At 40.3% G+C, this 72,089-nt stretch overlaps 2 protein-coding genes across 2 annotated transcripts; both read right to left on the reverse strand.

Moving 5' to 3' along the window:
• Positions 1–17,273: 17,273 nt before the first annotated feature.
• On the reverse strand, positions 17,274–53,481 carry TMEM50B (transmembrane protein 50B). The gene is made up of 7 exons (XM_059921468.1): positions 53,327–53,481; positions 32,816–32,955; positions 31,297–31,409; positions 29,375–29,442; positions 25,224–25,316; positions 22,253–22,310; positions 17,274–18,725 (listed from the first exon to the last, which is right to left on the reverse strand). Exons 2-7 carry the CDS (start codon positions 32,912–32,914, stop codon positions 18,680–18,682), a joined length of 477 nt encoding a protein of 158 aa, XP_059777451.1. The 5' UTR covers positions 32,915–32,955; positions 53,327–53,481; the 3' UTR covers positions 17,274–18,679.
• A 14,043-nt stretch (positions 53,482–67,524) lies between these two features.
• Positions 67,525–71,930, reverse strand: DNAJC28 (DnaJ heat shock protein family (Hsp40) member C28). The gene is made up of 2 exons (XM_059922281.1): positions 71,646–71,930; positions 67,525–70,379 (listed from the first exon to the last, which is right to left on the reverse strand). The coding sequence occupies exon 2, from the start codon at positions 70,346–70,348 to the stop codon at positions 69,188–69,190; it is 1,161 nt and encodes a 386-aa protein (XP_059778264.1). The 5' UTR covers positions 70,349–70,379; positions 71,646–71,930; the 3' UTR covers positions 67,525–69,187.
• Positions 71,931–72,089: the final 159 nt, after the last annotated feature.

A 72,089-nucleotide genomic window follows, 5' to 3' on the forward strand; every position in this document is an offset into this window, starting at 1 on the left:
CCTTGCCAATGGGCAAGTAAAGGGCCTGGCATAAAATTCAGTTAATCAATTAAACCGATATGCTTCTTGACTAGCTCCTTTCTGAAGTGTTGCTGTGAACCTTAGTATGACTGTGTGTAACTCCAGCTACCCCAAACACTTCTCAAGTGGCCAGCCCCATGCTATAACTAAAAGATGAACACAGCACCAATAGTCAGGGCCATGTGTACGTTTGTATAGGTTGTGCACTGCACAACCCCAGGGGTGCCATTCACATACAGAGAATACAAATGTATTCGGTTCCTTTGAGACTTAGAATTTCCTCATGAAAAACTGTCAAAATTAATGGTAAGGTTTCCATGCTAACTTGCAATATCAGTTTTAAAACTTATTATACACCAAAAATCCACTAGTAGACTTTAGATGGTAACATGAATTTCTTTTTACTCTATGTTTTCCAGCGATTTTCTAGAGAATATTCCTTTTTATAATGAAATAATGGGAATTCCCTGGCAGTCCAGTGGTTAGGACTCTGAGCTTCCCCTGCAGGGGGCACGGGTTCGATTGCTGGTCGGGGAACTAAGATCCCACAAGCCATGCAGCGCGGCCAAAATAAATAAATAAAATAAAATTGGATGAAATAATGTCGCAGATTTTGTATAAAATGAAAGCTCAGTGCTCTGGTCCAAGAGACACTGTGATGCAAGAGACTGAAAACAGGCAGATTTCAGGATGAGGTTATATACTCCCCCTCTCCCCCCACATCTGGGTTTTTCTTCAACCAGACAAGAAGCATTTATATATGTAAAGATTATAATTTGTTACACACAAATTGTATATATCCTCTGTCATATCACAGGGCCACTTTAGTTCAAGTCTACATACTGCTGTTAGTAAAAAGTACAACGAACATGTTCTGTTTGACTTATTAATCAGTCTCTCTCCCCACAGGGTACTTTAATAATTATAAAGGAGAAAAATAGCTACGTTACAGTGAACACCTGGTGGACACCACCTTGAGCGTCAAGGCAGGCAAAGTTAAAATCACCAGTACTGGGACATATGTGTGCTGGCTTTGATGTCCTGAAAACATAACCTCTGTGTTATTCCTGCCCAAACTGTATAACCAGAATCTACTCCTGATGGGACATCAGACAAACCAAAATTGAGGGGCATTCTACACAACAGCTGGTCTGCATTCTTCAAAAATACCTAGTCATGGGCTTCCCTGGTGGCACAGTGGCTAAGAATCCACCTGCCAATGCAGGGGACACAGGTTCGAGCCCTGGTCTGGGAAGATCCCACATGCCGCAGAGCAACTAAGCCCGTGGGCCACAACTACTGAGCCTGTGCTCTAGAGCTCACAAGCCACAACTACTGAGCCCACGTGCCACAACTACTGAAGCCTGCGCGCCTAGAGCCTGTGCTCCGCAACAAGAGAAGCCACAACAACGAGAAGCCCATGCACTGCAACGAAGAGTAGCCCCTGCTCACCGCAACTAGAGAAAGCCCATGCGCAGCAACAAAGACCCAACACAGCCACAAAAATAAATCAATAAAATAAATAAATTTTAAAAAAAAGAGTTGGACTCTCTCATCAAGACTACAGTTGCTGGTGGTGGTGTCATTCCACACATCCACAAATCTCTGGGAAGAAAGGACAACAGAAGACTGTCTAAAGGATGCCTGGATTCCTTATTATCTCAGGACTCCAAATAATCTAACAGCTGTCCAGTGTTGGTGATTCCAGTGGACTGTATCTCTGTGAAAAACACAATTCTGCCTTTTTGTAATTCTGTTTGAGCAAGTTGGAAGTTTAATTCGCTTTCCAACCAACCAAATTTCTGCATTCTAGTCTTAACCATATTTAAGTGTTACTGTGGCTTCAAAGAAGCTATTGATTCTGAAGTAGTGGGTTTTGATTGAGATGACTGTTTTTAAAAAACCGTTTGGATTTTGTGATGTAGAAGTTACAGTAACAAACATTGGGTTTTGTACTGACATTATTTCCACTCCGGTGGATAAGCTCAATAAAGGTCATATCCCCCCCAAAAATAAAATGAAACAAAATAAATTTTTAAAAATTAAAAAATTTAAAAAATATTAAAACCCTATGTAAAATGACTTAAGCTGTGTTAAATCTGCTACAAAAAAAAAAAAGTACTGGCAGGTTCAAAACAAAAACCAACCGACTCCAGATTCTTTTTAAGGTGGCACGCCACCTTGTGACAAAAGGCCAAAAAGCCAACAAATGAGGAAGGAAAAACCACTGCAGGCAAAGCCACCAGGGAAAGAAGGACTCGGCTTTATTGATCACTTACTGTTTCCAGGCACCACGAGGCATTCCCTCATGTTAATTCTCAAACCACACTTACAGAAAGACAAACAGCCTTGGGGTCACATAGCTAATAAATGGCAGTGGCAGAATTAGGGAAAAGCAAATCAACCTAAATTTATAGTCCCCCAAGAATCCCAGCTCCAACACCAGAAATCTCCAGTAACAATGCAACTGGAAATACTCTTCCTCCTCTCTCCATCCTCATCTTTCCTATTCTGCATGTCAGGCTGGCCACTGGCTTTTCCCAAGATCACAACATCCACACCTAAGTTTCCCTCTCCTTTTAATTCCCTGCATTCTATCTATTCTTCTAAAGTCACCAGAGCAGCAGTTTCCCCAAATTTTATTTCTCAACACGTTCCAGGAGATAAATTTCCAGGACTCAAGGATGGAAAACACCACAGAACTGACACTTCCTTCCTAAAAACATACAAGACATAGTGTATAAAAAGCTCTAAGAAAAAAACTTTACAGGAAATAAAAATGTTTTAACCTAGTTCAGCCGAGGGTCTCCCAAGGTTCTCTGACCAGCGCGCACTTTTTCCTAAAGCAACACCAAGGTTCTAGGGCTGCTCGGGAAATGCTGGCTGTGAGAAGAGCAGGACTTCGCCCTCAGGAAGAAAGGGCCTGAGCTGTGATCCCCATCCATGGGCAAGTCACTTCACCTCTCCAGATAAAAGTTCCTACCTCCAATTGTGAGGATGGAATGAGACAATACACAGCACATAGAAAGTTCCCGATACAAGTTAGCAATCAGCATTGAGCAGAAAAATGACATGACGAAATAGGGCCCTCCAGTGGGAAGATTTAGCTGGTGGCAGAGTATTAAATGAGGAAAGAAATGATGGTCCATGATAGGAAGGATGATGAAAAAATGCTATGCTGAAGGAAGATAAGGTCAATCAGAGTTCTTTATAAACTGCGGTCAAACTTCATTATTTGCAAGTTCACTTACTCGATAAAACATTTATTTGTAACTCCCAAGTCAATACTCATGGCATGCCCTGGTCATTTTCGGACATGCTTCGAGTGGTAATTGAGGTCGCCTGACCCACAGATTCCCAGCTGAGGTGGAACGAGATGAAGCTCTGCCTTCTTGTTTCAGCTCTCATGCTGTAATGTGTCCTTTCCACAGGCTATTTTGTGCCACGTTTTTCACATTTTTATGTCTTGTTACTGATTTCACTGTGTAAAATGACCCCCAAGACTGGAATGGGCCTTATGGGAAAAATGCGTGAGTTAGAAGCTTCCTTCGGGCATAAGTTATAGTGCTGCTTTGAGCTCAAGCTTATGAATCAACTATAGTAAACAAGGTTTTTTTGTTTTTTTTTTTTTACTAGTTATCCAATACACAGTTATATTCAAGTGTCTCCAATTGTTCCAATAATATCCTTTGTAGTTTGGGGGGGTTTCTTGTTTTGTTTTTGTTTTTCTTTAATACATCTTTATTGGAGTATAATTGCTTCACAATACCGTGTTTGTTAGTTTCTGCTGCACAACAAAGCGAATCAGCCATATGCATACACATGTCCCCATATCCCCTGCCTCTTGAGCCTCCCTCCCACCCTCACTATCCCACCCCTCTAGGTCATCGCAAAGCACAGAGCAGATCTCCCTGTGCTATGGTGCTGCTTCCCACCAGCCAACTATTTTACATTCGGTAGTGTATATGTCAATGCTACTCTCACTTTACCCCAGCCTCGCCCTCCCACCTCATGTCATCAAGTCCATTCTCTATGTCTACCTCTTTATTCCTGCCCTGCAACTAGGTTCATCAGTACCTTTTTTTTTTTAAGATTCCATATATATGCGTTAGCATACGGTATTTGTTTTTCTCTTTCTGACTTACTTCACTCTGTATGACAGACTCTAGGTCCATCCACCTCACTACAAATAACTCAATTTTGTTGCTTTTTATGGCTGAGTAATATTCCATTGTATAAATGTGCCACATCTTCTTTATCCATTCATCTGTTGATGGACACTTAGGTTGGTTCCATGACCTGGCTATTGTAAATAGTGCTGCAATGAACATTGTGGTGCATGTCTCTTTTTGAATTATGGTTTTCTCCGGGTATATGCCCAGTAGTGGGATTGCTGGGTCATATGGTAGTTCTATTTTTAGTTTTTTAAGGAACTTCCATTCTGTTCTCCACAGTGGCTGTATCAATTTACATTCCCACCAACAGGGCAAGAGGGTTCCCTTTTCACCACGCCCTTTCCAGCATTTATTGTTTCTAGCTTTTTTGATAATGGCCATTCTGATCAGCGTGTGGTGATACCTCATGGTAGTTTTGATTTGCATTTCTCTAATAATTAGTGATGTTGAGCATCTTTTCATATGTCTCTTGGCCACCTGTATGTCTTCCTAGGTGAAATATCTATTTAGGTATTCTGCCCATTTTTTAACTGGATTGTTTGTTTTTTTGATATTGAGCTCCATGATCTGTTTGTATATTTTGGAGATTAATCCTTTGTCTGTTGTTTCATTTGCAAATATTTTCTCCCATTCTGAGAGCTGTCCTTTTGTCTTGTTTATGGTCTCCTTTGTTGTGCAAAAGCTTTTAAGTTTAATTACGTCCCGTTTGTTTATTTTTGGTTTTATTTCTGTTACTCTAGGAGGTGGGTCAAAAAAGATCTTGCTGTGGTTTACGTCAAAGAGTGTTTTTCCTATGTTTTCCTCTAAAAGTTTTATAGTGTCTGGTCTTACATTTAAGTCTAATCCATTTGGAGTTTATTTTTGTGTGTGGTGTTAGGTAGTGTTCTAATTTCATTCTTTTACATGTAGCTGTCCTGTTTTCCCAGCACCACTTATTGAATAGGCTGTCTTTTCTCCATTGTATGTTCTTGCCTCTTTTGTCGTAAATTAGGTGCCCATATGTGCGTGGGTTTATCTCTGGGCATTCTATACTATACCATTGATCTGTATTTCTGTTTTTGTGCCAGTACCATATTGTCTCGATTACTGTAGCTTTGTGGTATTGTTTGAAGTCGGGGAGCCTGATTCCTCCAACTCCATTTTTCTTTCTCAAGATTGCTTTGGCTATTCGGGGTATTTTGTGTTTCCATACTAATTGAAAGATTTTTTGTTCTAATTCTGTGAAGAATGCCATTGGTAGTTTGATAGGGATTACATTGAATCTGTAGATTGCTTTGGGCAGTATAGTCATTTTCACAATATTGATTCTTCCAATCCAAGAACATTGTATATTTCTCCATCTGTTTATGTCATCTTTGATTTCTTTCATCAGTGTTTTATAGTTTTCTGAGTACAAGTCTTTTACCTCCTTAGGCAGGTTTATTCCTAGGTATTTTATTCTTTTTGTTCCAATGGTAAATGGGAGTGTTTCTTTAATTTCTATTTCTGATTTTTCATTGTTGGTGTATAGGAATGCCAGAGATTTCTGTGCATTGATCTTGTATCCTGCAACCTTACCAAATTCATTGATCAGTTCTAGTAGTTTTCTGGTGGCATCTTTAGGATTTTCTATGTATAGTATCACATCATCAGCAAATAATGACAGTTTTACTACTTCTCTTCCAATCTATATTCCTTTTATTTCTGTTTCTTCTCTGATTGCCATGGCTAGGACTTCCAAAACTATGTTGAATACGAGTGGCGAGAGTGGACATCCTTGTCTTGTTCCTGATCTCAGAGGAAATGCTTTCAGTTTTTTGCCATTGAGTATGATGCTTGCTGTGGGTTTGTCATATATGGCCTTTATTATGTTGAGGTAGGTTCCCTCTATGCCCATTTTCTGGAGAGTTTTTATCATAAATGGGTGTTGAGTTTTGTCAAAAGCTTTTTCTGCATCTATTGAGATGATCATATGGTTTTTATTCCTTAATTTGTTACTGTGGTGTATCACATTGATTGATTTGAGTATACTGAAGAATCCTTGCATCCCGGGGATAAATCCCACTAGATCATGGTGTATGATCCTTTTAATGTGCTGTTGGATTCTGTTTGCTAGTTCAGGATTTTGTTCAGGATTTTTGCATCTATGTTCAGCAGTGGTATTGGTCTATAATTTTCTTTTTTTGTTATATCTTTTTCTGGTTTTGGTATCAGGGTGATGGTGGCTTCGTAGAATGAATTTGGGAGTGTTTCTCCCTCTGCAATTTTTTGGAAGAGTTTGAGAAGGATTGGTGTTAGCTCTTCTCTAAATGTTTGATAGAATTCGCCTGTGAAACCATCTGGTCCTGGACTTGTTTGTTGGAAGATTTTTAATTATGGTTTCAATTTCATTACTTGTGATAGGTCTGTTTATATTTTCTAATTCTTCCTGGTTCAGCCTCGGAAAATTTTACCTTTCCAAGAATTTGTCCATTTCTTCGTGGTTGTCCATTTTATTGACATATAGTTGTTTGTAGTAGTCTCTTATAATCTGTTGTATTTCTGCAGTGTCAGTTGTGATTTCTCCTTTTTCATTTCTAATTTTATTGATTTGCATCCTCTCCCTTTTTTTCTTGATGAGTCTGGCTAAGGGTTTATCAATTTTGTTTATCTTCTCAAAGAACCAGCTTTTAGTTTTATTAATCTTTGCTACTGTTTTCTTCATTTCTATTTCATTTATTTCTGCTCTGATCTTTATGATTTCTTTCCTTCTAATGACTTTGGGTTTTCTTTGTTTTTCTTTCTCTAGTTGTTTTAAGTGTAGAGTTAGATTGTTTATTTGAGATTTTTCTTGTTTCTTGAGGTGAGATTGAATTGCTATAAAATTCCCTCTTAGAACTGCTTTTGCTGCCTCCCATAGGTTTTGGGTCATCGTGTTTTCATTGTCATTTGTTTCTATGTATTTTTTAATTTCTTCTTTGATTTCTTCAGTGATCTCTTGGTTATTTAGTAGTGCACTGTTTAGCCTCCATGTATTGTGTTTTTTACAGTTTTTTTCCTGTTATTGATTTCCAATCTCATAGCGTTGTGGTCAGAAAAGATGCTTGATACGATTTCAATTTTCTTAAATTTTCCGAGGCTTGATTTGTGACCCAAGATATGATCTATCCTGGAGAATGTTCCATGTGCACTTGAGAAGAAAGTGTATTCTGCCACTTTTGGGTGGAATGTTCTACAAATATCAATTAGATCTATCTGGTCTATTGTGTCATTTAAAGCTTGTGTTTCCTTATTTATTTTTTGTTTGGATTATCTGTCTATTGGTGTAAGTGGGTGTTAAAGTCCCCTACTATTATTGTGTTACTGTCAATTTCTCCTTTCATGGTTGTTAGCATTTGCCTTATGTATTGAGGTGCTCCTATGTTGGGTGCATAAACATTTACAATTGTTATATCTTCTTCTTGGATTGATCCTTTGATCATTATGTAGTGTCCTTCCTTATCTCTTGTAACAGTCTTTATTTTAAAGTCTATTTTATCTGATACAAGTATTGCTACTCCAGCTTTCTTTTTTTTTTTTTTTTTTTTTTTTTTTTTTTTTTTTTTTACAAACAAAACATTGTAATCAAGTTTCCTGTGATAAAAAATAAAAATTAAGTTAAAAATACCAACAAAAAGTAATGAGACATAAACTTAAAGGGCTTTTTCCTTGCACATTCCATTCTTTTTTTTTTTTCATGTAATGTCTGAAACATTTATATTAACATATTTCCATACATATTTCCATACAAATACAAATATAAGATTTTTAGAAATTTCATGTAATGTCTGAAACATTTATATTAACATATTTCCATACAAATAACCCAATGAAAGTTTAGTATTAGTTGTTTTGTTTGTTTTTTTATACTGCAGGTTCTTATTAGGCATCAGTTTTATACACATCAGTGTATACATGTCAATCCCAATCGCCCAATTCAGCACACCACCATCCCCACCCCACCGCAGTTTTCCCCCCTTGGTGTCCATATGTCCATTGTCTACATCTGTGTCTCAACTTCTGCCCTGCAAACTGGCTCATCTGTACCATTTTTCTAGGTTCCGCATACATGCATTAATATACGATATTTGTTTTTCTCTTTCTGACTTACTTCACTCTGTATGACAGTCTCTAGATCCATCCACGTCTCAACAAATGACTCAATTTCGTTCCTTTTTATGGCTGAGTAATATTCCATTGTATATATGTACCACCTCTTCTTTATCCATTCGTCTGTTGATGGGCATTTAGGTTGCTTCCATGACCTGGCTATTGTAAATAGTGCTGCAATGAACATTCGGGTGCATGTGTCTTTTTGAATTACGGTTTTCTCTGGGTATATGCCCAGTAGTGGGATTGCTGGGTCATATGGTAATTCTATTTTTAGTTTTTTAAGGAACCTCCATATTGTTCTCCATAGTGGCTGTATCAATTTACATTCCCACCAACAGTGCAAGAGGGTTCCCTTTTCACCACACCCTCTCCAGCATTTGTTGTTTGTAGATTTTCTGATGATGCCCATTCTAACAGGAGTGAGGTGATACCTCATTGTAGTTTTGATTTGCATTTCTCTAATAATTAGTGATGTTGAGCATCTTTTCATGTGCTTCGTGGCCATCTGTATGTCTTCTTTGGAGAAATGTCTATTTAGGTCTTCTGCCCATTTTTGGATTGGGGTGTTTGTTTCTTTGATATTGAGCTGAATGAGCTGTTTATATATTTTGGAGATTAATCCTTTGTCCGTTGATTCATTTGCAAATATTTTCTCCCATTCTGAGCGTTGTCTTTTCGTCTTGTTTATGGTTTCCTTTGCTGTGCAAAAGCTTTGAAGTTTCATTAGGTCCCACTTGTTTATTTTTGTTTTTATTTCCATTACTCTAGGAGGTGGATCAAAAAAGATCTTGCTGTGATTTATGTCAAAGAGTGTTCTTCCTATGTTTTCCTCTAAGAGTTTTATAGTGTCCAGTCTTATATTTAGGTCTCTAATCCATTTTGAGTTTATTTTTGTGTATGGTGTTAGGGAGTATTCTAATTTCATTCTTTTACATGTAGCTGTCCAGTTTTCCCAGCACCACTTATTGAAGAGACTGTCTTTTCTCCATTGTATATCTTTGCCTCCTTTGTCATAGATTAGTTGACCATAGGTGCGTGGGTTAATGTCTGGGCTTTCTATCTTGTTCCATTGATCTATGTTTCTGTTTTTGTGCCAGTACCATATTGTCTTGATTACTGTAGCTTTGTAGTATAGTCTGAAGTCAGGGAGTCTGATTCCTCCAGCTCCATTTTTTTGCCTCAAGTCTGCTTTGCCTATTCGGGGTCTTTTGTGTCTCCATACAAATTTTAAGATGATTTGTTCTAGCTCAGTAAAAAATGCCATTGGTAATTTGATAGGGATTGCATTGAATCTGTAGATTGCTTTGGGTAGTATACTCATTTTCACAATGTTGATTCTTCCAATCCAAGAACATGGTATATCTCTCCATCTGTTGGTATCATCTTTAATTTCTTTCATCAGTGTCTTATAGTTTTCTGCATACAGGTCTTTTGTCTCCCTAGGTAGGTTTATTCCTAGGTATTTTATTCTTTTTGTTGCAATGGTAAATGGGAGTGTTTCCATAATTTCTCTTTCAGATTTTTCATCATTAGTGTATAGGAATGCAAGAGATTTCTGTGCATTAATTTTGTATCCTGCAACTTTACCATATTCATTCATTAGCTCTAGCAGTTTTCTGGTGGCAGTTTTAGGATTCTCTATGTATAGTATCATGTCATCCGCAAACAGTGACAGTTTTACTTCTTCTTTTCCAATTTGTATTCCTTTTATTTCTTTTTCTTCTCTGATTGCCGTGGCTAGGACTTCCAAAACTATGTTGAATAATAGTGGTGAGAGTGGACATCCTTGTCTCGTTCCTGATCGTAGAGGAAATGCTTTCAGTTTTTCACCATTGAGAATGATGTTTGCCGTGGGTTTGTCATATATGGCCTTTATTATGTTGAGGTAGGTTCCCTCTATGCCCACTTTCTGGAGAGTTTTTATCAGAAATGGGTGTTGAATTTTGTCAAAAGCTTTTTCTGCATCTATTGAGATGATCATATGGTTTTTATTCTTCAATTTGTTAATATGGTGTATCACATTGATTGATTTGCGTATATTGAAGAATCCTTGCAGCCCTGGGATAAATCCCACTTGATCGTGGTGTATGATCCTTTTAATGTGTTGTTGGATTCTCTTTGCTAGTATTTTGTTGAGGATTTTTGCATCTATATTCATCAGTGATATTGGTCTGTAATTTTCTTTTTTTGTAGTGTCTTTGTCTGGTTTTGGTATCAGGGTGATGGTGGCCTCATAGAATGAGTTTGGGAGTGTTCCTTCCTCTGCAATTTTTTGGAAGAGTTTGAGAAGGATGGGTGTTAGCTCTTCTCTAAATGTTTGATAGAATTCACCTGTGAAGCCGTCTGGTCCTGGACTTTTGTTTGTTGGAAGATTTTTAATCACAGTTTCAATTTCATTACTTGTGATTGGTCTGTTCATATTTTCTATTTCTTCCTGGTTCAGTCTTGGAAGGTTATACCTTTCTAAGAATTTGTCCATTTCTTCCAGGTTGTCCATTTTATTGGCATAAAGTTGCTTGTAGTAGTCTCTTAGGATGCTTTGTATTTCTGCAGTGTCTGTTGTAACTTCTCCTTTTTCATTTCTGATTTTATTGATTTGAGTCCTCTCCCTCTTTTTCTTGATGAGTCTGGCTAATGGCTTATCAATTTTGTTTATCTTCTCAAAGAACCAACTTTTAGTTTTATTGATCTTTGCTATTGTTTTCTTTGTTTCTATTTCATTTATTTCTGCTCTGATCTTTATGATTTCTTTCCTTCTGCTAACTTTGGGTTTTGTTTGTTCTTCTTTCTCTAGTTTCTTTAAGTGTAAGGTTAGATTGTTTACTTGAGCTTTTTCTTGTTTCTTTAGGTAGGCTTGTATAGCTATAAACTTCCCTCTTAGAACTGCTTTTGCTGCATCCCATAGGTTTTGGGTCGTTGTGTTTTCATTGTCATTTGTCTCTAGGTATTTTTTGATTTCCTCTTTGATTTCTTCAGTGATCTCTTGGTTATTTAGTAACGTATTGTTTAGCCTCCATGTGTTTGTTCTTTTTACGTTTTTTTCCCTGTAATTCATTTCTAATCTCATAGCGTTGTGGTCAGAAAAGATGCTTGATATGATTTCAATTTTCTTAAATTTACTGAGGCTTGATTTGTGACCCAAGATGTGATCTATCTTGGAGAATGTTCCGTGCGCACTTGAGAAGAACGTGTAATCTGCTGTTTTTGGATGGAATGTCCGATATATATCAATTAAATCTATCTGGTCTATTGTGTCATTTAAAGCTTCTGTTTCCTTATTTATTTTCATTTTGGATGATCTGTCCATTGGTGTAAGTGAGGTGTTAAAGTCCCCCACTATTATTGTGTTACTGTCAATTTCCTCTTTTATAGCTGTTAGCAGTTGCCTTATGTATTGAGGTGCTCCTATGTTGGGTGCATATATATTTATAATTGTTATATCTTCTTCTTGGATTGATCCCTGGATCATTATGTAGTGTCCTTCCTTGTCTCTTGTAACATTCTTTATTTTAAAGTCTATTTTATCTGATATGAGTATAGCTACTCCAGCTTTCTTTTGATTTCCATTTGCATGGATTATCTTTTTCCATCCCCTCACTTTCAGTCTGTATGTGTCCCTAGGTCTAAAGTGGGTCTCTTGTAGACAGCATATATATGGGTCTTGTTTTTGTATCCATTCAGCCAGTCTATGTCTTTTGGTTGGGGCATTTAATCCATTCACGTTTAAGGTAATAATCGATATGTATGTTCCTATGACCATTTTCTTAATTGTTTTGGGTTTGTTTTTGTAGGTCCTTTTCTTCTCTTGTGTTTCCCACTTAGAGAAGTTCCTTTAGCATTTGTTGTAGAGCTGGTTTGGTGGTGCTGAATTCTCTTAGCTTTTGCTTGTCTGTAAAGCTTTTGATTTCTCCATCAAATCTAAATGAGATCCTTGCCGGGTAGAGTAATCTTGGTTGTAGGTTCTTCCCTTTCATCACTTTAAGTATATCCTGCCACTCCCTTCTGGCTTGCAGAGTTTCTGCTGAGAAATCAGCTGTTAACCTTATGGGAGTTCCCTTGTATGTTATTTGTCGTTTTTCCCTTGCTGCTTTCAATAATTTTTCTTTGTCTTTAATTTTTGCCACTTTGATTACTATGTGTCTCGGCGTGTTTCTCCTTGGGTTTATCCTGTATGGGACTCTCTGCGCTTCCTGGACCTGGGTGGCTATTTCCTTTCCCATGTTAGGGAAGTTTTCGACTATAATCTCTTCAAATATTTTCTCTGGTCCTTTCTCTCTCTCTTCTCCTTCTGGGACCCCTATAATGCGAATGTTGTTGCATTTAATGTTGTCCCAGAGGTCTCTTAGGCTGTCTTCATTTCTTTTCATTCTTTTTTCTTTATTCTGTTCTGCAGCAGTGAATTCCATCATTCTGTCTTCCAGGTCACTTATCCGTTCTTCTGCCTCAGTTATTCTGCTATTGATTCCTTCTAGTGTAGTTTTCATTTCAGTTATTGTATTGGTCATCTCTGTTTGTTTGTTCTTTAATTCTTCTAGGTCTTTGTTAATCATTTCTTGCATCTTCTCAATCTTTGCCTCCATTCTTATTCCGAGATCCTGGATCATCTTCACTATCATTATTCTGAATTCTTTTTCTGGAAGGTTGCCTATCTCCACTTCATTTAGTTGTTTTTCTGGGGTTTTATCTTGTTCCTTCATCTGGGACATAGCCCTCTGCCTTTTCATCTTCTCTATCTTTCTGTAACTGTGGTTTTTGGTCCACAGGCTGCAGGATTATAGTTTTTCTTGCTTCTGTTGTCTGCCCTCTGGTGGTTGAGGCTATCTAAGAGGCTTGATGGGAGGCTCTGGTGGTGGGTAGAGCTGACTGTTGCTGTGGCAGTCAGAGCTCAGTAAAACCTTAATCCACTTGACTGTTGATGGGTGGGGCTGGGTTCCCTCCCTGTTGCTGTGGCGGTCAGAGCTCAGTAAAACCTTAATCCACTTGACTGTTGATGGGTGGGGCTGGGTTCCCTCCCTGGTGGCTGTTTTGCCTGAGGCAACCCAACACTGGAGCCTACCCGTGCTCTTTGGTGGGGTTAATGGCAGACTCTGGGAGGGCTCACGCCAAGGAGAACTTCCCAGAACCTCTGCTGCCAGTGTCCTTATCCCCACAGTGAAACAGAGCCACCACTCGCCTCTGCAGGAGACCCCCCAACACCAGCAGGTAGGTCTGGTTCAGTCTCCCCCAGGCTCACTGCTCCTTCCCCTGGGTCCTGATGCACACATTACTTTGTGTGTGCCCTCTAAGAGTGGGATCTCTGTTTCCCCCAGTCCCGTCAAAGTCCTGCAATCCAATTCCCACTAGCCTTCAAAGTCTGATTCTCTAGGAATTCCTCCTCCCGTTGCCTGACCCCCAGGTTGGGAAGCCTGACGTGGGGCTCAGAACCTTGACTCCAGTGGGTGGACTTCTGTGGTATAAGTGTTCGCCAGTCTGTGAGTCACCCACCCAGCAGTTATGGGGTTTGATTTTACTCTGATTGCACCCCTCCTACCGTCTCACTGTGGCTTCTCCTCTGTCCTTGGACGTGGGGTATCCTCCTTGGTGAAGTCCAGGGTCTTCCTGTCAATGATTGACCAGCAGCCAGTTGTGATTCTCCGCACATTCCATTCCAGCTTTCTTTTTATTTCCATTTTCATGGAATATCTTTTTCCGTCCCTTCACCTTCAGTCTGTATGTGTCCCTAGGTCTGAAGTGGGTCTCTTGTAGACAGCATATATATGGGTCTTGTTTTTGTATCCATTCAGCCAGTCTGTGCCTTTTGGTTGGGGCATTTAATCCATTTACATTCAAAGTTATTATCAATATGTATGTTCCTATTACCATTTTCTTAATTGTTTTGGGTTTGTTTTTGTGGGTCTTTTTCTTCTCTTGTGTTTCCCACTTAGAGAAGTTTCTTTAGCATTTGTTGTAAAGCTGGTTTGGTGGTGCTGAATTCTCTTAGCTTTTGTTTGAAAAGCTTTTGACTTCTCTGTTGAATCTGAATGAGATCCTTGCTGGGTAGAATACTCTTAGTTGTAGGTTTTTCTCTTTCATCACTTTAAGTATATCCTGCCACTCCCTTCTGGCCTGCAGAGTTTCCACTGAAAAATCAGCTGATAACCTTATGGGGATTCCTTTGTATGTTTTTTGTTTTTCCCCTGCTGCTTTTATAAATTTATTTATTTATTTATTTTTGCTGTGTTCTGTCTTCGTTTCAGTGCGAGGGCTTTCTCTAGTTGCGGCAAGTGGGGGCCACTCTTCATCGTGGTGCGCGGGCCTCTCACTATCGCGGCCTCTCTTGTTGCAGAGCACAGGCTCCAGACGCGCAGGCTCAGTAGTTGTGGCTTACGGGCCCAGTTGCTCCGTGGCATGTGGGATCTTCCCAGACCAGGTCTTGAACCCGTGTCCCCTGCATTGGCAGGCAGATTCTCAACCACTGCACCACCAGGGAAGCCCTCCCTTGCTGCTTTTAATATATTTTCTTTGAATTTAATTTTTTGTTAGTTTGATTATTATGTGTCTTGGTGTGTTTTTCTTGGGGCTTACCCTGTATGGGACGCTCTGTGCTTCCTGGACTTGGGTGAGTATTTCCTTACCCATATTAGGGAAGTTTTCCACTATAATCTCTTTAAATATTTTCTCAGACCCTTTCTTTTTCTCTTCTTCTTCTGGGACCCCTATAATTCAAATGTTGGTGCGTTTAGTGTTGTCCCAGAGGTCTCTGAGATTGTCTTCAATTCTTTTCATTCTTTTTTCTTTATTTTGCTCCTCAGCAGTTATTTCCACCATTTTGTCTTCCAGCTCACTTATTCGTTCTGCCTCCGTTATTCTGTTATTGATTCCTTCTAGTGTATTTTTCATTTCAGTTATTGTGTTGTTCATCTCTGTTTGTTTGTTCTTAAGTTCTTCTAGATCTTTGCTAAACATTTCTTGTATTTTCTCAATCCACGCTTCCATTCTATTTCCAAGATTCTGGATCATCTTTACTATCATTATTCTGAATTCTTTTTCAGGTTGATTGCCTATTTCCTCTTCATTTATTTGGTCTTGTAGGTTTTTACCTTGCTCCTTCATCTGTGGCATTTTTTTTGCCATCTCAATTTTTTTTTAATGTGTGGGATTGTGTTCCTGTCTTACTGGTTGTTTGGCCTGAGGCTTCCAACACTGGGGTTTGTAGGCTATTGGGTAGAGCTGGGTCTTGGTGCTGAGATGAGGAACTCCTTGAGACTGCACTCCGATGAATATTCCCTCAGGCCTGAGGTTCTCTGTTAGTCCAGTGGTTTGGACTCAGAGCTCCCACTGCAGGAGCTTAGGCCTGACCCTGGGCTCGTGAACCAAGATCCCACAAGCCACCTGGGGCAGCAAAAAGAAAACGAAGTAAAAAATAAAATAGACTAGGAAACTAACAGATATTTTAGGAAGAATATAAAAATAAAAATATAGATGAATCAACAAATGGAAGGTATATCAGTACTACAATAGTAAAAAAGAGGAGGGAAAAGAAAAAAAAAACGGGGGAAAAGGCCTTGGCTGTGGAGGGCGGGGCGTAAGCAAGGGTGAGGTTTGGGTGGTGGGTGGGGCCAATGCTCAGGACCCACAGGGCTGGAAAAGGCCCTGGGGGCTGGGGGGGTGGGCTTAGGCTCAGCGAACAGAAGGGGCCCAGGTGTGCCCCCCACCCCTGGTCTCAGATGGTGGGGGCCCTCACCTGGGAGCCCAGCAAGCTTTCTGGGCCTGAGTGGGTGGGGCAATTGCCCTCTGCTCCTCTCCTGCTCCTCCTGGAGGGCCCCTCCCCCCTGCCTCTCCTTAACTCCCCTCAGCCTCCTTCCTATGCCCCCAGGACAAATGTGGCAGGGGAGTGGAGGGGGCTTTGGAGGGCAGGGGACTGGCCTGGGAGCTCAGCGGGCTCCCAGGGCCCGAGTGGGTGGGGCAAATGCCCTCCACTCCTCCCAGAGGGTCCCTCCTGCCTACCTCTCCCTACCTCCCCTGAACTCCTCAAAAAAATTGAGATGGCAAAAAAAAGTGCCACAGATGAAGGAGCAAGGTAAAAACCTACAAGACCAAATAAATGAAGAGGAAATAGGCAATCAACCTGAAAAAGAATTCAGAGTAATGATAGTAAAGATGATCCAGAATCTTGGAAATAGAATGGAAGCGTGGATTGAGAAAATACAAGAAATGTTTAGCAAAGATCTAGAAGAACTTAAGAACAAACAAACAGAGATGAACAACACAATAATGGATCCTGTCTGGCCTCCACTTCTCCTCCCCCTTCTGTCCGCCACGTCCTATCGGTTCACTTGGGGGTCCCTCCCATCTCCTTGGGCATCAGGGTCCCCCACCAGAGGCCAGTAGGCACCCCAGTTGTGGGGAGATGCTAATTCAGCATCTTCCCACACCGCCATCTTGACTCTGCCCCAGGAGACCTTTATATTAAGGGAATCACATGTATCTTTAAATGATTACAAAGGACTCTATTCTAACTTACAATGTCTGATAGGAGTGGATACTAACATTATCTTTTTTTTTTTTTAATGAGGAAACAAACAGGGAAATTAAGTGATTTGCTCACAATTAAAAAACAAATTCGTGACAGAGTCAAAAATAGAAAAAACAGCCACTAGGCCTTCTGGACGGCCTTCATTAGCCTTCACATTAGCATTTCACAAATCTGAGTATAATATAGTTCTCCTGGGAATTTCCTGCTGGTCCAGTGGTTAGGACTCCGTGCTTTCACTGCCGAGGGCCCAGGTTCGATCCTTGGTCAGGGAGCTAGGATCCCACAAGCCGCATGGCATGCTCCACCCCCCAAAAAAATATATATATATATTTCTCTTTATTTTATAAAGGGAAACTGCTTCTTTGACCAGCTCCACTTGAGTAACTGCAAAATGAACAGCCAACCCAGTTTTATAGTTCATTTTCTCCAACAGATTTAACAATACTAGAATGTGTGAGAAGTAATATTTATTGCAAGAGGTTAGAAGGGAGTGGAAACAAGTAATCAGTCTTAAGATTTGTTGGAAGCAAGACACAGTTTTTTTGAGGGAAAAACAACAAAGAAAGAAGTAATTAAACAAGATGGTATCTAGACAAAGGCACAGCATTCCACAACTGCTTCATACTCTGTGCACAGGAGATCCTCAGAGAGGAGAGACATTAAGCAAAATAAGGCTTATATTAGAAGCTGCATACAATACCACTGATATTATTCTGTCTTACAACAAAAGGCTCTAGAAAAATCCCCCTGGAGGAAAAAAGTGCAACACAAAACCTGTATAACAAAGGAAAGCAAAAGTAGAAATAAAGACCCAACTATCCCTCTGAAATCTCTCACGGGAATACACTCAGTGCAAATACAGTATTTCAAACTCAGCAAAAGAAGTTTCTGACTGGAGTAAGAACTTTCAGGTTAAAGATGTATTCTGCAAGAAGAGTTCACCTAAAGCTTGAAAGCTAGAGCAAAAAGAGACTTGCAGTCAGTAACTGAGTGGATGAAACGCCTTATTTTTCACTAGGTCATAATAATCCCCTTTGGGAAGAAGTGCTTTATCTTGAAACTAATTATTCCACTTTTTGTTATATGGTTCATGCTTTTAAGCTGCAGTTGTCTCAAACTTGCTTGATATAGAATTTTGCAATGTCAGATAATAGTAGGCTGTCAAAAGAGAACCATTTAAGCTGCTTTTGTAAGAAGCATGTTGCTGAGCTGCCTTACAGTCAGTCTTCTTACATCAACCATATAAAACTGAGCTTATCTGATCATGTATTAACCCTTCTCAAATAAAGTCATATGAGAGGAATTGTTTTTAAAAGAGGCTTTCAAACTAGTCCTTCAGGCATTTTTAAAAATCTTCGTATAAAAGTCCACTTTATACATAAGAACAAACATTTTTCCTTTAAAAAAAAATCTCATTTTTAAGCCAAAATAAATTACAACTTGCTGATATACCTTTTTTAATGGCTCAGTGCTTATTTCAGATATATGGAGCTGTATTTTTTGCACATTTTGAAAATTAGAGATACTGAGACAAAGTAGTTAACTCTACAATTAGATGATGATACAACCCTGGCTCAGGGAACAGATTAAGCTTTAAGTCTTCAAGAATAAAAAAACCGACACAGATCATCTCATCTATATAGTCTTATACTATGTACATATTAACAATCTATTCAATGAAAAAAAAAGGACAGAAATTTCATAAAACTATTTCAAAACTCAGAGCATAAAAGTGTAAAGAAACAAAACATTTAATGTACAATCTATTCCATTTGGCAATGTGTAAATTATATTGAGAGATAAAAACTTATCTACAAATAGAATATAACAAAAGGAAAATGTGATGTGAGAAGTGATCTCAGGTCCATAGCTCTTCAGTTCTTCCAAATTTATAGATCAGAGTGCTAGAAAGATATTAAAATAAATCATGAGGTAAAATCACACAGAAACGCAAAAGAGAATTTATTTTCTAAATATGCTTTGATGGGTACCTCACTGATCCCTTTGTATCAATTTCTAAAATTAAAGATTGTGGTGGTGTTGGTCTGAATTTGCTTGTTTTATAAACCAGTTTGTTGACCTTGATGGTTGAGCTTAACTGAATATCTTTTCTTAAAGCCTGAAGTTACTAGATAGGTCACTTGTAAGGAAAGGGGGCATTTCTCATAGTAGCCGGCATTAGGGCCACTCACATCTCTACGATCCTACAATGTCTGAGCTACAAACACTGAAGCATCCTAACAGACCATGTTGAAATTCTTCGTTCAGTTAACAAATAATTACTGTACAGAGTACTGGCTAGGCACCAGGCCCCTAGCTAAGCACTGGGAATGTGACCGTGAGTCAAAACAAGACAAACGTGCTCACCAATGGGAGACAATCAAATTCCAACTCAATGACACACATGGTACCAAGAGAGGGAAATATAAGGATCTGACCTAGTTAGAGGTCAAGAAGGTTTTCCTGAGGAAGTAGTGACTGAACTGAGATCTAAAAGAAGAGTGGGAATTATCTCAGCAAGGTATAAGGGAAGAAGGAGCGGGGCAGAGAGATGGGACACTCTGGCAACATGAGTTTGAGTCGTGGGTACGCTGGAGGTGGTAGATTTGAAATGTCAGCCACCCAAGAGGGGATAAGTAAGAATCTGGATATGTGGTTTAGACGTGGAGATAGACAGCTGTGACTCACTGGCATACAGGCAATAACTGAAGTCCCAAGCAAAAACGACCTCACCTAGAGAAAGAACGAGTTGAGAAGAGGCTTAGAACAGAACCTTAAGAAACTTCAAGTTAGCGGCCAGAGGGTGGAGGATCAGCCTGCAAAGGAAACAGAGGAAGAGTGGCCAGAGAAGTAGGAGTGCACTCTGGTGCCTAGAAAAGGCCTGGCACACAGGAAGCACACAGCTGGCTGGATAACTTGCCGGCCTCTGGGCAGAGCGCATCGCTGATGCAGTAGTCACTGCCCACGTGAGCACAGGCCTTTACGCATACAAGGTTTCTGTTCATCCAACTGTCATTTATATAGACTCCTCTACCACTATAAAGGGCTGAATGTGAATTTAAATTTGATCTCTCAACAGTGCCTAAGGTGTCTTCATGAAAATTCACTGTATTCCCAGAAGGTTGTCAGTCACATGCCAAGAAATACAATCACAAGACCGCAGAAACTGTCGAACATCTTTCAAAACCAAGAGTGTCCAGGGGCTTCCCTGGTGGCGCAGTGGTTGAGAATCTGCCTGCCAATGCAGGGGACACGGGTTCGAGCCCTGGTCTGGGAAGATCCCACATGCCGCGGAGCAACTAGGCCCGTGAGCCACAACTACTGAGCCTGCGTGTCTGGAGCCTGTGCTCCGCAACAGGAGAGGCCGCGACAGTGAGAGGCCCACGCATTGCGATGAAGAGTGGCCCCCGCTTGCCACAACTAGAGAAAGCCCTCGCACAGAAACAAAGACCCAACACAGCCAAAAATAAATAATAAGTAAATAATAAATAAATTTAAAAAAAAAAAGAGTGTCCAGGCCACAGTGCAATAAGAGGGAACCCAGGCAGGGCACAGTGGTCTCCCTGAGTTGAGGAAACAGAGTTGAGAGTTCAGGGAGGCCAAGCGGCTGGAGTGTGCAAGGCGGGGTACAGACAGCTAGAGAGGGGGAGCCCAGGAGATCGGTAGGGGGTTCCCCTTGAGGCTTCTGCCAAGTGCTGACAGCAGATGCATGTGAGGAAACTACCCAAGAAAAGGGCAGGAATCACTGGAAAGAACAATTCCCAAAGCTCCCACAGGGCTGGGAAGACTTCAGAATCTCACAGCAGAGTGGAAAACCTCAGACTACATGGAGAATCAGGAAGAATACTCAAAAGTGTACTGCCTTAGCAAGGGGGACATATTAATCCCAGACTAAAGCTGCTTTGGTCCTGCCTAACGGAGCTTAAAAGCAAGATTCGAAAGGACTGAACTGTTTCCAAGTGACTGAGCTGCATCCAGAACAAAGTTCAAAAGCATTTAGAGGAATACCAAAAAGTCCAGCCCCCAATCAGCTTCATGCAAAGAAGCAAACAGGGGAAAAGGGATCCAGAATGAAAAAAATAAATAGAGATAATCAATAGGAACAGACTAAGAATTGACACAATTAGACAAGGACACTGAAATAGTTATAAACATACTTCACATGTTCAAGAAGGTAGAGGAAAGCATAAGTATGTTAGAGAGAGATGTGGAAATTGTTAAAAAAAAAATCAAGCTAATAGAGGTGAAAACTACAATGTCTAAGATGAAAAACATACTGGATGGGAGTAATAGCAGATTAGACATGACAGAGGTAGAGATTAGTGAACTTAAAGATATAACAACCTTGAACTATCCCAAATGAAATACAGAGAGAAAACAAGAAAAGAGAATACTTGATGGAGCGATGGGGTAAGAGTAGGGGTGGAGAGGTAGGGCAAAAAAAAGCATGAAAAGAACTAAGCACCAGTGAGCTCTGGGATGACTTCCCACAGCCTAATATACATGTAATTGGAAGCCAGAAGGGCAGGGTGGACAGAAAAAAATATTTGAAGAAATAATGTCTGAAAAGATTCCCAATTTGATGAAAACTATAAATCCACAGATCCAAGAAACTCAATGAACCCCAAACAGAAGAAATATGAAGAAAACTACACCACAGCACATCATAATCAAATTGCTTAAAATCAATGACAAAAACAAACTTCTTCAAGGCTTAGATTTTAATGCTTTTGTGAGAGGGGTATGGGGTAAGGGATGTAATTTTATAAAAGATGCCTAAAATACCTATCTTTACACTAAAAGACATTTCATTCTGAAAAGCAAAGGCTACAGGGCTTCATTTTGGAAACTTTTTAGAAGATTGCCCCTAAAAAATACTTTTGATATTCTTTTATTTTTATACTTACTTTAAGTTATCTTAAAAACTTAATACAAAATCCAATTCACCAACCAGGTTTTGTATACGACATGCATAGTATGTATTAATTCTAATTTCTTTTTTTCTTATTTTATTAAAGGTACATGATATGGTTTCTTAACAAAACACAGGCTATGGAAGCAGCAGTCTGGGTTCAAATTCCCATTCTGCATTTGCTAGTTAAGCGGCCTTAAGTAAGCTCTGAGTCTTATTTCCTCATCTATAAAATGGGAGCACCACTTGTTTTACATACTTAAGATAATTAAGTGGGAATTTAAAAGGTAACATATATAAAGCATCTAGCTGAGGTCTTGGCACATAGCAGGGCCCCTAATTAAATGGCTTGTGTACGCTTTTATGCAATAGTAGAATTTTCACCTTTTAAAAGAAGTTCTATACACTGTAACTAATCCAAGAGATTTATACATATTCCAGTGCCTATGCTGCTCTTATCATAAAGATGATGTTTCTGTAAATGTTATAGGTGTATAGTTAAAAAATTAGGCAACTTACCTAAAAAATATAAGGGCATTTTGAAAAAACACAGCTAGTCCTGGATAAACATCAGTATCTGCACACACAAAGTAAAACAGATCAGATAATTACAAAAGGCAAATGGCCGTAACAAAGTATTCATGCCATTCATAATGACATGCTCTGTATATTATAAAACACTACTATTATTCATTAACTCTAAAAATTCCACAATGAAATTGAAGTAAGAAAATGATAATCTCCTTCTCCCAAAACAAAGGATTACTCTCACTCTGGATAAAAGACAATGAAATTATTAGGTTTTCTTTCTGTCTAAAGCAGTTGCTATGGTTCTAGCTGTATCGGAACTGCCAAGGAAGCAGCAGCTTATCCCTTCACTTCCTATGGCCAATACAGAAACACACAATGTTAGAAAGATACAAATTAAATTGTTGATGATGTAACAGTCTGTTCATTTTATTTTCTTTCATGAATTCAGGAGTTTTATTGTGCAAATCTGACATATATAAAAAGAATCATTATAATTCATCATCATATTCTCCTGGAGAAAACAGTCACTATCTTCATAGGAAGGAAAAAGAAAAATTTGGAAATTACTCAAATTTTTGTGGATATTTAACTTTTATAAAACTATCAATGTTGATTAAAAATACTAGTTTGGATGAAGAAATATTCAGTTTGTAGCCTTTGATATCATAGCAAATAATATAGCTGCATGGTTAAAAGCCCCAAGTTTGAGCCATACCCCTGGATTTGAATCCTAACTCTACCACTGACTAAATGTATGACCATGGGCAAATTATTTAACCTCATTATGCCTTACTTTCCTCATCTGTAAAATGGGCATTGTAACAGCACCTGCCCCCCAGAGTGTGAGATGTGGACTATGCATAGTGCTCAGAACAGTTCCTGGCTCATAAAGTGCTATAGAAATGTTAGCTGCTGCTACGATTATTAACAGCTCCAGAAAAATCTGTACAGTAAAAGATTTGAAATACGTGTTAGAAATGCTCTCTGAAGTCAGTTTACAAACTAAAAAGTATATGTAACGAGCAATGCTGTAGAAATATGAAGATGAGATCCATAATTGAGAAATTTCTCAGTATGTACTAGTTCTTTAAAGATTAAGATACGACCACTGAGGGAATTCCCTGGGTCCAGGGTCCAGTGGACTCTGCGCTCTCACTACCAAGGGCACGGGTTCCATCCCTGGTCGGGGAACCAAGATCCCCCAAGCTGTGTGGCACAGCCCCCCAAAAAAAGAAAGTAAAAAAAGTACTTTCCCTCAAATAAGCTTCATGCTAGAACTGTGTGCTCCAGAGTATTTTTAATTAACTAAAATAACACATTTTAGAGTAGTATTAATTAAACATTAGGCAACCACTGTCCTCTTGTACTGACTTATTTTGTGCAAAATGAAAGACAAAGGTATTCCCAAATCTTATATTGATCAATCTATGATACTTAAGGGATCCTATCAAGATATTAAAAGGTCAGCTGTGGGTCAGGACAAGACGTGACAGTTAAGCAGAGTGACGAGGAGATTCCAAAGACAGAGGCATCAGGAGACGAATAAACTGTTATCTGAAACTTATTCCTGTCTTTGGAGTGAAGGGAGAGAGCCAGTGAAAGAGGTTCTTCTGATGCTTCCAGAAGCACATGCTAAGACTGGGTCCTGCTTTTCAAAACCTCTCGCCATCCCCGTGATGAAAAGCTATGGTGACTGGAACAGTCACAAAACTCAGAATGGTATACTAAGAGCTCACTCCACTGCATCAACCGTTTCAACATGAAGGCTACACACGTCTTCAGTCTTGCACTTAAAAAACTCCCCTTGTGAACTGGCAGTGCTTCTCAGCACCTCTGCCCCCTAAAAAAAAAAAAAAAAAAACACTCCCCTTGTACCTATGAATGAAAAATTAGAGGCTGGGGTTGGAGAGAAGATGTTATCAGTGGACAGAAAGATACTGGGGTCCACAATGCCTTATCTTGAAATCCTTGGGGCAAGGTATGTTTTGGAACTCAGGATTTTTCAGATTTAAAAATGGTAACACAGGGGGACTTAGCTGGTGGCGCAGTGGTTAAGAATCCACCTGCCAATGCAGGGGACACGGGTTTGAGCCCTGGTCCGGGAATATCCCACATGCCGCGGAGCAACTAAGCCCGTGCACCACAACTACTGAGCCTGAGCTCTAGAGCCCGCGAGCCACAACTACTGAGCCCACGTGCCACAATTACTGAAGCCCACGCACCTAGAGCCCGTGCTCTGCAACAAGAGAAGCCACAGCAATGAGAAGCCTGCGCACCGCAACGAAGAGTAGCCCCCGCACCCTGCAACTAGAGGAAGCCCATGCGCAGCAACAAAGACCCAACGCAGCCAAAAATAAATAAATAAATTTATTAAAAAAAGAAAAACAGTAACACAGGGCATAATATTACATAGCACCCCCAACTATGTTTGGACCAGCATCCCACAATCAAGTACAACCACATTCCTCTAATAAAACATTTGAATACTTATTAAATGAAATAAAGACTATAATGAGCCCTGGATCATTAGGTCAGGTTTTGCTGCCAAACTGGTTATGAAAAACCTGACCTTCAGCACTTTTGTGGATTCTAGAATTGTGTATAAGGGGCTGTAGCCCTGTACAGATTTCTCACTTTTACCACTACAACCCTCAGTAAAAGGCCTCTGGTATAGAGCCTGGTTATCTGGGGTAAGGAAGGAAATCAGAACCTCTAGAGATAGCTGAGAGTCACCTGGTCTTGTCAGTGGCTTGGATTTCCTAACGAGGCTATCCCACTGCACTAAATGACCCCACTGAGAAGTTTTATTAAATAATTTATATCTTCACACAGAGTCTTATCTTCAAGCTAACTGAATTATTAAACTAAATTTTACTCCACGGGGAGTTAACAGACTAAGCCAAATATAAAGGACATATCTGAATCTTTCCTATGAAATAAAAGAGGAATAAATACTTACTTTGGGTAACATATGCACCAAAAAGAATCCACATAGAAGCAATAAGTGACCCAAACATCAACATGAAACCAATGAAGAGCCAAACTCGAGCACCTGTGTGAAAAATAGGCTTTATGATTTTGCTCATTTTTACAGCTCTATGCCTTAGGAATACATAACACTAGAACACTGTTCATCTAATATATGCTATGCCTATCAAAGACAGTCACGTATTTATATACACCTGCTAAAACAATTAACTGAATGAAGATTGAAAAAAAGAAACTAAAACTAAAAGGTGTTAAGCGATACTTGGAAAGGGAAAAAGGGTAAATTACCGTTCTACTGGCTAGAGAAACTAACAGCTGAGTAAACTAAAGTAGGCAAGCTTCAGAAGTAATTATTTGACTAAACTGATTAATTAAACCCTAACTGAAAAATTACCGTGTTGTATATATTATCAAAGTAATTGCTCTATTAGAAGTAGCAAATGTATTTCAGATAGCCATTACCACACAGGAATGAGAGACTGCAAATGAATAAGGACCATATGACCTCTTTTCATCAACGTTAATATCATGGTACTACTCAACATGGTACTAACAGCAGCGATATATTCAATCTCTCTTATTCAGCCAAACTGTACCACATACCCTTGAAAAGTTCAAGGACAAAAGCATCTCTTCAAACCCCTACTGTATAGAATTTTAGAAGTTATACAACAGAATCTCAATAAGATGATCATCTGGACACCTGAGTAGATTCAATACACTTTTAGGAAAGCAAGTTAGCATTTGTGCCAGACCCTGATCACAGGTATACTGACAGCCTGTCACCCTATGGAAGGGGAATATAGCTCCCCTGAAGTGAAAATAAAATCCAAGCCAATTTCCATAATAGAAAGCTAAATTTGCCTCAATTTCAGATATTCGGTTACTAACTGAACAGAAATTCATATATTTTAGACACCAGATATGCAGGAAGCTCAAAGCTCAGCATGGTTAGAACAGCTGATATTTGAGAGAAATGGGTCCCTAGGTTATCTAAATTTTATTATAATACTAAGCAGATCTCTAGAAATATACAGCAATGTTTACTTCCTTGGAGGAAAACATCCTCCAAATTCAATCACAGCTTTTACCTAAAGTGAATGAAAGGAAGTATCAAAAGTCCTTGTAATTATTTTCCTTCATGTCCTTTATATATGACCACACAAAAATTTTTTAACAAAACTGAACAAGAAAAAAACTTCCCTTGAAAAATGAGTATGCTTTTGTTTAGCAAAAAATAAAAAACTGTAATGTTTTCCCTTTTTTGCTTTGACTACCAGGAAGCTCAGAGTCAAGGTTAATAATTAAGAGTATCCATTTTGCCCTAGAGTCTAAGTATCAATACATGATCTTCTTTCTACCTAGTTCCTGTTCCTTCTTATTTAACAGTTCCATTTGTAGTATATTTATTACGTTAATAACACTTTCCTGCAAATTCCTCTGAGAATTAAATGGGAATAAATTACACATAAACCATTTAAGTAGTATGAAAGTTTAGTGTGGCAATAGCTGAGCATGCCTACAAGATAGTTTGCCCTGAATTTTTGAAGCACTAGACAGAACTTGCACTAAAGGTACCACGTATAAATGTAAACTGACGTAAACTGACTGTGAATTTTAACTGGGTAAGAAATAATCATGGAATAAAATGTTATAGTCACTACTGAGAGTAAAAAGTACGGGCTTTGGAACCAGACAGACCCAAGGCACATACAAGTTCTACCTTTGAGCTAAAAAGTTTTGGGTAAGTTACAATGAAATTTTCTACAGAAAATAGTTAATAGTAACATAATCCACAGCAATGCCTGTGGAATATTTTTGAAAGAAAAATGATCAAATAAGTTAACGTGTGCTCTATGCACAACATCACTTGCTAATACATGCTTTTTTATTCTTTATTCTCACTCATTCCTGACATTACCTGCTGAAGCTGGGGCACAAGGCATGCATGTGTGCGTATGCATGCACACACAGACACACACAATGCACTTTTAACTTAGGTTCATCTGTCATTTGTCACTATCCCCATCCTCTCCAATTCTTCAAGGATCACAATGGAAGTGAAATTATAAAATCTGCATCAGCATTTAAAGCATCAGGTACAAAAGAAAGCTAATTTGTCCCCCTGTAACTGGCTTATTTCACTTAGCATAATGTCCTCCAGGTTCACCTCCATTGTCACATATGGCAGGATTTCCTTCTTTTTTAAGGCCCATTCCCCTTATGTGAGGTATCTAAGAGAGTCAAATTCATAGAAACAGAGAGTACAATAGTGGTTGCCAGGGGCTAGGAGTGGGGGAAGTGGGAGTTGCTGTTCAACGGGTATAAAGTTTCAGCTACACAAGATGAATGAGCTCTAGAGAGCTGCTGTACGACACTGTGCCTATAGTTAGCAATATGGTATTGTGCATTTAAAACTGTGTTGAGAGTAGATCTCATGTTTAGTGTTCTTACAAAAAAAAAGGAAATTTTTTTTAAAGCTAAGCTCGTCAGCTCCTTGATTTGGTTTAATGTCTTATGATACTTTATGATTCCATTTATATGAGATTCTAGAAAAGGCAAAACTACAGTGATAGAAGGCAGATCAGTGGTGGCCAGGATGTGGGGGAAAGGGGATTAACTACAAAGAGATATGAGGGAACTTTCTGGAGTAATGGAAATATTCTATATCATGATTGTAGTGGTAGTTACACAACTGTATACATTTGTCAAAACTCATCGACCTGTACACTTTAAATTGAATTTTATTTTATATTTTATATAAGTTATCCTCAAATACACTGACAAATATATATATATATGATACTGTAGACAAAGAGACTAAATGATTCTCGACTGGATACAAACATAGCATGGTGGCCAAGAGCATGGGCTCTGGAACCAGATTGTCAGTGTTCAAATCCTGGTCCCACCACTTATTTGCTTTATGACTTTGGACAAGTTACTTAAGTTGTCTGTGCCTTAGTTCCTTAATCTAAAACTGAGGACAAGAATGGTTACCTTATAGGACTATTGTGACAATTAATTGAGTTAATATGTGTAGAGCATTCAGGACAGTCTTTGGTACACACTAAGTATTCTACAAGTACTTGCTATTATTCTTAATCATCCTTCAAAATTCCTCTCCCACCTACTCCAAATTCCTGACTATAACCACAAGTCACCCCTCCTAGTCCTTAAAGGTTGGAAATAGAACGTCTAGTCCTGAGCTTTTTATATACAGCATGGAAATTCCACTGAAAACAAACCCCTGGATTCTAACAGAATGTGTTATCACCTGAACAAAAGAAAAATACTGTTGGATGACAAATCAAAAAAAATTCAAACTCAAAAAAAAATGTATATGTAGACAAACAGCATGTTTCTTCTAAATACTTCTGTTGTAGCCTATGGGTGGTTACTCAGGTGATCAGAACTGAATGTGAAAAACACTGTAGTCCCAGGTTTGAGCTCTTAATGTGTCCATACTTTGCTGTTCAGTAATCACGGTCAGCCATCTTGTAAGTAATATTATTGGTCAACATTTGGGATAAGAATAAATCCATCGGGGCTTCCCTGGTGGCGCAGTGGTTGGGGGTCCGCCTGCCAATGCAGGGGACACGGGTTCGAGCCCTGGTCCCGGAAGATCCCACATGCCGCGGAGCGGCTGGGCCCGTGGGCCACAACTGCTGAGCCTGCGCGTCTGGAGCCTGTGCTCCGCGGCAGGAGAGGCCGCGATAGTGAGAGGCCCGCGCACTGCGGTGAAGAGTGGCCCCCGCTTGCCGCGGCTGGAGAGGGCCCTCGCACGGAGACGAGGACCCAACACAGCCATAAATTAATTAATTAATTAATTAAAAAAAAAAAAAGAATAAATCCATCACTAACACAGGAACAGTCAAGATCCACTGATTTTGCATGGTTAACATTTTATCTATATACTATGGGCAATATAACATGACAAAACCCAGTAACCTCTGGCAGTAACTTTAACTTTCTTAAAGTTTTAAATAACACAGAAACTTTTTCTAAAAACCCTACATAATCATTAATCATCCCTAAATAAAGACTCACCAGAGGCTTTGTTTTTTCTGCTGATAAATCCCTCTTTTACCTGCATACATTAACAACTCAAAGTGCCTTTACCTGTTCTTCCTAAACAGCCGCTTTCATAGCTGTCACCTCTCACCTGAGCATTGGACACGGCATTTATCCTAGAACAATACAAAATCATCTAATAAGCTTTCATGCTGTTAAAATATTCATAGATATTTACATATCATTTAGAAGGGAAGCATTTCCTATCTAAAGCCAGTATCTGAATAACTGAACATATCTTTTAACTTAAATATCCTAGTGGATAGAAATACTATGCTAGTCTTATTTTCCTAAAGTACACCCAGAAAACATACTTAATTTTTTTTTAATATCAATGTTTTCTATATATTGGTAATAAATATGTTGAAAACAAAATTAAGAAAACATTTCCATTTATAATAACATCAAACAAAAACATACTTAATTTTAAGGGATTACTATCATTTGTCTCCAAAGATTATGAAAGAGGCCAATTTTCTGTGTTCTTTTTCTATTTTATTTTATATTTATACATGAATGACCCACCATGAGTTACCCCATTTTAAGGTTCTCATTATAACCAAGAGTTCAAAAGTTTCTCTGTGTTAAAAGTCAAGTGATTTTCTCTCATCCATTTCTCAAATTCAGAGAACATTTGGTATAATAAATAGGCCCACTTTATTCAGCTTCTCTTTCCATTCTTGTTAGAGCAGGTATATTTGTAGCAGGAATTGTCTTTTCTTAGCATCCTGAATGAATATAAGTAGTTCCATCTTCTACAATTCACCTTTTTAAAGCTCCTGACAGTATAAGAAAATTACGTAATCTTAATGTTTAACATATTTTTTAAAATTATTAAAAGACATCCATGAAAAGCTTCCAAACTCTTTTATGAAGTGAGATAATGGCTAAACCTAAAAATGATTTAATAAAAAAGGAAAGCCATAGATCAATCTCATTTGAGGCCAGTCCTGCCCTCCCTCCAATACTGGCAAATACGGTTAAGTAACACACTTAAAAAAAATAATACTCCATGGTAAAAGTTGAATGTATTAGATACTCAGTGCTCTGTGGTGGCCTAAATGAGAAGGAAATCTGAAAAAGAGAGGATATGTATACGTATAGCTGATTCACTTTGCTGTGCAATATAAACTAACACAATATTGTAAAGCAACTATACTCCAATAAAAAAAATAAATTTTAAAAAGGATTAAAAAAAAAAGTTGAATGTATTAGAGTATTCAAGGATGACTTCCTACTAAAAAATCTAGAAATGTAACATACTTCATTAAACCTAAGATGCCAATGATTTTTAAGATGCACCATTTTTTTTTATACTTCCAAGAAAGAAAAAATATGAATTATAAGATACCAAGAAGCACAAGATATTAATACAAGAAGCACACTGATATTCAAAGATATTAAAATACAAAAAATAATCTTAAGATCTATAAAACATAGTAATTTTTCAGTTTAACAAATGTAAGGACAAAAATCACATGATAATCTTTATAAAGTATAATAGAATTATCTGACTAAATTCAACACTTTTTTTTTTTTAATTCTTACTGGAGTATAGTTGATTTACAATGTTGTGTTAGTTTCAGGTGTACAGCAAAATGAATCTGTTATACATATACATATATCCACTCTTTTTTTTTTAGATTCTTTTCCCATATAGGTCGTTACAGAGTATTGAGTAGAGTTCCCTATGCTATACAGCAGGTTCTTATTAGTTATCTATTTTATATATACTAGTGTGTATATGTCAGTCTCAATCTCCCAATTAATCTCTCCCCCCCAAATTCAACACTCAGTCTTGATTTTTAAAATCTTACTAAAATGGCAATATAGATATACACACATATATTTATCAAGTTAAAGAAGAATCAATCAATGAAATTAAAAAGTTATTCCGGATAGCATTAAACTTTGAGGAAAAAATGTTTTTAGAAAAATAATCTTGAATTGAGAATTACCTTCATACTTACATGAAGAAAGCCAATGTGGAAAACACACCACATGTGTGAAAAGCATGGTTCAGCTGTTCTGGCTTAGGATACACCACGGCTGCATCAATCATTATCCACCAACCTGTAAAAAACTTGAGAAAGAACCCATGTCATTAAAATAACACTAATACTTTGGCTTAGCATGATACCTGTTCCTTAACATTCCATGTTTTCTATGGACCATATAATTGGAACATAAAATATGTCTACTTTGAGTTTTAGGTGTTGAAATATAAAAAACAAGAATCCCTTGTTTACTTATTCTTTATAGCATATGAGGTGAATCTAACTAATCAAATCCGTGTAAGATTCAAGTTCTGCTCTTAATGCAAGATGAAAAGTTTATTACCTAGGAATGAATTATCTGCTTCTTTTATCCACCATAAAATTATATACAACCAAAGCTCTCTTAACTAACCTCCAACTAACCAGCTCCCTGATTACCCGATGTGTTTCACTCTCTCGTTCACATTAAAAAGAATGTGGAACATTCTTTTTTAATATGCCCAAGCACTTTTGCTTCCACAAATGAGCTGCCACGTCTCCAAAAAATATCTACGCTTGCTATAATTTTAATTATGTAATTTGATTAAAAACTGACTAAACATGAGTTTGCAAAATGTAATGTTTCTATGTCAACTAAGCTGAATAGAACTAAAGTAGACAAGTTACTAAGGAATTTCATAGACAAATTAAGTGCAGGCGAGGTGACCACAGAGCAAGAAAAACTTGGAAACACCTACAAGAATTCTGCATGCATATTGCTTCACAATTACAAGATGTTATGGAAAAACCTGAACGAACTTTTTGGCCACCCCAATATCTTCAGTTCCTGCTCCACTTTATTTATTTCTTTATTTATCTTTTCGATTGAACTTCAGGTATAGAACTATATACTGGAAAAGATTAATTTAAATTAAGTGGAACATATACTGAAATTTGCTTCAAAAAATGCAGTGGGGGCAGGGAGTGCTTGATGGAATGCTAAAGCAAGATTGGTCACGATCTGACTTTTTTTTGAAGCTCAATGACAAGTACAGGGGGTGAGAGAGGACTCTATACAATTCTCTCTATTTTTGTGTATACTACTGATATTTTCAATAATAAAAAGTTTTTAAAAAAATACTGGAAAGAAAATTAAGCAGTAGTTTCCTCCACAAATTTCTTCCTCTCGCTTCCTGCCTGTGCTGCAGCTGGGGTATGAAGATGGCAACCCTTCCCTAAACTGCTGCAGGGCTTCAGTTCTAATGCAGCCTGAGGTTGTTAATTACTGTCTGCACATCCTGAATTTCAATGAGTCACAACAATATTATTTGTTACATCAAATTCTGAGCCTTTGAGGATCCTAAAGGAATGATACATATTACATAATTTACTTAAAAAACTACTGCCTTCAAAAACTGTATTATCATGGATATTCACAGTTCAAAGGAATCAAGATTAATTTTCAGGGCAAAAAGTGAGGTATAAATGTCACCAACCAGGCTTTTTCACTTACCAATATACCTGCTACTACAGAAGCCACTGCATTTCTTCTCTCACTCCAGTCGATACATTCACATTCTGGCCAACGGAAATTATCTAGGAAGCCTGCCATTTTCACCACTTAAGCATGGACTTTTCATTAAATACTATATTCTACAAATAAAAAGACAAAAAAAAAATCGATCTAAGGAAATGTTGTTTTTTGTTTTTAATTTATTTATTTATGGCCGTGCTGGGTCTTCGTTTCTGCGCGAGGGCTTTCTCCAGTTGCGGCAAGCGGGGGCCACTCTTCATCGCGGTGCGCGGCCCTCTCACTGTTGCGGCCTCTCGTTGCGGAGCACAGGCTCCAGACGCGCAGGCTCAGTAGTTGTGGCGCACGGGCTTAGTTGCTCTGCGGCATGTGGGATCTTCCCGGACCAGGGCTCGAACCCGTGTCCCCTGCATCGGCAGGCAGACTCTCAACCACTGCGCCACCAGGGAAGCCCAGGAAATGTTTTTAAGAAGTGAAATATCTTACTCCTTTCTTAAAGCTTTAAACACAAATTTAACTTTAGGTCTAAATCTACTATAGTTAAGAAGAAAAATTCAATACTACAATGAATATCTATTGAGATGTACATAAGACTGTCCTAGGACACAGAAGGAGCTTACTATTTGTTAAATGAGCATGGTGGTTTTAAAACATGTCTGCCATAGAGAATGGTCTTGAGGACATGGGGTGGGGCGGGGGGGAGCTGGGATGAAGTGAGAGTAGCATCAACATATATACACTACCAAATGTAAAATAGATAGCTAGTGGGAAGCAGCAGCATAGCACAGGGAGATCAGCTCAGTGCTTTGCAACGAGCTAGAGGGGTGGGATGGGGGAGGGAGGCTCAAGAGGGAGGGGATATAGGAATATATGTATGCATATGGCTGATTTACTTTGTTGTACAACAGAAACTAACACAACATTGTAAAGCAATTATACTCCAATAAAGACGTATTAAAAAAATAAAAATAAAAAGTGTCTGCAAAGTCTTTGACACTTCTCCCATTGAGAGGTGGATCTATGTCCCTACCTTTGAATTTAGGTCAACAATAAAGGCTGGTTCACCGATAAAGTAGAGAAAGTGATGCTGTGTAACTCTGCCATACAACTTCTCAGACTAGATCATAAAAGACAATGCAGCTTGCAGGTGGTTCTCTGGAACACTAACACTAGAGCCCTGAGTTGCTTTGTAAAAAATCCAAGGCCACAGTGCTGTGAGGAGACCACGTAGAGGTGTTCTGGCCCACGGTTCCAGGTGGCGGCCCAGTCAACAGCTAGCCCTCAACTGCCGGACGTGACTGCTGCTCCGGTTATTAGCATTACCCCCACACTTTAAGCCTTCCCTGACGAGGCCCCAGGTAGACGGAGCGGACACATGTCATCCTGGCTATGCCCTTTCCAAATTCCTGACCCACAGGAACCGTAAGCATAATAAAATGGCTGTTTTAAACTACTAAGTTTTAGAGTTATCTGTATGCAGCAATAGATAACTGGAAGGAGAAAAATCACACGCATAAAAAACTATATAAGGGTACAGCATGCTGTGCGAATTTTCAAAACAAAGAGAGTATGTTCAGATGTGATGATTCAGGAACACCTTAAGTTCCAGAAAGAAAAGGGGAAAAAAAACTATTTGAAAGCACTGAAGAGTACTGAAAAGCAGGCAGAAACTGGAGGGCATTTACCCCTTGAAAGAAAACACAATGAGCACGATCCACTTTAATACAGCTTTTCCCCCTGAAGAATCCCCTAACCTCCCACTCCCAGCCAAGTGAGACCCTGTGGTGCAGAATAGCTAAAACTTGAGCAAAAAGTCAGTCTTTCTGGCTTGAGGTATCAGAGGATGAAGTTCAGGATGACAAGAGCAGCTGGAAATTGAAGGGGAAATCTTGGAAAGGGGTAAGTCACAAGAGGGAGCCCCAAACACTAATATAAACTCTCTTAAATACCTGACTAACCCCTGAACAGCACATGCATGAAGGAGATTCCAAGGACCTCAGCAGAAAAAAATATCTGGAAGGCTAAAAGAACTAAACAGATTTCAGCTGCTGTCCCCTGAAAGGCATTTTGGAATTTGAGTTCCACCAGGTCAGAGATTAGTAAACACCTTGGGATTTCCACACACTCCAACAAAGTATAAAACCAAATCTCCACAATTTCAGGGTGATCAGTCAGTATTTTAATTGCCTGTTAGAACAAAAAGTAACACTCTTCAGATGAAGATAACTGATCCAGAGTGTCTATAATGTATCATCCACAATGTCCAATATACAGTTGACCCCTGAACAACACAGGTTTGAACTATGCAGATGCACTTATATGTGGATTTGTTTCACTAAATACATACTACAGTACTACACAATCCATGGCTGGTTGAACCCACAGATGCAGAACTGCAGATACGGAGGACCAATGTATAGTTAAATATGAATTTCTGACTGCACAGAAGGTCAGCACCCCTAACCCCTGTTTTGTTCAAGGGTCAACTGTATAGTTTAAAAAAAAAAATTACTAGACTTTTAGAGAAGCAGAAAAAATGTGATTTATCTTCAAGGAGGAAAAAAAAGCAGTCAATAGAAACAGACTCCCCCATAACTCAGATATTGAAAATTAGCAGACAATGACTTTAAAGCAGCCAGTATAAACACATTCAAAGACAAAGGAACACGGTCAAAATAACTGAGTTAATGGAGAATCTCAGTAGAGAAACTTTTAAATGTAAATTTTAGGACTGAAAATTATAATATTTGAAATTTAAAATTAACTAAATGGGCTCAGTAGGAGATTAGAGACAGTAGAAGAAAGGTACAGTAAGCTTGAAGAAAGATCAAAAGAAATTATCCTATCTAGAAAACAGGTTTTTTTTCTTTTTAATTAGGGGGAAAAAATGAATAAAGCTTCAGGAAACTCAGGAACACTAACAACTGGTCTAACATATGTTTAATTGGGTCCCAGAAAAATAAAAGAATCAGGAAGAAAAAATATTTAAAGAAATAATGGCTGATAATTTCCCAAATTTGGTGAAAAATAATAATTTGCAAATCCAGGAAGCTCAGCAAACTCCAAGGAGGATAAACACAAGGAAGACATCATAATAAAACTGCTGAAAACCCGAGATAAAAAGAAACAAAGCAACTTTAGGGGGAAAAAATAATCAACACATTACATACAGGGGTAGTAGAACAATATGTATGATGGCTGACTTCTCATCAAAAACAATGGAGGCCAGAAGAAAATGGAAGGACATTTTTTGACATGCTTTTAAGAAAAGCAATCATGAGAATTCCCTGTCAGTCCAGTGGTTAGGACTCCATGCTCTCACTGCCGAGGGCCCGGATTCAATCCCTCATCAAGGAACTAAACTCCCACAAGCCACTCAGCACGGCCCAAAATCAATCTCAAATGCTATATCCAGCAAAAAATATTCTTCAAAAGTGAGGGTGATGGCAGTTCTACCCCTATCTATCTACCCAAGAGAAATGAAAACATATGTCTACACAAAAACTTGTACACAAATGTTCATAGCAGCATTACTCATAATAACTAAGCAGTGCAGCAACCCAACATACGTCAATTAATGAATGAATAAATAAAATGTGGGATACCATACAATGGAATACAAATTCAGCAATAAAAAGGAAATACTGATACACGATACAACACAGATGAACCTCATAAACATTATGCTAAGTGAAAGACAACCACATATTGTATATTCCATTTATTTAAAATGTCCAGATGAGGCAAATCTATACACAGAAAGTAAATTAGCTGTTGCCTAGTGATGGGCAGGGGAGAGCAGAGTGTAATAGGGAATGCGTGCTCATAGGCATAAGGTTATAAAATTAGACTGTGGCGATTACTGCACATAAATATACTAAAACTCACTGAACTGTACACTTAAAACAGGTGACTGTTATCATATCTTTATTGTATCTCAAAAAAGCTTTCCTTAAATGAGGATAAAATAAAAATATTTTCAGGTAAACAAAAACTAAGATAATTCATCACCAAATCTGCACTAAACAATGCTAAAGGAAATTCTTCAGGTTAAAGGGAAATGACACCAGATTAATCTCAGATCTATAGGAAGGAATGAAGAATACAAGAAATAATCAATATGTGGGTAAATATAAAAGACTATTTTTTATTCCTTCTCTTTATTTAAGACAACTATTTAAAGCAAAAATTATAACATTGTATAAGATATCCACAAAGATAAACTTTCTAAATAGCATGTTAGTTACATTTTCAAATAATATGCTTAAATATGGATTTAGGCGAAATACCTCTAAATTTAAAGTAATGGGTCCAATTGTTGATCTGAAAAGAAGTACAATAAATATACTACAGAAGGTCCAAACACTGGAAACACAGACTGGGAGACAATATTTGCAAAACAAGTATCTGACAAAGGATTTGTACCTACAATATAGAAAGAACTCTTAAAGATTAATAATAAAAAAAACAAAATATAGGCAATAAAAAGTGTGCACGAGAGTTGAACAGACTTGAAATGGGCAAAGGACTTAAAAAGACAATGACCAAAAAGCATCTAAATAGGTATTCAACATCATTAGTCATCAGGGAAATGCAAATTAAAGAAATATCATCACATCCACTAGAATGGCTAAGATTAAAAAGACTGACTGCTGGAAGCAGAACAACTGGAAATCTCATACATTTCTGGTTGCGGTTTCTTACAAAATTAAAAATAATCCTCCCTATAACCCAGCAATTCCATCCCTAAGTATTTACCAAGGGAAGTAAAAACATATGTCCACACACAAAAAGACTTTTACAAGAAAGTTTATAGCAGGTTTATTCATATTAGTCCCAAACTGAAACAACCTAAATATTCATCAACAGAAGAACGGATAAACAAATTATGATGGATTCATACAATGGAATACTATTCAGCAACAAAAAAGGATGAACGATATATATAACCACACAGAAAAAAAATCTCAAAAACCTGATTTATGTGAAAGACGGCAAACACAAAGGAGTACATACTCTATGATGCCATTTAAAATGAAGCTTAGGAAGAGGCAAAACTAATCAATAGTCCCAGAGATCAGAACAGTGGTTGCCAACAGGGGCTGAGGATTGACTACAAGGGAACTTTTTTGGGGTGATAATAATGTTCTATATCTTGGTTGGGATAGTGATTATGCAGGTACATTTATTTATCAAAAGTTACTGAAGTGTACACTTAAGATCTGTGTATTTTACAGTATGTAAATTTTACCCACAAAAAAGATTTTAAAATTTTATCATTTAGATATGCTTTAGCTGCACTAAAGCCTTACTATGTACGCATTATGGGCACATTTTATCAAGATAGTCTGCAGACACAGAGATGAACTGTTATCAAAGATTAAATATTAACTGGTTAAAAACAAGTTTAGGGAAGGTCGCCATGAATTTAAGACAATGTCTGAAGGTTAAAACAAAAGTCATGGGACTTCCCTGGTGGCACAGTGCTTAAGAATCCACCTGCCAATGCAGGACACGGGTTTGAGCCCTGGTCTGGGAAGATCCCACATGCCACGGAACAACTAAGCCCGTGCACTACAACTACTAAGCCTACGTTCTAGAGCCCACGAGCCACAACTACTGAAGCTTGCGCGCCTAGAGCCTGTGCACCGAAGCAAAGAGAAGCCACCGCAGTGAGAAGCCCACGCACTGCAACGAAGAGTAGCCCCCCGCTCGCCACACCTAGAGAAAGCCCATGAGCAGCAACGAAGACCCAACGCAGCCAAAGATAAATAAATAAATTTATTATTTTTAAAAGTGACATTATTAAAAAAAAAAGTCATGTTGCCTATTATAAAATTCATTTTGCATGTATTAACCTATTTGTAAATAGTTCTATAAGCAGAAAACATGCAGTCGTCCCTCAGTATGTACAGGGGATTGGTTCCAGGACCCCCCTCGGATACCAAAATCTGTGGATGCTTAAGTCCCTTACATAAAATGGCATACTATTTGCATATAACCTCCTTTATATACTTTAATATCATCTCCAGATTACTTATAATACTTAATACAATGTAAATACTACGTAAATAGTTATAAATACAATGTAAATGCCATGTAAATAGCTGCCAGCACTCAGCAAATTCAAGTTTTGCTTTTTGGAACATTCTGAAATTTTTTTTTTCCTGAGTATTTTTGATCCCTGGTTGGTTGAATCCGTGGATGTGTAACCCAAGGATACACAGGGCTATTTCCACACACTAATTTCTGAAATGTCATGGTCTTCTCCCTCCTGGAGCTTAAATTGGAGGGTCAGGGGTTTGGGTGGAGCAGAGAAACATCAAAATAATACAACCAGTTACTATGAAGGAAATGCACATGATCCTGATACAAAATAAGGGAGACCTATTTTAGAATGTTCAGGGAATGCCTCTCTAAAGAGGCAACACTTGCTAAAATTTTAAAATGCACTAAAATTTAAAAGCTGAGTAAAGTTAATTAGATTAAGGAGAAGCAAAAGAGGCAGAGCAGAGAGAGGAAAAATTACATACAAAAGCCACTAAGTCCCTTTGATACTAGCAAGGAAGAATTAGCTGGTACCAAAGAGAATCAGAATATAGTAAGTTAGGGGAGGAAGTGGCTTGGAATAAATATGGAGAGAGACAGGTAAGTACCAGATCACCTTGCAGATTAATGTGGACTTCATGATGGATTTGGGGTTTCACCAAGTGCAACGGGAAACCAACTGAAGAACGTTAGGATAAAAGGAGCAAAGGCACCAAGATGGTCACTATGGTAAACATTTAGGAGAGGAAAGTGAGGGCTAGTATATTAAGAACTAACACTCTAAACTGAGAAGACTGACTTTCATATGGGTTTTCTTACTGATATTTACCAAAAAATAAGCATATTTTATCATGACAGTCTTGATTTAATAACAGCAATGGACAATACTAACACTGATCCCCTGGCTTAAAGTGGAGATAAGTATACAATATTTAACTTAAGATAATAGGCCTTTGGAGACTTAATGAAGGCAAAGACTACTTAGAGGAAATCTAAATGTTCAGTAATAGAATAAATGTTTAAGTAAAATAGTTTACTTAATGCAGACATTTAAAAATCTATTTTTGAGGGACTTCCCTGGCGGTCCAGTGGTTAAGACTCCATGCTTCCAATGCAGGGGGTGCAGGTTCGATCCCAGGTCGAGGAACTAAGATCCCACATGCCACGGGGCGTGGCCACAAAAAAATTTTTTTTTTAAATCTATTTTTGAAAAACATTTAATGGCATGAGTAAATGGTAATGACTAATACCAAGTGAAAAAAAACAGGTTATTAAAACTGTATCTAGGGCTTCCCTGGTGGCGCAGTGGTTGAGAATCTGCCTGCCGATGCAGGGGACACGGGTTCGAGCCCTGGTCTGGGAAGATCCCACATGCCGCGGAGCAACTGGGCCCGTGAGCCACAACTACTGAGCTTGCGCGTCTGGAGCCTGTGCTCTGCAACAAGAGAGGCCGCGATAGTGAGAGGCCCGCGCACCGCGATGAAGAGTGGCCCCCGCTTGCCGCAAATAGAGAAAGCCCTCGCACAGAAACGAAGACCCAACATAGTCATAAATAAATAAATAAATAATAATTAAAAATGAATATCTGCTTATTAAAAAAAAGGCAATGAATTGAGAAACATCTAGCCAATTTCATAAAAAAAACAAAAAAACAAAAACTGTATCTAGGGCTTCCCTGGTGGCATAGTGGTTAAGAATCTGCCTGCCAATGCAGGGGACACGGGTTCGAGCCCTGGTCCGGGAAGATCCCACATGCTGCAGAGCAACAAAGCCTGTGCGCCACAACTACTGAGCCTGCGCTCTAGAGCCCGCGAGCCACAAATGCTGAGCCTGTGGCCACAACTACTGAAGCCCACGCGCCTAGAGCCCGTGCTCCGCAACAAGAGAATCCACCGCAATGAGAAGCCTGTGCACCACAACGAAGAGTAGCCCCTGCTCTCCACAACCAGAGAAAGCCCGCGCGCAGCAACGAAGACCCAACACAGACAAAAATAAATAAATAAATTTTTTAAAAAATGTATCTATAGCATTATTTCCTTTTTAGAAAAAAGAATAGTGTGTATATATATATGTGTGTGTGTATATATATATATATATATATATATATATATGAACACATACATGCATAAAATACTGGAAGGACGAACACCAGAACTTTCATAATATTATTTTATATATGGGTCACAGGATGGTGTGTTTGTTTTGCTTTCTGTCTATTTTCAAAGTTTGCTGCACTGAGCATGAATTACATTTTTTTAATGCAAAGTGATTTTAAAAGTTATTGTAATTAACACAATGAATTGTTGATTCTTGCCTGTTGAGAAACCTCTTATATAATGTACTATGTCTGTAACTATTTTTAATAAACTTAAACTTTTTTAAGGTCAAGGAAATTACTGATATGTTCTCCCGCAAAACTGACCCAGGTACCAATTTTTAAAAAAAAAGATTACTGAACTGAACTAATGGACCCACAAGTCTTATAATACATTAGATAGCAATTATTCCTATTACTAGAGAGGTAACTCTTTATAAAAGGAAATGAGTCCTTTTTAGAGAGCATTTTAAGTGATTCAACTGTGAAAATTTCAAACACTCAGTTTAGGAAACCAAAGGATACCTGCAAAAAGCAAGAGGAGAAAACAACTACACACTTTAACATATAAACATGGCCTGAGTGATTTCCATATGCATCAAAGTCCAAATAACATACCTAATTCAAAATTTTTTCCTTTGACCAAACTTTCATGTTACCATCTGTTTATTCATCCAGCTCTTCACTAGTTGTTAAATGCTACAAATGTTAGGCGCTGTGTATACAAAAGTGATTAAGACAATCAGTGTAGAGAACAGTCTAGTTAGGGACACTGTCAGAAGAATAACTAACTGCATTATAAAATGTGCTATACTATACATACACAAAAGGGCTATAATAGAAATATGAAAAGAGTGTTATAGGACACTACTTCCCGGGAAGAGTTGAGTTGAGGAAAGTTTGATAAAGGGAGAATAAACTTGGCTGGGTTTTGAAGCAAGAAGAGGAGTTTGACAGATGAAAAAGAAGGAATAAAATATGCGAAATTATGTAGGCCTACAAGAGAACAGGGTAGAGATTAAGGTATTTCAAAGAATGATGTGATTAACATGTTTGGGACAAGATCATCAAGGATTTTTCAGCCTACACAAATCTGACCTCTATTCTCTAAGCCAAGGGATTAGCAAACTTCTGGAAAGAACCAGATAGTGTACATTTTTAGTTTTGCAGGCCAAACAATCTCTGTCACGACCACTCAACTCTGCTGTTATAGCATAAAAGCACCCATAAACAATATGTGACCAAATGAGCATGGCTGTTCCAATAAAACTTAAATTTACAAAACAGGCAGCAGATCACCAGACTTGGCCCACAGCTCATAGTCTGCAGGCCCCTGCTCTAAGCACTAGGAAACTACCAGAGGCTTGTAAGCAGGGAAGTGACAAAATCAGCTCTGTGATTTAGAAAGACAATTCTGGTGGCAGCAGTATGGAGGAGGGACTGAAGGAAAATGTTAAAGACACCTTCTAGACAGGAAGAGAAAAAGGATGTAAACTGAGGCCATACTCATACAGGCTAAGGAAAAGGTTTTTATTTGAGAAATATTGATGTGGTATTATCAACAAGCAAGGAAGAGCTAAGAATGACTGTTCGGGTACCCAACGGCTGGAAAGACACCATTAACCAAAATAGGGAAGGGAGAAAGGGAGAGGAGAGTTTGAGCATAACGTGTTTGATATGACTGAAGGACATGCAGGTGGAAATGTATGTAAGACAGATGTACAGAAACCACTGAAAGAGTGGTTTAAAGCAGAAACAGATTACAGGCTGATAGTAATTAAGTGGTAACCGAAGTCACAGGGGCAGCTAGAGCATCTCAAGGAGAAAGCATGGAAGGGGGCTGAGGACTGATCCAGTGTTCATCTCTGACTCACTCTCTTCCTTCCTCGCATTACTGTCTGCCAGGCATTACAGCAGACTTACATATACAGTGGCCCTTAATCAGCACAAAACTCTTCTAGATCATGAATGAAATATTTACAGAACATGTCCTACAAGCAAGGCACTGTGGGGAAAATAAAGATGAATAAAACTTGGCCCTCATCATCAGGAGATTTACAAACTGGCAGAGAAATCAATTAACACCTTTTAAAATTAAATTACAATTTGTATCATTAAAAAATCTGGGGGAATTCCCTGGCGGGCCAGTGGTTAGGACTCCCAAGCTTCCACTGCAGGGGGCACGGGTTCAATCCCTGATTGGGGAACTAAGATCCTGCATGCCACATGCTGCAGCCAACAAATAAATAAGTTACCAAAAAAATCAGGAAATTAAATTTAAATATCGTGCAAGATATTAGGTCTACATAGCCAGAGCAAAACAGCTGACTCAAATTAAACAAAAATAAAATCTACATTTTCCCTACTACTACTACTACTATTACTATTACTACTGGCTCTTAGTTACAGGGTGCTTACAGGTTACAGGCAACTCTACTCCATCCTCAGAAAAACTCTTTTCATAGACTATTCCATTGAATCCCCACAAATACTCTAAGGCAGTTACTATTATTATCTTGTATTACTAAAAAGGTTTACAGAGTAACTGGCCCAAGGTCACACAGCTAGCAAGAAGGAAAGCCAGGATTCCACTGAAGTTCACATCTGATTCCAAACCTGTGCTCATGACCATTACATTGTACTGCTGCCAGACAGTTTCACAGCATTTCTCTCATTTCCATTTCGTGAGGAGAAAGTTACTATTCTACTGCCTGTGGTGAAGAAAGCAAGAAGAACGAGACGGAAGAGAAAGAGCCCCAATTTAGAGGAATACTGTGATCACCTGGAAATAGAAGAAAGCAGTCCAATGAGGTCTACAATGACAGTGGTGATTACTGGTGATTCACACCTTGACAAAGCAGTCTGGAGAATACAGTTTTTCTTCTTAGGTTGCTATAAGCCTGGTGTCTAGGCAGTCACAGCGTGAATATTTTATAGGCCTTAAAATCCAACAGTATGATTATTCAGAGAGCTAAGCATTTTTGGAAAGACATTTTACATACTTAATCTCAGGATGCTTATTTGCCTTCTGACTTGTAAATCATCTGTAACAAGAATAAAACTTAGTAAGTACCACCAATCTTCATAAGAGATTTAAATCTAAAAACCAAAGTAAAAGACAGGGAGCACAGGGGTTTTTTTTCCTTTAATATTTATTTATTTATTTATTTATTTTCGCTGTGTTGGGTCTTCATTGCTGCGCACGGGCTTTCTCTAGTTGTGGCGAGCAGGGGCTACTCTTCCTTGCAGTGCGCGGGTTTCTCATTGCGGTGGCTTCTCTTGTTGCGAGTGCGGGCTCTAGGCGTGTGGGCTTCAGTAGTTGTGGCACAAGGGCTCAGTAGTTGTGGCTCACGGGCTCTAGAGCGCAGGCTCAGTAGTTGTGGTGCAGGTTGTTGAAATAATACAAGTGAAGGATGACATGGGGACCTCCCTGGCAGTCTAGTAGTTAAGACTCCGTGCTTACACTTCAGGGGGCACAGGTTCGACCCCTGGAAGGGGAACTAAGATCCCACACCCCTCATGCCTCATGGCACGGCCACCAAAAATATAAATAAATAAAATAAAATTTTAAAAGATATGACTGCCATGACCTCCTGACTCCACGGCCAGATCTAATCCCCCTAGTACTTCATTATTAATCTTGTTATTTGATTAATACATACCTTCCCCTGAAGAGAGTAAAATCCACGAAGGACATTCCATGTCCATTTTTGCTCACTGTAGTTCTCCCAGAGCCTAGCACAGTGGCCTGGCATATAGTAGGCACTCAAATACTTGTTGAATGACTGACTCTAACTATTTTGTCTTTCAAATTTTGAAATGCAATACCTGTCTCATTATCCTGTCACAAAAAAAAAAAATGAGTCTACTTCTTTATACTTAGGTTTATTTAAACTGATAATTTGTAGACACTGGTAAAAAGAAGCATCATTTCAATGAGGGAAATAAATCTTGCCAGGACAATATATTAAAACATATTATTTCTTTTTTTTGGCCACACCACATGGCATGCGGAACTTCCCTAACCAGGGATCGAACCCATGCCCCCTGCAGTGGAAGCGCAGAGTCTTAACCACTGGACCACCAGGGAAGTCCCTAAAACATATTATTTCTTAAAACCATTCTCCCTGCTTCCTCAAGTCCAGATTCTGCCAGAATTTTCTAAAACTCAGACTGGATCATGCCTTTCATCAAAAACTTCCAACAGCCTGAGATAAAGTCCAAAAGATACAGGGTACTTACAGTCTCTCCCTATTATAGCTTTCTTATCTCCTACTATCTTGATGCACTCTTTACTCCAGCCACAAAGAAATAAAAGGGAGAAGGTAGCCAGTACTTATTGAATACCTACTGTTAGGAAAACTGCTATATATTTCTAATGTATTTATTTATATATTTCTATATCTATTTCTATATATCTATCTATCTCCTTGGAATGCCCCTTTCATCTCTTTGTCTACAGACAAACTCCCAATTCAACCTTCAGGACACACATCAGCCAAGTTTGGAAATAATTGAACCAGATTACATCAAGGATCCCTTCCATTGCTAAGATTCTGAGAACCATGATCCTTCTAGTAATGAAGCAGTCTCCAAGAGCGATATGAACTAGAAAGTTCAAAAGATTTCATCATTAATTTCATCTATGTCAAAACATACAATTAACAAACCAAGTGAAATGTGTAAACCTTTACTGATCCTGGTTTCCAAAAAAAAATTTTTTAAGGCAGTCTGGGCCAACTGGGGAAATCTGAATACAGGTCAGACAGAGAATATTACAGAATTATTTTCCCAGATGTGATAATGATAGAATTGTGGTTACGTAAAGAGAATGACCTTGTTAGGAGATGCATTCTTACATATTTAGGGGTGAGGTGTCAATGTCAGCAACATATGACCAAATGGTTAAGCAAAGAAAAAAATAAAGCAAATATGGCAAAATGTGAAAATGCTGAATGTACTGTTCAATTTTTCTGTATGTTTAAAATTTTTTTATAATAAAAAGTTGAAAAAATAGAAAGCCATACTATCATGAATTGTCACCTAAAAAAGATGACTGCTACACAATCTCAGAGCTGATCCAGCCATGGCAAAACTTCACTCACTCTCTGAGGCCATCTTTACCTAGGTTTCCCAACAGAAGCCCTGCTTAGGCATCTTTGCACCCTCTCGGATTGCTCAGAAAATGCCCTACTCCCCAGTTCAGAGACACTGGCTCCAGGGTCACAGCTTTGAACCACACAGGTGAAAGGGAACCCACCTGGCAAGCAGTACTGCGATGGCAAAGGCCTAGAGTAAGAACATTTCTAAGAGGCTCAAAGGCAGTGGATGCCTTGAGGTACCAAGTCTCCTCCTCCAGCATTAGCCACCATGCAGGCAGCTAACAGTACAGGCTTTGGAGTTAGCACTGGCCTGGGCCCTCTCCTACCTTCAGCCTCTTCCCAGCTGTGCCTACTTGGCCAGGTTCATTTATCCATTCCACTTTTAATGGAATAGTCGCTGTGTGACAGGTACTGTTCAAGCTTTAAATGTCCTTGGGCTATGGTCCTCTGAGGTGTAAACTGGGGATATGACAGCACATCCCTCAGTAAGTGAGAATTAATAAGAAAAGCAGTGTCTAGCACATGTGATCACTCAATGCTATCAACCACTACCTAATAAGAAGATGGTTCACATACATACGACTGCTTCTGTAGAGGGCACTCTGTTCCTGGCAGTACTGCCATTACTATTTGGAAGAGGAAAACGATTACTATCTCTGGGTGATGATGGTAGATGTACATAGCACCTCATTCTGCTCCCTCTTGAAACTTCACGAAAACTGCAATCAATAAAAGGAGTTTTTAGAAAGTCATAAACTCCTAACGATAGGGAGAACAGAAGATGAAACAATAGCAATAAAATTTTGAAAGCTGGAAAGCAGATGGACATGGTAACTGACTTAGCACACCCAAGAAAGCCGAATTTCCAAGCCAGTAGCAGGGAAAGCTGAGAACCAACACAGTGACAACTTGGGGGGAAGCAGGAAGAAAAGTCAGATCCCAGAACCTGTCCCTTTTCTCGTCATGGTACTGGCAACTGCTTCTTCCATATCCTGGCAGAAATCTGAGGTTTCTTCCCCCCGCTGTGTCTTGTGTTCTGGACTGGGGGATACCAGGCATAACAGAAGATGGAGGTATCATACTGAAAACTGGACAGAAGGGACCTCTGTTTCTCTGTTCTGGTGCAGAAGACTACCAGCCAGATCCTTTCCTTCCAGATAAGAATCTGGAAAGCTATGCAGAGAAAGAAAACTTAAAACAAAATCACTATAACCTCAGAGATAAGAGAACATATTGCATTTTAAAGGAAGAATAGGATACTATCATAAGAAACATTCAGAGACTAAAAAATAGCTTTGAAAAATAAAAACATAACCATGGAATTTTTTTTTTAATCCAAATACAAAGGTTGAGAAATAAAAGTTAAGAAAATCTAGCAGTGCAAATTCCCCGGTGGTCCAGTGGTTAAGACTCCGCTCCTTTATTGCCGAGGGCATGGGTTTGATCCCTGGTCAGGGAACTAAGGTATCACAAGCCACGAGGTGCCCCCAACCCCCAGCCCCCCAAAATCTAGCAGTAAGTAGATGGAAAACAGAAGAAAACAGGTAAGAAAATTAGAAGACCTTTAAAAGGTTCACATCTAAATAAGAGGTGTTTCAGGAGACACTATAGAGAATACAAGGGAGAAAAATAACAAAATATTTAGGAAAATCTCTCCAGAATAGAAAATACTGTATTTACAGATTTAAAGGGCCCGTCAGACACTCAACCTAATGGATGAAAATAGACCCACGCTAAGACAGGCCATTTTAAATTTCAAACCACTGGAGTCAAAGCAGAAATTAGTCTGCAGAAATTAAAAACAAAACAAAACAAAAACAAATAGCAGAAACTAACACAACATTGTAAAGCAATTATACTCTAATAAAAATTAATTTTTTAAAAACACAGGTCAAATACAAAGGATCAGGAATCATAATACTTTGGAATTCTCAGCAGCAACACGAGAAGCAAGATGACAATGGACCAATTACTTCAAAATTCTGAAAGAAAATTATTTCCAACTAAAATTCTATTACCAGCCAAAATATCAGTCAAGTATGAGGATAGAATCAAAACATATTCAGACAGGCAACGTCTCCAAGAAACCGTAACTCTTCTTGTCAAGAAGCTACTGGAGTTTGAGTGCCACCGGAGAGAGTAAATCAACGAAAGGGAATACAGGAAAGATCCCCACACAGGAGAGCTAAAGAGAATCCAGCTATGCCCCAGACGAGGAGGACAACCAGGCCAGACTGAAGCAGTGTAACCAGGTACTACGCCAGCTTTCTTTTTTTTTAATTTTTTTTTTTTTTTTAGTTTTTATTTATCTATGGCATGCAGGATCTTAGTTCCCCAACCAGGGATCAAACCCATGGCCCCTGCAGTGGAAGTGCAGAGTCTTTTTTTTTTTTTAATACATCTTTATTGGAGTATAATTGCTTCACAATACTGTGTTAGTTTCTGTTGTACAGCAAAGTGAATCAGCCATATGCATACATATATCCCCATATCCCCTCCCTCTTGAGCCTCCCGCCCACCCTCCCATCTCACCCCTCTAGGTCGTCGCAAAGCACTGAGCTCATCTCTCTGTGCTACGCTGCTGCTTCCCATTAGCCATCTATTTTACATTTGGTAGTGTATATATGTCGATGCTACTCTCCCGCCACCCCACCTCCGTGTCCTCAAGTCCATTCTCTATGTCTGTCTTTATTCCTGCCCTGCCACTAGGTTCATCAGTACCGTTTTTTGGTTTTTTTTTTTAAGATTCCATATATATGTGTTAGCATACGGTATCTGTTTTTCTCTTTCTGACTTACTTCACTCTGTATGACAGACTCTAGGTCCATCCACCTCACTACAAATAACTCAATTTCATTTCTTTTTATGGTTGAATAGTATTCCATTGTATATATGTGCCACATCTTCTTTATCTATTCATCTGTCGATGGACATTTAGGCTGGGAAGCACAGAGTCTTAACCACTGGACCACCAGGGAGGCCCCTATGCCAGCTTATTAACCTGAGGACTGAATGCCCTATGAACCTGACCCAGATTCCTATCTGTACTCAGCTGTGCTTGGCTTGATCTTGATCATATGCTGATGCAGTTCCTGCTTTCCTTCTGAACCCTGCAGCCTGCATCAGCAAAGGACATTCACTTCCCTCACAGAAGGTTCCACTTTGACCTACACTGGTAACTGCATGCAGGCCACGGTGAGCAGCCCACTCCCTCAGACTGTATTTCTGCCATCTTTCCAGTATTTGGTCCACACTAGAGCCCTCTGATGCCCTGACTGTAGTGAACACCGTATCCCAAGACTCACTCATAACACTGCCCACTGACCTCCTCAGAAAGGGCCCCTGTCAGGGAAACAGTCAGGGAAGCTGAAGCCATTCCGTCCTGCTCATCTTTCCTGGAAGCTTTCATCTAAAAGTGACAATATTGTCCTTTCCTTACACAGTCAGATTTGTGCTTACAATTATGGAACAAATTTTTAATCTCAAATTGAGAAAGCGCTAGCATTTTCTAATAAGCCTGTTTGGACCTCATCTGTGCTCTGAGGAAAATAACTTTGTTATCACAGTTTTTTTAATGAACAATCCACTGTTAATAAAGACACAGTTTATAGTCCTGTAAGGTTTCAGTTTAACTGCAGAAATTAATAAGGTGTTATGATTTTATAGTCTGGTAGAAATGATTAATCACAAGGTATTATGATTTTGTTGCCCTCTTGAACATTAACCAATTATATCTAACTCAGCAATTTTATTGAGACATTCTTTCCCTATGGACTACACAGATATCTATTTCTTAAATCCTCTTAAAACCGGTTCTTTGTGGGACTTCCCTGGTGGTCCAGTGGTTAAGCATCCACCTTCCGATGCACGGGACTCACGTTCGATCCTAGCTGGGAAACTAACATCCCACCTGCGCGCAGCAACTAGTGAGAAGCCCTAAACAAAGAGCCCCGAGCACTGTAATGAAGACCCAGCGCAGCCAAAAACAAAAACAAAAACAAAAACAAAAAAAAAACAGTTCTTTGTGGCACTCTCAATAACTATAAAATAAAACTCTGAAACATGCTATGTGTATGAGAATTTTGTTTTTAACACTGTTCACTCAAAACTAAATATACTGTTTATGTGTAAATATTTATATATGTGTGCATATATGTACACGTGTATATTTATGTATTTATGTGTAAAGCTTATTTTAAATTTATTTATTTTATTTATTTTTCGCTGCTTTGGGTCTTTGTTGCTGCTCTCGGGCTTTCTCTAGTTGCAGCGAGCGGGGGCTACTCTTCACTGTGGTGCGCAGGCTTCTCACTGCAGTGGTTTCTCTTGTTGCGGAGCACGGGCTCCAGGCGCGCGGGCTTCAGTAGTTGTGGCTCGCGGGCTCTAGAGCGCAGGCTCACTAATTATGGCGCACGGGCTTAGTTGCTCCACGGCATGTGGGATCTTCCTGGACCAGGGCTCGAACTCGTGTCCCCTGCACTGGCAGGCAGATTCTTAACCACTGCGCCACCAGGGAAGCCCTGTAAAGCTTATTTTAAAAAGCAAGAGAAAGACTGGAATTCCCTGGCGGTCCAGTGGTTGGGACTCGGCGCTTTCAGTACCAAGGGCCCGGGTTTGATCACTGATCCGGGAGCTAAAGTCCCACAAGCCGCGTGGCATGGCGAAAAAACAAAACAAAATGAAAGCAAGAAAAAGATTAATTTAAAAAATCAGGGTAGAGGCCACCTCTGGAAGAAAGATGTAAATGTTTCATTTCTTAATTTGGTTGTAGATACAATGTTGATCATTGCAATAGTATTACTTAAATTATATATTTATATATATTCTGTACACTTTTTTTGGTACCTGAGATACATTTTGCAACAAAAGAAACATTTAAAAAGAGAACAAGAACTTCTGTTACTGTTGGATATTCACGGGGATTACCACAGGAGGGTATTACACAGCCTCTGTTCACATTTTCTCTTCCTGAAGGCCTTCTCTATTCATTCCTGCCAAGCCAATCAAATGAGTCAATATAACCTTAAAGTCAACCTCATTAAATGCTAACAAGGTTAATAAATTAACCATTATTTAACCTGGTCCTCAAAATTTTTTTGATCCAGTCTCTAAATATAAAAAGACACACAGATTCTAAGAAATGCATTTAAATCAAGCAAATTAACTACTGCTTTTTTTTTTTTTAATCACCACTAGAATTTAATTTACTTATTTATTTATTTAATTTTGGCTGTGTTGGGTCTTCGTTTCTGTGCGAGGGCTTTCTCTAGTTGCGGCGAGCAGGGGCCACTCTTCATCGCGGTGCGCGGGCCTCTCTCACCATCGCGGCCTCTCTTGTTGCGGAGCACAGGCTCCAGACGCGCAGGCTCAGTAGTTGTGGCTCACGGGCCTAGTTGCTCCGTGGCACGTGGGATCTTCCCAGACCAGGGCTCGAACCTGTGTCCCCTGCATTGGCAGGCAGATTCTCAACCACTGCGCCACCAGGGAAGCCCCAACTACTGCTTTTAAATTATAAAATCCTTCAAGTTACAAAAAAAGATTCCTGGTAAAAAGAGCACTACCTGAAACTTATCCAACAATGCCCAAAAGATTTTCATGCAGTAAGTTTTTTAATGGCTAAAACCCAAAAACAACCAAACGCCCATCATTAAGGGGCCAATAAAATATATTAGAGTACATCTAAACAGCTGCATACTGTACAGCACTTTAAAAAAGAGGAAGGTGCATACTGATATGGAGACGTGTCCTTATATTAAGTCAGTTGCCCAAAAGTATCATAGTACTATCCCCTCCTAGGGACTGGAATTCAGGATGCAAAGTAAAGAAACAAGGAATTCTAACTTTTCACTTGATATACTTCTGTGCTGTTTCAATTTACTTGATATTATTCTGTAACATTACAAAAAAAAGTTTACAACCTGGATAGATTACCGTAATCATTTTAAAAGAGCAGATAAGGATAAACTAATAATATAAATTCTTTACCTCGGACTCCAGAAGTGAATTCAGAAATGACCAGCCAGTTAAGGCTGCCTTAATCCTAACGGGCCGCGGAGGATGGGGGAGGGGAAGGCGTGTCTCCGGAAGAGGAACACAGCATCCTCTCCGTGCTCTCATTAACCCAGCTTTTCCTGTCGGGTCTATAGTCAAGATAACTTTTGATGTTCATTTTAAGGACGAAGAGGCTTGCAACACTATTATCGGTAAAAAGATGGCTAACGTTGGTTCTACGTCTGAAAACTATGTTTGTCTGAAGATGATGGAAAAGAAGTGTAACAATCCTGGGAGTAAGAGGCTTGGGAATTGTTAAGGAAAGGGATTTATAGCGCAGGTAGGTGAAGAATTTGAGAGAAGAGGTGGGACACCCCGAAGAGAAATCAATGTCTTTGAGAGGCATAACGCTCATTACACATTCACTCCCATCGGAGGCTTGAATCCTTCCCCAACACACACACACACACACACACACACACACACACACGGCGCCAGCAGCGGGGAGGGAGCGAGCACAATCGATCTCAGCACTGCTTGGGCTTTAAAAGGTCATATACTTACCTTTCAAATTAAGCACCTTCCATTGATTAACTCGGAAGCCAATTTATTGGTTAAAAACCAAAATGGTCTTCCCCAGCACAACTACCTTTACTACATGGGCAACTCTCTGCTGCTCCTTATCTAAAAGGGCACGAACACTTTATGATTAATACGCGAAAGAAGGTTGACCCTCTTCCATTTCCATTTCACACCTCTGTACCTGACTCTCCTAAGGAGAGACTCGGAAAAGAGAGCCGAACACTGAAAACATTCCCAGCCGAGGTTCAGAGCAAACGGGAGGGGCGACGAAGCACCTGAGTGGCCCCCTGACGCCCCGTGCGGGCCGCACATCGTCTCCCCACCGCCCGTCGCCCCGGGAAGCTGACAGGCTCGAGACGGAAATCTTTCCAGACCTTCCAGGGAAGCAATCCGACGGCGAGACAACGGGGCGGTGCGGCCAGCCCCGGCCGAGCGCCAGCCACGCTCGCCCGAGGGGACGCGGGCTGGTGCGGAAGGGGCGGCGGCGGCCCCCGCCCCGCAGAACGCCCGGACGCCCCGCGGACCCGCTCCACCCGGCGGCGCCCCTCACTGGAGAGGCCGGGCCGGGCGTCGCCGCACCTCGCAGGCCGGGCCGGACGAGCCGGGGGTGCCTTCCTACGCGCGGGCGGCAAGCGTCAGCCCCTCGCACGCCCCAAACCAGCCTCCCGCACTCACCCGGCTTCCCCGACGCCCAAGCCGACACCAGGCGCGCGCGCGCAGAGGAGAAGGCGGCTCAGCCGCGGCCGAGCCGGGGTCCTCAGCTCCACCTCAGCCCCCGGGAGCCGGGAGCCGGGAGCAGTCGGCGGGCGAAAGGCGAGAGCGCCGGCGGGGCGGGGCGGGGCGCCGTGCGCACCGCAGCAGCCAATCCGCGCGCAGCAAGTGGCCAGCCGGGGCGGGGCGAGGACGCCACGGGGCGGAGCGAGGGCTCCGGGGTTTTTCCGGCCCTCCGGGAGTTGCCGGCCAGGCTTGGCGTCTTACAATTCGTGGATGCGTAGACCTGGCCACTCCTGTTGCCTTCTGGGTGGCAGCAGAGCTGCGTTTCTGCTCAGGGACTTCAAGTGCAACATCCGTAAGATCACGTGCAGGGGGAGCCCAAGACCCAGGGGCAGGGGCTCTCTTTGCCTATAGGCCCAGAGGCGTTGACCACCAGCTGCCCAGTATAGGGCACGTGGTCCAAGAGGGTTCTCAGGTCTGTAAAGATGTCCTTTTCTAATCCCCGCCACTCAGAAATGGAGGCCTAAAAAAAAAAAAAAAAAAGAAATGGAGGCCTAGAAAGGTGACGTTACTTGTCCAAGGCTACCAACTAGTACTGTAACCCGAGGTTACCAACACAACTAACTAGTCTTCTGATTCTGTCCTGAAGCTTTTCCCGGCCATCCACCAGATTTTTGTTTTTCTTATAGTCAGGTGTCTTCCTACTGTCTCCTTTAAAGACGCTACTTTTTGAATTTTAAATGTAACTTCAACAGCCTTTGCAAGCCCCGTCTGTCTAAATTTCCTACGGAATATAAAATGTCATTTAGTTGTTTGGGGGAAAGACATTGTGTAAGTCCAGTTATTATCAATAGAAATCTAAAAAAGCTTTTACCTGAAGTATAATGAAATAAAAGGTTTTGTGTCCCAAGTTATCACAAAAGGCCATCCTCTTCTACTCCTGTTACTCCTATAGCTCTTATACGTGTAAGAGGAACAATCCCTACTTTTTGATATTTTTTCCACTATCTCTCAGTTCTCATTTTCATGGATACTATTTTTCTATCTTGTATATTTTATATACACTTGCAGTTACATTACGCATCATCCTGATAGCATGTGCTAGGATCTAGGTGCTCAATAAATATTTGTTGAATAAATTACTTTCAAAATATGTGCGACCTTAAAACTAGTTAAATTGCTGACCTATGAAAGTTGACTTTTTAAAATAAGTTTTTAGGGATTTCCCTGTCTGTCCAGAGGTTGGAACTCTGTGCTTCCACTGCGGGGGATGCAGATTCGATCCCTGGTCGGGGAACTAGGATCCTGCAGGCCATACAGTGTGGCCAAAGAGTAAGTAAGTAAATAAATAAATAAAAGGTTTTGAAATCTTGCTTCTTTTTTGATTATTGTATTAGGGTTAGGTTTGGCTGCATGAAGCAGGGGAAAACAACCAGAAAATAAGAGTGGCTTAAACAAAAATTGGTATTTCCCTCTCAAGTTTTAGAAGTCCAAAATTAGTCTAGAGCTGGCCTGGCACTTCATGGAGACAGATGCAGCCTCCTTGTTCCAGCCAAGAAAGTCACACATGTATTTATTTATGCTTTCAAATATACTAGCATTTGGAAGATATCAGCCTCCGTTCCCAATGTCACCTCATAGTCTAAGAGAGCTGCTGGAGCTCTAGCCATTATACTTGCATTCCAACCAGAAGATGAGAGGACAAAGGGAACACGCCCTCTCTTTAAGAACCTTTCCCAGGACTTCCCTAGTGGTCCAGTGGTTAAGAATCCACCTGCCGGGCTTCCCTGGTGGCGCAGTGGTTGAGAATCTGCCTGCCAATGCAGGGGACATGGGTTCAAGCCCTGGTCTGGGAAGATCCCACATGCCACGGAGCAACTAGGCCCGTGAGCCACAACTACTGAGCCTGCGCGTCTGGAGCCTGTGCTCCGCAACAAGAGAGGCCGCTATAGTGAGATGCCCGCGCACCGCGATGAAGAGTGGCCCCTGCTCGCTGCAACTGGAGAAAGCCCTCACACAGAAACGAAGACCCAACACAGCCATAAGTAAATAAATAAATAAATAAAAATAAAATAATAATAATAATAATTTAAAAAAAAAAAAAAAAAAAAAGAATCCACCTGCCAATGCAAGGGACGCAGGTTTGATCCCTGGTCGGGAAACTAAGATCCCACATGCCCCGAGACAACTAAGCTCACACATGCCACAGCTACAGAGCCCGCACGCCTCAAGGAAAGGTCCCGCATGCTACAACTAAGACCCGACGCAGCCATAAATAAATAAAGTGGTTGTACTATTTTAAAAAAAAGAACCTTTCCCAAAGTTCGCATATACCATTTCTGCTTTCATTCTGCTGGCAAAAACTTAGTCACTTGGCTACACTAAACCGGAAGGGAGGCTAGAAAATGCAGTTTCAGTACTGAGGAAGAAAAGAAGAATAGATACTGGGGGACAAGTAGAAGTTTCTACCATAGTCTCAAATCTCATCACTGTTCAAAACATTAAGTATTTTAAGATTCTCCTAGATTTTTTACCTTTATTACAGAAGAGTATCTGAGAATAAATGCTTACCCCCATTTATGAAGAAGGATGTTACTGTTGACCTGCCATTAGGATGCACATGCTTTGAGTTGCCTTCCCAGACGTGAGAGGGGACTTGCACTAAAGCAGCTTGTTTCTCTATCATTCTGTAAGCCTCTACTTCACAGAGAGTCAAACATGTATGTAGCTATGCTTTCAAAAATATGGGCATTTGAAAGATATTGGGATTAAGTTGCTGATGTCAACATTTCAGTGTCAACATTTCAATGTACTGATTTGAGTCTTTAGTAAAGTTGCAGATCAGCTTTAAAAAAAACTCCACATATGCCCTGATTCAGTTGGTATTCGATTATCTCTCTACCTAAGCATGTTTTCTTAAATTCCTATTACCTCCTAGATTCTGGAGTTTTGTGACTTCAGGACCATTTTCAGGTTTGGGCCAGGACAGGTTCTAAAAGACCTACTTCCCCTAAAACTGGACAGGTAGAATCCAGTCCAGTGGTTCAAACCTACTAAGAGAAAGGAACAATCCAGGCTGTCCTTCACACCAGGTTCCACAGGTTCTGGTTTGTTCTTACTTTCTTGAGGCTGCTTCATGAACTTACTCTAATGGATGGCATTCATGTCCCATCTTTTAAGTACACCAAAGTATACTGCAGGAGCTATGTTATGTAAAGCATATTGTGTAACCATGTACTTCCAAAAATACTGTCTTTCTCTGTAAGCTTATTGGGTTGTGAAACAAAAAGACTTCCTGTTAGTCAGTTAGAACTGTTGTATTTGGATGAAGTTGACTTGAGACTAAGATCACATTCCTTTGGATCTTAAATGACCCTCTCCTAAAAGGATGGATATTCAGTATCAGTCATTTAGGTTAAAGATGGTCTTTTAGAGGGAAAACAGGATACCAAAGCTTGGAAGATCATTTGATTTAGGCAGAAGAGGAAACACTTCTTTCTGAAGTCTAGACTCTGATGACAGTGGATACATTTATCAGTTGGTTTCTTTCAGTTACAAATAACAGAAAAAAACAATCTCAAACTGGCTTTTTAGAATAGTAAAAAGAAACAAACAAACAAAAAACCTAGTTTTAGAACAGAAAAAGGGGGACATAATCTCAGTTTAAATAGAGATACATACAGAGAAAATGAGAAGTATGATACTGTCACAAATGAGTCAGGATTTTTTATGTATCATGTTAAAATAACCATCTATGTTGTGACACAGGAAGAGGTGGTGATGAAATATTACAAGTACTGTATGTCAAGGATACATGCAGGATATATGGATATATGCAGACACCAGTGTTTAAAAGACTGATACGGAGACAAATTCTTCAGTGGGTAACAGGGAACAGAGGATGGGTCAGAAAAAGATACAGTAGTATAGTAGTATAAGAAGCATAAAGGGACTTCCCTAGTGGCTCAGTGGTTAAGAATCTACTTGCCACAGGTTCAATCCCTGGTCCAGGAAGATCCCACATGCACCACAACTACTGAAGCCCGGGCACTCAAGGGCCCACGTGCCACAACTACTGAGCCCACGTGCTGCAGCTACTGAAGCCGGCGCGCCTAGAGCCTGTGCTCCGCAACAAGAGAAGCCACCACAATGAGAAGCCCGCGCACCGCAACGAAGAGTAGACCCCACTCGCCACAACTAGAGAAAGCCTGTGTGCAGCAACAAAGACCCAATGCAGCCAAAACTAAATAAAATTAAAAAAAAGAAAAAAGCCCTAAAGAAGTTAGATGGAAGGCCTCTGGGGACAGTACAAGACAGAAATACAATAGGTGACCCCAAAATTAATAAATCATTTCAACACGTAATTTTTATAATATAGATTGACCTTAATTATACTAGAAGGGTAGCACATATGAAATGTTTTTTAAACAATGCTTATTGATGAAATTAATGAGGTTACTGTGTTTCATGTATGTCTTCTGTATTAGTTATCTATTGCTATCTAGCAAATTATCCCAAAACATCAGCAACTTGAAACATCAACTATTTATTTATAATCTTGTACAATTTCTGAGGGTCAGGAATCTGAGAGCAGTTTAGTTGAGTTGTTCTGGCTCAGGATTCCTCATGAGCTTATAATTAAACTGTCAGCTGGGGCTGCAAACATCTGAAGACTTGCTTGAGGCTCTGCTTCCCATAAAGCTTACTTGCATGGCTGTTGGCTGGAGACCTTGGTTCCTGAATACATGTGCCTCTCCACAAGGCTGCCTCAAGATATGGCAACTGGCTTCACTCAGAGTGACTGATCTGAGAGAGAGTGAGAGCAGGAAGCTTCTAGCCTCAGAAGAGATATACCATCACGTTTGCTATATTCTATTGGTCACACAGAGCATACCATCATGTTTGCTCTATTGTGGGAGAGCGCTACACAAAAAAATGTGAATATCAGAAAGAGGGGATTTTTAGGGGCCGTCTTGGACACTAGCTATGACCTCCACTAATTTAATAACATTTGCTTCTAAATTAAAAGGGATCTCTGATCTCCTCTGGTACATGTTTGCCTTCAGCACTGCAAATGCAAACTCCAATAGGCATGTAGTACTGGTAATTCTAATGCCATAAGCCATGGTGCCATGTTTTTCTAAAATGAGGTACAATTCTTGGTAATAGTCCCAAGAAAATGAAGTACAATTTTCACAGTAGTTGTATTTATGGGAAAAAAATGAGTGTATTTAAAATCATGCAAAATTATGTCATATTTATATGTAAAATATAATCCCATTCTAGGCTTAAATGACTATAAACAGAGTATTCACCCACATGAATGTCTGGTGGGACATTTGAATGTTGAGCAGGACACGGAACAATTCCTCATTTTGGTCAACCACCTGTACATTGCAAAACACCCGACATCCCTGGCCTCACCTTCTGAATGCCTGTGGTCAGGGGTGATGTTTGAAATACTTAACAACTAGGGACTTCCCTGGTGGCACAGTGGTTAAAAATCTGCCTGCCAATGCAGGGGACACGGGTTCAAGCCCTGGTCTGGGAGGATCCCACATGCCGCGGAGCAACTAAGCCCATGCACCACAACTACTGAGCCTGTGCTCTAGAGCCCACGAGCCACAACTACTGAGCCCACGTGCCACAACTACTGAAACCCATGCACCTGGAGCCCGTGCTCCACAACAAGAGAAGCCACTGCAATGAGAAGCCTGCACACCACAGTGAAGAATAGCCCCTGCTCGCTGCAACTAGAGAAAGCCCGAGAGCAGCAACAAAGACCCAAAGCAGCGAAAAATAAATAAAATAAATAAATTTAAAATAAGCTTTACACATAAATACATAAATATACACATGTACATATATGCACACATATATAAATATTTACACATAAACAGTATATTTAGTTTTGAGTGAACAGTGTTAAAAACAAAATTCTCATACACATAGCATGTTTCAGAGTTTTATTTTATAGTTATTGAGAGTGCCACAAAGAACTGTTTTTTTTGTCGTTTTTTTGTTTTTGTTTTTGGCTGCGCTGGGTCTTCATTACAGTGCTCGGGGCTCTTTGTTTAGGGCTTCTCACTAGTTGCTGCGCGCAGGTGGGATGTTAGTTTCCCAGCTAGGATCGAACGTGAGTCCCGTGCATCGGAAGGTGGATGCTTAACCACTGGACCACCAGGGAAGTCCCACAAAGAACCGGTTTTAAGAGGATTTAAGAAATATCTGTGTAGTCCATAGGGAAAGGAATGTCTCAATAAAATTGGGGGAGGGGGGAAAGGGGAAGCGGGGAAAGGGGGAGGAGGAAGGGGGAGGGGGGAAGGGGGAGGGGGGAAGGGGGAGGGGGGAAGGGGGGGAGGAATTGGGAGATAAGGATTGACACATATACACTACTGATACTATGTATAAAATAGATAACTAATGAGAACATATTGTATAGCACAAGGAGCTCCACTTAATGCACTGTGGTGACCTGAATGGGAAGGAAGTCCAAAAGGGAGGGGATACATGTATATGTATGGCTGATTCATTTTGCTGTACAGTAGAAACTGACACAGCATTGTAAAGCAACTATACTCCAATAAAAATTAATTAAAAAAAACTAGGATTCCATGGACTTACCAACCAATCAGAATAGGTGCCAGCCAGCATGACATACTGGTACAAATGGGCTAAACAGAAGCTCGGCCAGTAGTGCCCCTCTAATCATCTTGTCAACTGAAAATTCTCCCACAAATTTCCAAAACGTCCTCTCGGGGGCAGTAATGCCTCTGCTGAGAACCACTGATTTACCACTGAGGACCACACCCTGCACCCAGCATTTCATGTTCATCATCTCAAAAGATTACAACAATCTTGCATTTGACAGATGAGAAAACAGAAGCCCAGGAAGGTCTCATAGCTAGCGAGTGGAAAACCCTGGATCTGAGTTCAAGTCTCTCGAGCTCTGAAGCCCATTCATTTCCTCTCCCCTACCTCACATTTCCTCTTGCTTGTTGGTGTTACAGTTAGTCAGGGAGGCAGGGACCTCGAGGGAAATAAAGGACAAGAATAATAATCCACCTAGAAAACACACTGAATCCTACCTACTATACAGCACAGGGAGCTCTACTCCATACATATAGTAATGACCTATATGGAGAAAGAAGTTTAAAAAAGAGTGGATATATGTGTATGCATAACTGATTCACTTTGCTGTACACCTGAAACTAACATAACAATGTAAATCAACTATACTCCAATAAAAATTTAAAAAAAAAAAACCACACACTGAATGCAAAGCAGCCCTGGGAACCTCAGTGTCTGGAGTTCTGGAATCTTCACTCAGTAATGTGATCTGCTCCAGTTTCCTCTCTGCCAACACCATAGCTTGGTGTGTGGGTAAGAACAGGGATCTGGAATCAGACCAACTATAGTCAGTCTGGATTCAAATCCCAACTCTGCCACTTCCTAGCTGCATGCCAAGTTATTTCACCTGAGCCTTAGTTTCTCCGTCTCTCAGAAACAGTTAATAATAATACCTATGTCATAGGATTGTTGTGAAGATTAAGTTAGTTAACGTAAGGAAGGTGTTCAACAAGTGTGGGCTTTTGTCGCCTTCTCTGTATCTCATACCTCATGGCTCGTTATTATGCCATATCACCTTCCTGATTCATGATGACTTCAGCTTGCATTTGCCCTCTTGATTCCTTGTCATCTTTGTGTAACCTTGCACTGCTATTTATTTCATCTGCTCTGTATTGGTTTGTTCTACTTTCCATGAGAGCATACAACAGTCTCATTCTGGCTTAACAGATAATGAGATAGAGCTATATGTGTTGAATTGGAAAAATCTTGAAGATACATTAATAGGCAGGTGAAGAAAAACATAAGAATATGTATAGTGTGCTCACATTTGTGTATTTTTGTGAAAGCAATGGAGAGACAGTGTGGGTATATAAATCACATACAGTTGACCCTTCAACAACTCAGGAGTTAGGGGTGCTGATCCCTTGTGCAGTCAAAAATCCAAGGATAACTTGGATTTGGTTTCACATCTCAGATTCAACCAACTGTGAATCGTGCAGTACTGTAGTACACATTTATTGAAAAAAAATCCACATATAAGTGAACCTGCACAGTTCAAACCTGTGTTGTTTGAGGGTCAGCTGTGCATAAATTTTTGAAAAGATATTGTGGTGGCAGGATAATGGCCCCCCCAAATATGTCCTAATCCGAGAATCTCTCAATATGTTATGTTACACAGCAAAGGGAAATTAAATTTGCAAATGGAATTAATGTTGCTAATCAACTTTTTTTTCATTTTTAATTTAATTTTTGTTTTGTATTGGAGTATAGTTGACTTACAATGTTGTGCTAGTTTCAGGTGTACAGTAAAGTGGTTCAGTTATACATATACATATACCCACTCCTTTTTAGATTCTTTTCCCATATAGGTTATTACAGTATATTGAGTAGAGTTCCATGTGCTATACAGTAGGTCCTTGTTGATTATCTATTTTATACATAGTAGCGTGTATATTCAACTGACTTTATTTATTTATTTATTTTTGGCTGCGTTGGGTCTTTGTTGCTGTGCACAGGCTTTCTCTAGTTGCGGCGAGCGGGGCTACTCTTCGTTGCGGTGCAGGCTTCTCATTGTGGTGGCCTCTCGTTGCAGAGCACAGGTTCCAGGCACGCAGGCTTCAGTAGTTGTGGCACGTGGGCTCAGTAGTTGTAGCTCATGGGCTCTAGAGTGCAGACTCAGTAGTTGTGGTGCACGGGCTTATTTGCTCCGCAGCACGTGGGATCCTCCCAGACCAGGGCTTGAACCCATGTCCCCTGCACTGGCAGGTGGATTCTTAACCACTGCGCCACCAGGGAAGTCCCTCAACTGACTTTAAAATAGGGAGATAATGCTGGGTGATCTGGATAGGCCCAGTGTCACCACAAAAGTCCTTAAAAGTGAGAGAGGGAGGCAGGAGAGTCAGAGTCGTGTGACATGAGAAGGACTCCATCTGCTGTTGCTGGCTTTGAAGACAGAAGAAGGGGCTACAAGCCAAGGATACAGGCAGCCTCTAGAAGCTGGAAAAGCAAGGAATCAGATACTTCCCTAGAGCCTCCAGAAGGAATGAAGCCCCGCCAGCACTTTGATTTTAGCCCAGTGAGATCCACCTTGGACTTCTCGCCTCTAGAACTGTAAGATTATAAATTTGTGTTGTTTAAGCCTCTAAGTTTGCAGTCATTTGTTATAGCACCCATAGGAAATTAATACAGATAAGCAAGAAATTGTTGATGAGGATTAGATCTGGGAAGTAGGCTCAGGAGGTCTGGGTCTGGGGGAGTCTGGGGTAAAGAGGAACTCACTTGTTTATTGCCTATCCTTTTTCATTGATTGGATTTTTTACTATATAAATACAAATTTTTTAAAATTAATTTATTTATTTATGGCTGTGTTGGGTCTTTGTTTCTTGTGCGAGGGCTTTCTCTAGTTTTGGCAAGCGGGGGCCACTCTTCATCGCGGTGCGCGGGCCTCTCACTATCGCGGCCTCTCTTGTTGCGGAGCACAGGCTCCAGACGCGCAGGCTCAGTAATTGTGGCTCACGGGCCCAGCTGCTCCGTGGCATGTGGGATCTTCCCAGACCAGGGCTCGAACCCGTGTCCCCTGCATTGGCAGGCAGACTCTCAACCACTGCACCACCAGGGAAGCCCCCACAAATTTTTAAAATAATCTTTTTCCCCCAAATAAAGAACCTTACCTATTGAACTAGGTAACACCTCATCATCCAGTTGATGATGATTGGCCCTGTCCTCAGGCCAATGGCTTTGGCCCCTGTGGGACTGTGGGGAGGCAGGCACTGTAATCGATATATTTAGAATGAGTATCTCCCAAACCTCTCAGGATACTCAAGTCCATAAGAGTGGGACCCAGAGGCATGCACACGTGCTCTGCCTTCCTCTACCAGCTCCCTGTGTCCAGAAGGCCATGGAATCATGACTTCTTAGGATGCTTTTTCTTAGGGTTGGAGAAAAGAAAGAGAAGAGAGGGCAGGTAGGTTCGCTAGGCCTCAGTTTCTCCACAGGCTGTGGGCAACAGGATGTGTAACAGGAAACAATGGGAATTGACATCGCAACTACTGCTTGATCACCTGCTGAGTTTTAAAGTAAAAAGTCTGTATATGTAATTAAAGACCACTCTCTCTCAGTCATTTTCACAAAATGTGCATTTGTTTTTATCTAGTTTTTCTCCACTTTGTGGATTCTTGTTTAGGTAAGGCCACCGCTCAGTTTGGTAAGAGTAGCTATCTGTTGTAAGAAAGACACAGTAACAAAGGCCTGGGGATACTAGCAAAGTTTCATGGGGTTTTGGCAGAAATTGGTAAGTAATAATCAATTTTTGCTGCAGCCATAAAATCATCTAAAATAAAATTCTTAAAACATTGGCAGTCATTTCTCTGCTTAACACAATTTAAAATAGTTCTCAGGGTGGTGGTGGGGGGGTGGGCGGGGGTGTGTGTGTGATGAATTGGGAGATTGGGATTGACATATATACACTAATATGTATAAAATGGATAACTAATAAGAACCTGCTGTATAAAAAAATAAATAAGATAAAATTTAAAACTTCAAAAAAAATTAAAACATAAAATAAAATAGTTCTCATTTCTTATGCTTCTGAAGACATTTCTTGCCTATAGAAAAGTAGCAAGCAACCTACCAAAAGAAGAACCCCTCTGCATTGTCCTTTACTGTTTTCTTTTCTTAATAAAAGCTTTCATATGCCATAAAATTCACTCCTTTAAAAGGCACAGTTCCATGGTTCTTGGGACTTCCCTGGCGGTCCAGTGGTTAAGACTCGCCTTTCCACTGCAGGAGGCGCGCGTTTGATCCCTGGTCGGGGAACTAAGGTCCCCCATGCCGTGTGGCATGGCCAAAAAAATAAAAATAAAAAAATAAAAAATAAAAGGCACAATTCCATGGTTCTCACTATGTTCACAGAGTTGTACAACCACTACCACAGTCAATTTCAGAATATTTTCATCACCCCCCCAAATGAAAACCTGTCACCATTAGCAGTCACTCCTCATTTCCTTACAGCCCTAGGCAAACACTGATCTACTTTCTGTCTCTATAGACTGGCCTACTCTGGACTTTTCATACAAATGGAATCATACAATTTGTGGTCTTTCTTGACTGGCTTCTACATTTTCATTTAAAGCCTGCAGCTAGCTGAAGACATGACAGAGAAATTTCAGTCAATGCAGGAAACTGACTGAAACTGGCAAGATTTGCTTTGAAATCAATACTTCCCCAAGCGAAGAACTATGGAACATTTTTTTTCAACAAATCTTAAAAATAATAAGAACTTCTGTTTATTATTATATTAGCACAACAGGGTACATAATTTAATACTTAGGATGGAGTGCTCATCGCGTTTCACTAACCACGCGGGATACTTTACATACAATAGATCACTGAATCCTCATAAGAAGCATTCCTGTTTACACCAGAGAAACCTGTAGGTCCGTGAGGTTTGGTCACGGATCATACACCTACAAAGTGGCAGAGCTGAAAGTTTAATGAGCCCACGTGCCCCAGGCCCTACAATCCAGTGTATAGTGCCTGTTTATCCCCAAACCATGAAATTCCCATGATCTCATCTGTATCGGTCATATTTCTTAGTTGCAAATGGCAGTCCTGCCTCTAGCTGGATTAAGCAGCAAAGGGATTTATTCAAGGACACTGGAAGTTTGGGGAGGGTGGAGAAAGTGGCTCAAGGTTGTTTCCAGGAACAATGCCTAAAACCACACTGAAGAACTGGGCTGGTGAAAAAAACACAAGAATGGCTGTGGCCACCATGCACTAGAAGCCAGGAACTTGAGTGCCACTGCCACCAACATTGACGCCACTTCTGGGCCAGCAGCTTCACCTGGCAGCCACTGCCTTCCTGCACCAGCCAAGCGGAACTTTCACAGAGAACCAACGCATTTCCTCCCATGCCTCATCCTGAACACATGTCTCCCAAGGACAAGTCTTGTTGGCAGTCTAGGTCAGGCACCCACTTCTGAGCATATTTAAGTGAACTAGGATTTTCTCTCCTGCCAAGACCAACTTCAAAGGTCTGACTTCCTGTGCTAAGAAGCACATCCTCCCCAGATGAATGACAGATGCCATCATCAATATGGGTGGACTATTGGGAAGATGATGGGCAACCAAAAGTACAACAATTGTCTACTATCCATTTAAGCAAAGCTCACTGGGAATCTTGGGGCTCAGCTGGGCCAATCATGGCGTAAACTGGTTGAATGGAGGAGCTGAGAGGATGAGGCTATGGTACCAGGTTCCCCTACAGGATAAAACCACAGACAGCACAGAGGCCCAGCTATAAATGCCAAAGCCAAGTCGCCACTGGACCATATGCTCCTCAATACAAGGTCCTCTAGGTGCACCAGGAAAGACCTCCCACCCCCTACACACACAACCGTGAGTAGGTCTCTTGTAACAATGTTAATCGTACTAGAGTGTATTCAGATGTTATCTGTCCCGTTGAAACCTTCAGGTAGGATCTGCCACTTAGTGGGGCTGGGGGGACATCAGTCACCTAGGGAAGATGTGGGTCTTTGAACAGGAAGCCAGACCTTTGAAATCAGTCTTGGCAGTAAAGGAAGTCCCTTAAGACAGCGGTCCCCAACCTTTCTGGCACCAGGGAGCGGTTTTGTGGAAGACAAGTTTTCCATGGACTGGGGCGGGGGTGGAGGGGGGGATAGTTCAGGGCTCAGGCGGTCATGCAAGCGATGGGGAGCGACGGGGAGCGGCAGATGAAGCTTCGCTCGGGGGTTGGGGACCCCTGCCTTAAGACCTTACTTTCCTAGGCTAGATTTGGGGGAGGAGAGGCGTGCTGAGGGCACTTGAGGGCCCTGCCAAAAGTGGACGAGGGGTGTGCTCTTTCCCTCCCCAGCAGGCTGGGGATTGGGCTCAGAGGCAAACTGGAGAGGGTCACAAGCTGGATCAGCCCATCCTAGGGACTGTCTTCCTTTCTTTTCTGTCATCCCTGAGCCTTGAGGAAAGCTGTGTTTGCATGTTCCAGTCTGGTCTCAGCCAGGCAAGAGGTATTATGACACCTCTGGGTCTGCCCTTAGGCCAGAGAAGGAGAGGAAGCCCAGTACCCCCGCCCAGCCCCCACCCCTGGACCTGGCTCACAGTGGCAGCAGGAATACCAAGCAAAGTAAGTATCTGAGGGCTACATTTGGGGGTGAGGTGTCCTTTTGCTGCACCCCACCCCAGTTACTGATTTCTGAGAATCCAGATGGTGGAATGGTGGATTGCCTTGCAGGACTGCAGTAACCGTATGTTGAATGAACAGAACTTTGTCGAAAAGGAAAATCAGTACTTCTAGCAACAGGCAAATCAGCATGAGTTGTGCCTGAGAGGTATTGGAAATGTCCCAGAAGGTGGCTGAGGCCCAGGGATGGGGACTCAGGCAGTTGGTAGCAGGGAAGTATGGCCCCAGCCATAGAGACGTTACAGGGGACTCCCATCTCTAGGAGGGGTACCCCAAAGAGCAGGGCTATATCCTGGGAGCACGATGAAGAAAAAGAATAATAATGTAGTCGTTCTATCAAGGAACTTAAAACTATAGTCCTGAGGGACCAGACTACTGAGGCCGAACCTCAGGCACACAGAACAAGGACACAGCTCAGAGATAAAAGCCTGTGATCTGTGATCTGAGGATCTATCCTCAAGCTGTTGGGTCACCAACATCCATGAGATGTTACGGAAAAACCGGAACAAACTTTTTGGCTAACCCAATACATCAAAAGAGAGGTAAGTGTCAGATTCCGATTCCACAAACTCCAATGAACCGGCCCAAATCTTTTTTTCTGGCCTGGAACTTAGTTATTTAAATAAGTGAATCTGTTTTTACATAGGCAAACTTGCCTTCTTAACAAGAATAGTCAAAAAAAAAAAAGAATAGTCCATGTCTCAGTCAGTTTTAACATTATCCATAAAAAAGATAAAAAAGATTAACTTAGATGGCCAGGCAAAAATATGCTTTTTATTACTATTAGTTGTTTATAGAACAATCATTAAAATTAACTTTAATCATTAAAATTAACTTTATTAATTAACCTTATTAACTTTATTAATATAGACAACATTTACAAACAAAGTGTGCTGTGCTGAAATTAGGAGTTACTGGAGTTTTCTGATAACTTTACCTTCTCATTAACTAATAGCAAAAATGGTTTCATTCATATATGTTACTGCAATGTAATTAGGTATCATATATCTAATTCTAATATTTAACAAGCTTCACAGAATCATAGCCTTCTAAAATGTTTTGGAACTATAGCTTTTATTATAAACTCTTATTTCACACTGTTCACAATTGTATTTAGAATAATATATCATTGCAGAAGCTAATGATAACTCATTCAATAAAGTAATCACATATGCCAATTAATGCCCCATCATGTAAGTAGAAAGGTCTGAAATTTCCTTTTGAAGATGTAATTTTATTTAACTATCACACACTTTACAAAGTAACTTGTTCTTCCAAAATCAGAGGGGCAAGTGACATGCTTCTGAGGCACTTCCATAGTACAGCGCTCCGAATTAAATAAGGAAACAGACCTGCTCCTTTTGACCACTCTCCATTATCCTCTAGTTGCCCAATTCTGTGAATAAGGCAGTTACACAAACCTAAAGAAGTCAGATCTTTCTGAAAGTGGTTGGGACACAATCTCATGGATGTCAATCTCCTGTCATTTGCCAAAGGTGCAAGTGGGCACCTTATCTTTGTTTATTAAAGGGTTCCTAAGACAGGAAATTGGATCCCTAAAACAGTAAACTGAGATTTTCATATCACTGAAAAAGCCTCTGGGGAGTTTGATACGTAACAAAGAGAGGCTTTCAGGTAGGTTTATGTAAACTTAACATTTCAACTCTGATTAGAGATGAAGCCAAAAGTGATATCTTGTTTCCATTGAGCCCAAGGATTTTTTTTTTCCCACCTCTGAAATGTCAGAAAATACTTTCAAACTCTTTAAAAGTGGACACTGGAATCTATTTCTAGAATAGCTATATCAGCTAGCTTGGCTGATGGATCTATGCTGCCAATGGCTCATGAAGTTAGGCAGGAAAAAGTACAACCAAGATATTTGGTGGTTTCTTTATTCACTACCCAGAGAGAAGGGCTTTATAAAAAAGAAGAGTGTCATAACTCCACTAGGCTAATTTTCTGATCTTAACATTTCCAACCATATAGAGAATGTCCCAAAAGTCTTAGAAAAATTTGTGCTTTAATAACCTCAGGCGTATAAATGCAGCAAACTTGTGAAAAACATACATCATTTGGAGGTTTAGTTGCCTACATTCCATACTTCTTTCATTTTGTGACCTTTCATGATACATTCTTAGTTGTTGTTGAAGTACCTATGTTTGAAGATGGCAAACAGCAACTGTTTTTAGCGTATTAGAGTTTAAAACTGCACTAAGACTTTGGAATACCCTTTATGATTCCCAGCCTGAGTCCCTATCCTAACTCCTTTCACCTGATGACGGACATTTGCGCTCTGAAATGTATTAAATTGTTTCCTTAAAAGTAAGTTCTCCTCTTGTTTTTCCATATCCTCAGAGCAAAGCTGGTTGAATATTTCTCTGACTTAGTTTCTTACAGCTCTCTCATCTACACATCACTGGAGATGTGACTTGTTTTCTGAAAAGTACAGAGGCACACAGTTCTCAGACTCTTGTGTTATAGAAAGAAATCTCAGCCTCTATGTGTGATGTCAGTACTACTGAAAATGATTGGGGGCAGTTCTGTGAACAACGAGATGGTCATATTTTAATAAATTGCCACACATTCATCCAGTTAAAGAAACCTGTCTTGACTCCAGGTGTTTTCTCTCCTTCTCCCTGATCAAAGTTATTTGGGTTTTTATCTGTGACTTCTTGTGTTTTTATAAAGGTCTCATATATTTCCTGGGCTCTGGCAATTTCTTTCTGTGCATCAAAATGGACTTTTTGCCTGGTCAGAAGGGGAACAATTAAATTAAAGTCATTAATTCGCTTGTTTAGTTTTTTGATGTTTTCTTGAAACTGCTCACAAACTTGGTTCCACTGTTTCTGTTCAGTTGGTGTCATTGGATTCCCAAGTTTTTTCCTTGACACTAAAATTGCCTCTCTGAGTTGATCAATAGTATCCTTTATTTCCTTTTGCATTAGGATCCATTCTGGTTGGTATCCATTATCTATCAATATTCTGTTCAGGTTGTGAGTCATGGGATCAATATATGAACAGCCAGAAAATTTTTTTAGAGGTTTTCCTTTCCCACTGAGATTGTCAAAGTCTCCTTTTGCCATCGATTCCTGAATGAGATCCTCCACCAAACGTTCTATTGCTTGAGTTATCTTTTGTTCCTTACTGTGTCTTACATCTTTAACAGTTACACTATTGGTGAAATACTGGCTTTGCAGTTTCTCCTTTTGGTATTCCATCACTTGCTCAGTTGCACGGTCTGCTCTAAATTGCCTATACTGCTTCTCTCGTTGACTTGGAGTCCCAAAACCAATACCCTCAAAACTTAAATAATGCCGGTGTTGGGGTGTGTTATATTTGATTTTTTTTTCTTCTTCTTCTGTTTCTTCAACTTTACTCTGTCTGGCATTTGTTTGTTCTATCACGTGGGCAAGCACCTTCCTATAAGCTTCTTCGATCCTTATAAACGTTGCAGAATCAGCAGTACTAGAGCCACCGTCTGGATGGTATTGCTTGGCAAGCTTACGAAAAGATTCCCTGATATCATCTGCAGAGCATCCTTCATCCAGATTCAGCAGCCTATAATATTCTCTCATCTTCTTTTTGGATTTATGAGTTGACATCATTCTAGTTCTAATGACACCAAGATATGGACCCATCTTCATTCGGTTAGGAATCACTGAAGCATTTATCAGGTGAGATCTTAAGATTTGAGCCATCATCACATACACTGTGTTCATTATTGTACCCAGAGTTCTTCCTAGCAATGATCTATAAAATGACAACAAATATAGGGTGAAGACAGTTGTATTATCAGCTAAATTTATATTTTCGGCAATAAGGATTAAATTACAGTACAACAAGGGGTAGTTCTTTCTAATGCTGCTGCCAAAATTCTTATAGCTATATTTCATTTATGTTAGCAGAGAAATGGAAGTTGATGATGCTTTGCATTAACATATTGTGATATAATCTAGATTCTACTCCTCACTAACTAACCACAGAATTTTAGAGCTGGCAAGTTCTCAGAGATCATGTAGTCCAATCTTCTCATTTTGTGAGAAAATGTAGGCCCAGAAGGTTATGCAACATAATCAAGTCCCATAGCAAGGTGTAAGCAAAATGGTTAGGGTTAGGGCACAATAAGCCCCTTGCTTAATTGTCTGTATTCCCAGCAGATTATAAACTTCATTGGCACCATCATTTCTTTAGTTAGTGAGTGTATCATTGTCTTTATCGTCCCAAGGAGTCTTGTCATGAGAAGACTTATGTGAAACAATCAGAGAACATGACAAAGTATGTACCTAGTCTGACACTAAATTGAATAGAATCAAGTGTCCAAAAGACTTTAAGCTCTACAGCTTGTTAGGAAGGAGCTATCTGCTGCATGCCGGAAAACCAAGATGAAGGGTGAGGCCTCCCAATACGTTAGCTATTATTTTTAAAATGCATGGTATAGGGCTTCCCTGGTGGTGCAGTGGTTAAGAATCCGCCTGCCAATGCAGGGGACACAGGTTCGAGCCCTGGTCCGGGAAGATCCCACATGCTGCGGAGCAACTAAGCCCATGCGCCACAACTACTGAGCCCATGTGCCACAACTACTGAAGCCCACGCACCTAGAGCCCGTGCTCTGCAACAAGAGCAGCCACCGCAATGAGAAGGCCGTGCACTGTAACCAAGAGTAGCCCCCGCTCGCCACAACTAGAGAAAGCCTGCGTGCAGCAACGAAGACCCAACGCAGCCAAAAATAAATAAATAAATTTATTTTTTTAAAAAAGCACGGTATAGTAGAGGAGAAAGTCTTGTACACAGATAATGGCAGTGAAATGCTGGGAGTGGTTTAATTGAAAACAGGATTTTGATGTATAAACGCTAAAACTGAGCTGCTGGGGACTCCAATTTTCCGGACAACTGGGGTCTGGGAGTTTCAGAGTTGATTGGGATGGTAGTGATTGTGCGAACCGTGGCCGTCGCGGGGAAGTGGTGAGTCTCAACCCGGGACACGCCCCACCCCCCGCCGCCCCGCCCCCTACTCACCTCTGATGCTGGGAACTGGCTCAGCGGCTCCCGCCCCCATGATACGCCTGTGCGCATGCGTGACCGATGGGCCCTTCACTCCTCAGGCTTCCCCGCGGTGGTCGGGGGCAAGTGTCTCCGCTGGACTAGACCACCTGCGTTTTACACTGAGGGAACCCTCGGGGTGCGGAGGGCAGTATTATACCTAATAGGAACAGATGTCCTACCTTACCAGGAAACCCCAGAATCTCTTTTAAAACGAACTCTTCCCAAGAGGACACGAGCAGGACATTTCCAGAGGCTACGCCCCGTCCCAGACAATCTGCTCCGCCTCCGCCCCCACCTCGAATGGGCGGTGGATCGATCGACGGGGATTCTGGGAGCTGTAGTTTGCCGGGACGTGCGGCGCGCGCAGAACTCTGCCGCGCGCCTGCGCCTGCCAAGAGGAAGGCGGGGGGGGGAGAG

The sequence above is a fragment of the Balaenoptera ricei genome, chromosome 4, assembly GCF_028023285.1.
Source record: "Balaenoptera ricei isolate mBalRic1 chromosome 4, mBalRic1.hap2, whole genome shotgun sequence".
NCBI classification, from domain to species: Eukaryota; Metazoa; Chordata; class Mammalia; order Artiodactyla; family Balaenopteridae; genus Balaenoptera; species Balaenoptera ricei.

What these genes read in the sequence shown, in the direction of transcription:
- TMEM50B (XM_059921468.1), bottom strand. Translation starts at nt 32,914, where the DNA reads ATGGCAGGCTTCCTAGATAATTTCCGTTGGCCAGAATGTGAATGTATC. An exon ending in TCCACATTGGCTTTCTTCAT is followed by an intron (nt 29,443 to 31,296) that starts GTAAGTATGAAG and finishes GTATTGTTCTAG; the next exon opens with GATAAATGCCGTGTCCAATG. An exon ending in TGGTGCATATGTTACCCAAA is followed by an intron (nt 22,311 to 25,223) that starts GTAAGTATTTAT and finishes TTGTGTGTGCAG; the next exon opens with ATACTGATGTTTATCCAGGA.
- DNAJC28 (XM_059922281.1), bottom strand. Translation starts at nt 70,348, where the DNA reads ATGAACACAGTGTATGTGATGATGGCTCAAATCTTAAGATCTCACCTG.